Here is a 72089-nt window from a genome sequence, read left to right on the forward strand (position 1 = left end):
GATATTTAGAATTACCCGTTTCATTAGTTTTGGGGCTCACCATTTAACGTTAAATCGTGAGCCCCCAAAAAACACTGCCTAATTAGTTACGCTTGATCTGCGTAACATATCTTATTTATTACGCTCGATTTGCGTAACTTTTCCTGTTTGTGGGTGATTTTGCTGTTCACACCCCAATTTGAACGTGACTTGCTCTTTAAACTTCTTTTATATAAGTAGGTCATTGGTAAATCTTGTCCAAATCCCTGTTGAAGTCTGTTTGATCAGACGAAACCTGTCGGATAAATAAACAAAGTTGACAAGATCTGTTGCTGCATGCCGCTCACTGGTTTTTATTTAAGAAAAAGTCAACTGTTCGCTGAATCAAAGAAGCACAGTACAATGGCTCGAGAAATCGGCTTCTAACACTCTGGCATGGGAGTAAACTATCTAGCCTCATCAATATTTAGTTGGAAATCACTCCAGAACAAAGGAAGTGCAGTGGTATCCTACCACCCTCACCGACCTGATGAGTGCGACTCCAAGAAATATGAAATCGACGAAAGTTAAAATCGACATCCTCAGCAGCCGGCTTACATCATTAGCAAACGAAGTACAAGAATGCAATTAATAAACGCAATTATCACGTTAAAAGCCTCGGACGAATTATGCTTGTAAAAACTACGGAGAAGAGCTAACTTTTGACTCGGAAAATGATTCAGTTATAAATTTTTAGCTCAAAGGTAAATCTTGATTTTTGCCATGAATGAACACCAGATGTGATTTACCAGTGGCACGTGTACGGAATGTTTATCAGTTTTTTCAGGATACTAGGTTAAGGGTATCAAGGTGAGGCTAACTGATCAACTGATCTAAACGTTTGTAGTTATTTTGGAAATTTTTCAAAACTTATCTCAAAGAGCGGGTAATGAGATCAAAAGTGCAAATTACGAAGATAGCAAATCTTTTCCTTGTCAATTTTTTATATGATCACCTTCGTATTTTCTTGGCGATAAAACCCAATCCCTTTTCAAGTTACTTTATTTTCCCTTTACATTAAAAATCTGTAGGATTTATTCTGAGACTCCTAGAAGTTTAGAACTGCTTTTTATACGAGGCCAAAGGTAAACCCTAGAAAATGTGAAAACATTGAACAAGGTACAAGACTTTCGTTTGTAACTTTCTCAGGAAAAATTACAAATTTGAAATGAACATTAAGAAAGTGGCGCAGAGCTATTTACTGATTTTAATCCAGTAACAAGCTTTCACTCAGTCGAGCTAGTGAATGTTTTCAATATTTGGTTTTTCGTCAGTGGCAAGTCTGAACCTGTATCCCTCGAACATATTGGTAGATCTATTTTAAAGCTATTTTTGGTGAAATGAACCCTCTCTCCCCATCTTATCTTCCTCTAGTAAACCAGACACTTTTGTGCGAGTCGGGGAAAATTTAAGCTAATCAAAACATTGTTTTATTTACTGAAATGAGAAGAATTAATTCGTTGCTGGGTATGTTTCAACACGTCGATGAAGGTCCAGTAATCAATATTCAAACACGTCCCCTTTTCGAAATTCTTCAAATTGTGGATCGCATTCATTATACGAGAGTTACAGCTTTATCTGATAACGTAAAGAAGATGAATATTTTCTAAAGATATCTCCATAAGCGAAAACAGATCTTTTGCAGGATGTAAGATAATTTAACATGATGTAATACCTTAATGAAGCCTTTTCTTATGAAGTATCCCCGTTACGCCCAAGGCCGCCTGCTTAATTCGTAATTTGTAACTAATGTATTTACCCTTAAAAGTTTGGCACTCCGTCAAAGGGATCTATAGATAGGCCAATAAAAAGGGAAACTTTTCTCCTCACCACCACAGAGTAAAAAATGAGATCAAAGGTTTGTAATTAGGTGATTTCAATGGGGAAGTCCCGATTGGTGTAGCAACCATATGCTGCACCGCCACATATGCATTTCCAAATCTGAGATTCATGACACAAACATATAGGATACATGATAGTGATATTTCCCATCTAAATGAAAGAAACAAGCCGACAATTAAATAATCTAGCTGAGCACTCTTAAAAATTATTCGATGCTATGAATCATGCAACAGTGTGCATCATGTAGCTACGTGATGTCTATTGCCCTTCAGATCAAAATAAAAATCGCAAACAGATGAAATGAAACGTACACCAGGTAAATGAGTTTTTGCCAGAAACAGGTTTGTACTTGTCCCACTTAAAATATCAAATTGCAGAGTGCGTTCACGTGAAGGTTTCAATTTGCGAGATATTTCCTCTTTACCTTCTTTTCCTCTGCTTGAGTTGAATGTCGATTTGAACCAATCAAAACGCTGTTCTAAGTTCTAATATAAGGACCTGATCTCACTGGCTAACGCCATTTTGTGAAGCATAGCTTGGGAGAATGACTCGGTTAACCGTCTTGATCATAGTTTTGTTCCTCCGTGGAAATATCTGTTTGGCCGTAAAAGGTAAGACTGTATTGGTGCTGCAAAGCATAATAAGCTAAACGTATTTAAAACACATTTGCTGCAGCGTATCATTCAGAGTAATTTACATGGTGACTTCTAAAAACTTCGGTTAAATTTAATTGTCTGAGTTTATTTCTCCGACTTAGCTTTCGTTTTCAATCCCCCTTTTTGAACTCTGTGGAATTTCTCCCTTTACAAAAAGCCGGAGCAGGAAAAATTTCAGGGCAAAGCCCCCCATTTTATCCCCAGAAAGTTCTGCTGAAGAAATGGTCTTAATTTAACGGCCACTATTGAGCTTTTAACCTCGTTTAAGTCTTGTTACCCTTCATGCTAAATCAGCTTCCAAACGATTCAGGAAGTAAGTGCCATAGTCCTTTTTCTATCTCTCGGTTTATCTGCAATATCATGCTTAAAAAGTATTTGGAACTTAGGCCAGCCGGTCAGAGTTTGCATTATCGGTGGTTTAAACCAGGAGATTGTCCTAAGGTTAAGGAGAAGATTCTTGGTGGCAATGAAAACTCGCCCCTTTTTTTGAAATTTGCCATCGTGGGCCTAAAAACTTTATGGCGCCTTCACTTCGGGCCAAATCAGGTTGATAACATCATTCTTTCCTTTTAATATAAATGTGCGAGGTACTCTTATGCAAAAATAAAAAAAGCACTTCTATAGTCTCGCTCTATGCCTGCTTAATAGCATTCGAAGCGTTTTGTTACCTTTGCAATTAATGTCCAAAGGACGTCTTTCGACGAAACTTAATAGTTTAGCTGGCTATAGCTCGAGCTCGGTTTTATTCTTTCCCTTCAAGGTCGATTTCAAAACCCGACCCTTGGAATTACAAATTGCTATTGACAATTGCACTTCAAGCGTTGATTGGATTGAAAATTTGTTCTATGAAAAACATTTTTCACCACAATTTTGACCCTCACCAATAGGTAAGTCATCAAGTCACCATATGTTTTGGCGATTCGTTTGATATCAACTTTCTATCAATGGATATATCTTTAAAAACAGAAAGGAAACCTTTGTTTTAAAAGTATCACCGCATAACTAGCACGATTAACTTTTCATATTTCTATCGATGGAAAGACTTGCCATGTCACCAGACAGGCAAGCACAAACCTGTCGCATATTTTGTCCTACTTCACCTGATCAGGTCATAAAGTGTCATTTGGACACATTTTTCGAATCGCAGTGCATGGAATAGTCGTCACGCCAAAGTAAAACTGTACTCAATCAATTTCGGGATTTTTTTAGAAAACCTTTATGATGTACTTTTCCTTACCTTAAGGTCTTCCACTCCAAACTGGTAGGCTTAACATTTCCCAAAATCTGCAAGATTGGAGCTGCAGCAGTGGATGTTCACCCCCCTCAATATTGTGTTGTGTTCTGTTGTAAGGTAAGCAGGAAGCGCCTTTATTAAGAGCACTCAAGAACTAGGCCGAACACTCGACTACGTCTAGTGATCCCAACACTTCTTTCGTGTCATAGCTGTTTCCTCACCACTTTAGACAGAACAGAGTACAGTGGAGCCCCTTTATTTGTTAAATACAACCGTACACGCTTTGTATCAAGAGTAAGGGGGTACCATTCTTCCATTCTGAAAGGTTTTACACAATCAGCAATACTGGCAAATAACAACAATCACCTGAGCACCTTAAGTTACTGGTTAAACCCTGTAGTGAAGAGCCATCCTCTCACTGGAAGAGAAGTTGGCGGGCATCAGTGGATTGTTGGCGTGCCGAAACCTTCCACTATTTGTGTGACAACAAAGGACCAACAGTGACCATTGTCCGTGTGGGAAAATACATCCTTGGTGGATACACAGGCTTATCATTGAGTAGGTGTGTGGTTGATTGATTGTGTTTGGTTGATTGGTTGATTGCCTTTTCTCCTCCATGAAGTAGAATCTACAAAATTGAAATCTGAGAGTACGTCTGGTTTCTAATTAAAAAAAAACAAAACAAAACAAAACAGCACAATGTGGTCCACGGCATAATTGATCAGGAACGCGTGTCATATACATGTAATATACACTTATTATGCCCTTATATGCGAGTGCTTTCTAGGCTTAGGTTTTTAACGAGTCTCTTAGGTTTTTAACGAGTCTCGAAAAACGAATTGCCCTCGAAGATTCATTTCACTAATTTGTTACTCAAGCACAACGCGAGCAAAGTGCGAAAGAAGCGAAAGATATGTTCAGACAGGGTTTTGTGCCTTTGCACGGGTAGTTGAAACCTGCACGAAATTTCAACAACGGCTGGGGAATTTAGGGTTTTCTGAAATTTCGAATAAAGGAAAACGAAACGGAAGCTTCCAACATCATATCAAAGTTAAGTTTTCCTCCGGACTTCGTTGGGCCTAATGGGGAGAAATTCGATTTTCCGCCTCTGAGGCGATTCAGACTAACGATCTCAGCAAAATTTCCACAATACCACTTACGAATGTTTTACAGTGATTGATGTCAATGGTTTCATAAATCTGATTTAAAATCAACGCACACCGCATTGGAATAAATGCCGCCCCTTGAGTCTTCACCGCTTGGGAAGCGTTAAAATTTAACTAGCGCCGCAGCATCGAGTAAAAGGAATACTTACAGTAACTCAGTGTGGTAAATTTGGAAAGTTAATGACTCATGATATGATATTTTGTGCACTGCTGATAGAATAAATATTGCTAAATCTTATGAGCCTTTCTAAAAATTTTAAATGTATGTGAAGTGGAGATTATTTCTCTCCCTTGAAAAGGATCGACAGTTGAATTCTTACTGACTTATTATGCAGCTTCTAGTTGCGGATACCAGTACACATCGCGCGCCTTTCTGTTTTCATTGGTTAACAAGCCAGGCTGGGGACCCGTAAAACTAACTCAACAAGGCCGGTATACTCTCTGAGGACATATTCCATATACCCTTGTATTAGCTATGGACCCTCTTTTGGTGGAGGGAGCGATCTTCACATTGCTAGACACGCCTCATCCTACAGAAACTCTTCTTCAAACCTTGGACACACGTACAGTCCACCATCTGGCCACAGTTATGGCAGCGCCTTCGCCCAATCATTCCTGGCAGGAAGTTACAAATTTCAACCACATGAAATTGAAGTGTTTTATGAAACTACCTAACACACCTGTGGAATCAAGTGTCATAAGAATTCAGGATTTAAATGTTTTCTTTGTAGACACCTCGTCACTTTTTTAAGGCATGCTATTGACGTAGATTTATAACATGATCATGAAGAAGTCATGAAAGTAAAGAAATAGTTCAAAGTATCCGTTGTAAAAATGTTTGCATTGGTGGAAATTTGAGTTGGCCATCGCTTTTCCTTCCGAGCCTTCCTGGGTCAATCGACATTCACCTAACTTACTTCTGCTCTCCAGAACCGTAGGTTTTCCATAGCTTTTCTTGTAACTAGGGCATGCACGGCGAACGCTCCAGGAGGGTTAGTCATGTTGATGTGAATTTCGCAATGTGACTTCCATTCATGTGAGATTAGTTCAGAATTGACAGAAAAAGAAAATTCTTTGAAGCCTCGTGAAATATCCTTATTGGCATAATTTGAGTGAATAAAACAGATTTGGAAGGTAAATGCATCGCCACCTTGTGAAATCTCGAATCGAGGGGTTAGGAGGAGTAAACGACCAAGGTCTTAATCAAACCCTGTACGCACGAATATCAGTAGGCAGATTATTCATAGTCCTCTATATACTTCCTGAGAGCTTCTTTATTCAGGGGTGATATTGTAAACAGAAAATAGATCCTAGTCACTTAAAGAGATTGACGGGAAAACTTCAAAGATGACTTAAAAATAAATTATTTTGTTATCAGATGGTGATGAAACCCTTGGTCTTGCCAATAAGCCCTAAACTGCCTCTTCGATCCGGTTTGAATCCTCTTTCCCCTCTACTTAAATTAATGAATTTGGAAATAACACGAAGGCCCTTAAAGGATCGGAACCACTTTGGAGGTGGCTGAAGACAAATCCTTGGAAATATGATAAAAATCTGCTCGTCTCCTTACGGATGCAAACACATCGAATCGCGATTTTTGCAACGATTATTACTAAGGAAAGCTTCTGTCTTCCGAGTCAAACTGGAAATATTTTACAGAAGTTCTCCCAGACAAATAGAAAAACCTACTTGGTTTATTTACAATTTGCACTACTCTATGAATCAGGCAGCATTGTGTCTTGATCGTGCAGCTACGTAATGTTACTGCCCTCTGGGTCAAAATCAAACACAATGAGAAGCCTTACATTGAACAAAGATGAGCCAGAAGAAAAACAATGATGACCAAAATTACAAAACTATTCATAGCTTATGAATTTGAAAAACCTAAGCGGCTTATATTTGGTCCTTTTTTTTTTTTTTTTTTTGAAAGTTGTAATACAAGCTAATCCGGCCCCTCCGTTCTTAATTACCTTCATGCCTTCATGGCACGGACACGCACACCATAAACTGTAGTTTTGAATTGATCATTGCCAAATCATAATCAAAAGCGACCAGTTTAATTACTTTAATCCAACATCAGCCTTTCTTTATTTCAAGTAAACGAGTACGTTACCTGCCGGTTACTTTTAAATGTCTTATTACCAAGTAAAAAAAAAAAAACAACAGAAACTAAAAAAAAAGCAAAAGCTACAGTTATTGACAAAAAATCCCTGTTTTACTTCCTCTAGTTTCCATTGAGACAAATGTTGCCTTTGCACGGAAAGGAAAAAATTCAGACAAAACTTAAAGAAGGTAAATTGACCGTTATGTACATGTATGTTATAGCCTTCAATGAGATCTGCAGTCAAATTCAGGCACGGTCCCTCACCGAGATTCCTCATTTTTAAAATATGAAAAAATTTCCTTTCCTCCCTGTGGAAGGAATACTCGGAAAATTGAACTAACTCAGTTTTAGTCCTATTGTCTAATTTTCAACGTCATTGAACTGCAGAACTTTAAGTGGAAACGTAAGATTACTACCATTTCTTGGTCGAAATCCTTTAATGCTGAGGCAGGCATTGTTCCTGTGATAAAAACATTAACAAATTTTGCCACCTTGAGAATCGTGCAGTTATGTGTAAGCTACCTGTATTTTTTGCCCTCTGGGTCAAAGTTAAACACAGTGAGAAGCCAGTAATTGAGCCACAACGAGCCAGAAGAAAAACAAAGATGACCGAGATTAAAGAACCATTCATGGTTTATGGTTTTTAGAAAACTTAAACAGTTGATAATTTTTGAATTAGAAATTTACAATGCAAGTTAATCCCTCCGCTCTTTATTATCCACCTGGTTGGACACGCACATCATAAAATTGCAATTTTGATATGATCACTGCAAACGAGTGGTCAGTCTGATTGGTTTAATCCAACTTTAGCTTTCCTTATTTCAAGTAGAGGTGTAAGTTTAAATTTTCGACCGAAACAGGCCTGCACCTGCAAAGCAAAAAAAAAAAAAAACTTGAAAGCTAGAATTATTTAAGTAATCCGTCTATTATCCTTTCTGTCCCGTTTTCTAATGATGCACATGATACTTTCGCACGAAGGAATAAAAAACTCAGAAACAATATTTTTACTGTTAAGTGGACTATGCTCCAACCGTTCATAGAGGTACGCCGCGGTCATGTTCACACAGACCGCCTCCGAGAGACTCTGCATCTTGTAGCAAACACATTTATTAAATGGTTCAAGACTCGCATTGTTATCAAATGATGTTTTGCTCATCTATATCTGGTTTAAGGGATCTCTGTGAGAGAAAACAGGTTTTCTCCTTGATTTATAATTAAAGTTTCCTTATATAAAATTGTAGCTTCTTATCATATCGTGATGAAATCCTTGGTCATGCAGACATGCCCTGAAAGGCCTTGTCAATCCGTTTGAAGCCTAAGTCCTTCTATCTTAATTGATGAAGTCGGGAATGATACAAAGTTCCTGAAAAGATTGGAACCCCTTGGGGGGGTGGCCTTACATAAATTCTCGAAATTTTGAAAAAAATTGACCTCTTTCCTCACGAAAACAAAAAATTCGAATCACATTTGCAAAAACTTTTACAGAGGATATGTCGCTTCCTGGTCTGAAGTAGTCTGTGAATAGGCAGAAAAAATAGCTCAGTAAACTACGGATAAATTTACTGTGTGAATCGTGCAGCAATGTGTATCATTCCGTTAGGTGTTGTCACTGGCCTCTTGGTCAAAATCAAACATTCAGAGGTGAAAATATTGCGACAGGTGAAATGATATCGACTGTGAAATAATATTCATCATAAGCGTATTTTCCCTATGATATGTTGCTTAAGTAGTAGAATATTTGAGCCAACAACAACATTGATCTACGCACTTATGCAAGAGACTTTCTTTATTAAAATATAAAACACACTTCACAGATACAGATCACAGTCATTTGGTAGAGGTTTAGTCTGTGAGGATGAGTCGTCCAACTCTGCTGGTGCTGACCGTTTTCATCCATGGAAATCTATTATTGGCCGTGAAAGGTAAAACTGCATTACCACTGCAAATACTATCAGTTACGAAAGCAAAATTGCATCTGGAACCCTAGAAGTCATTTAGAAAATTATGGCAAAGAAATTTATATTTTATTGTCTAACGCACTAAGCCGGGCTTCAAATTGATTAAGTCTTCCTTCTTCAGTCTTCGTTTGGATTTTTCAGGCAGACCTCACTGCTGATCTCAATATAATGTCAAGTTTCTTGAAATACCTTTTGTACTACTTCACCCACAAATTTTGGAAAAACTGCAGTAGAGCAAATATAATTTTGCTCATGTATCAACTTTGTTTAAGTCTTGCGTCGTCAAACTTTGCTGGTTAGAACGAAAGCTGACAAACGTGAAGTCATTTCTTCTGATGATAAATTCATGTTTTGAAGTTAGGGAGTAATGTGGGAGAGGAAAATTGTGTTTCCTACACAGTCTGTTATGATCATTATTCTATTCGTCAGACCTTGTCTAGGTTTAATTTTCTTTGTACTGAGGCCGGAAAGCCTTAATTGATGATTCGGATAGGATCGCTATCAGAGATTTAAGGGAAGCCCATGTTTATAACTTCGTCATAAACGTTGATTTAGAATGTTTTTGCTAATAGGGTCCGAAATGTCTCATCATCCATTTCGAAATGTCTTTCCTTGTGTAAAAAATGTTTCGACTTAGTTAAAGCCCTTGAGAGTTACAATAAAGAATTAAAAAGCTAGATAACCACCACTTACCTTCTTTTAAAGTAGCATTGGTCATGTTATACCACTTCCTCGTCTAAAAACTGTTTTCATAGAAATGTAGGTCTCGACATAAAAAATACTTTGATTACTTCATTTTGTAAATCATGCAGTTATGTACCGTCCAGCGATGTTAATGATGTTTCTTGCCCTCCGCCTCAAGCTTAAACAAAAATAAATTAAAGCCACGTGGCAAGTATTAGCTCGCAGCAAGATCATAAGTAGGCCCCATAAGTGCACATCAGTCATGAGCAAGTTGAACGTTCTGACCTGTCAAGTCGTAAGGAATGTCATGTCTGACCCTTTAGTTTCTGCTCAGAGTGGTGATTGCATTGACATTTCTTTGAATCGTAATTTATTTTATCTCACGTAACATCAAAATACACGCTTCATTCGGTAAATGAAAGCTGCTCAGTCGTATCTTTCTTAAGAAAATGTTACTTTCCTCCCCCAGGCTTGGCATGGATACCTACGTTATAAAAGTTCTATTATTTGCTAATGTCATAGTTTTTTTTTCTGGATGGTAACGGAGACTTTAAAGCTGAAATACCTTACATACCTTACCCTGATCAGTTTTCATGAAAAAAAAGGCAACCTCCCCCAGTGTCTATGGAAAAAAATATGGTGTATATTTTAAAGTAAACAGATAAACTCCACAACAGTGCTGCACATTCTTCATATCAACTTGTAAGCTCACCTGATAAGGTCAAAATGGTACGCTTGAAACAATTAACAAATCTGACTGCGAAGACTTTAAAGCTGAAATACCTTACATACCTTACCCTGATCAGTATTCATGAAAAATAAAGTAAACAGATAAACTCCACAACAGTGCTGCACGAAGAATATCAACTTGTAAGCTCACCTTATAAGGTCAAAATGTTACGCTGAAACAATTAACAAATCTGACTGCGAAGTCTGGTTGTCGTTCACAAAAGGAATTCACCGGCGTTATCTGCTGGATAAGCCATTTATCTTCACATTGAGGGACCTACTAACGCGAGTGCGATACAAGAAGACTAAAATGGAATAGTTTTCGAGATGCCGGAAAACCAAAAGCGAATTGATAACGTTGGTCAGGCAGAACTAAGGTTGACATCATCATTACCCAGTGATACATGTAATCGCTCAAATTGAAAACAGTGACTGCTTGAAAAGCTGGAAAAATGAGAGCGACCAAAAGGAGATTGATTTCAGTTTTCCATCTGCTCATCTGACAAGGTGACGCAAGAGTGAAGTTAAGTAAAAGCAGAACTGTCCTCAATTAACTACCTCATTTAATTGAAAATTGCTCTACGTTTAAACAGTCCTGTGCTGGAGGCGCACATATACATGTTCGTCACATCAGTTCTTGTGTTCCACGTTATTTGTTCCATTTGAACTACTGACTCAAATTGAAATTCCCAAAACGAGGAAAAAACCTCCCCTTTATCTCTGCCGTGCGCTAACTGATTCTTTTGATAAATATTCATCTCCTTACCTGTAGGTATCTCCCTCCAAACTGGCAGGCTGAACATTTCTCAGACTCTGCAGGGTTGGAGCTGTAGCAGTGCGTGTTCACCTTCTCAACTCTGTCGACTGCCTCGTTGCACAACAGTTGTATTCCCCAAAACATTCAGTGGATCGGGAACGGTAAGTACTGGTTTATGATCCGAAGCATTTCAAGGCACCATCTAACAGCGACCGGAGGTAATGGAAGGTCTTCAGTTGAGCAACACTCAGGGAACATTTTTGTCTTGCCATTTGATCGATTCCATTTTTGATCAATTTCTAGATCGAGTCGATTTTATTGATCCTGCGTCTTTGTCAATTGAATCTATTCCACAACACTTCTCCTCCTGATGAAATATGTTTCTTGTTTTATCTATGTTCTTCATCTCCTCTTCTTACTCGGCTGCCACAGCGCCAACTGTGACCACATCTCCCTGGATATCATACATAGTACCCCCATAGTTCTAGTCTGTATTTTGACTTAATATATTCCTATGTAATCAACATTCTTTATTTGTCACTGTTAATTGAGACCCTATAGGTTAGGAACTGGGAACGAAAGACAAAATTGACTTTGAAGCCTTGGAAACTCAAAAGGGGAAACATCTCTGACAAGTTCCAGAGATTAGCACTTAAGCAATAAAATTCACCTCACCTTCTAAGCATCAAACAAAGCAGCTGTGTGAAGAGATCAAAAACAATTCTGCGGGAAGGAAAGAGTACTGGAACAACAAGATCCGTCGGCTATTTGAGAATGTTAAGTTATTTCGCTTGAAATGCGTGTACAGATTAATCTCGTTATTTTTCTGATAATCACTTGTGCGTCCTGGATTCGAAATTACAGGTTAATGTTCAGGTGACGGTAAGCCATGGTGAGACGTTCTCACGGGTCCATTCACCGTCAGCTATGTGGGTTCAGTCCGTTACTACGCGTGACGTTGAAGTGTGTGCTCGTGAGTCAGGCATTGGATCCAATGGTACAGGAGTCGTTAACTGGTTGGCTTTCCAAGATCATCCACAAATGACGCGTGGTAGTGTTTCTTTTAATGGAATATGGACAACAGAAACTAAGTGCGACAAAGTTACCTTCTCGCAGGTTAGAAGAAATAACGAAATAACAAAACAAAACTTTCAGGTCAAGGTCCTCTTAGCATGTTCCACCCCAGTAAGAAAGACTAAAAACCAACTTGCAAAGCGAAGCCCGCCTACCTCATGTGGGACAGATTTCCATGCTCATTCAGACAGGCCACTCAGTATTCAGACATCTCCGTGGTGGGTTAAAAAGTCTAAACCTTGCAAGGTAAAGAAAGAGAAGAATTGGGAAAGATTTCAAGCTTTTCGCTCTCAACCAATGAAAGACAAGATATCCAATATATACTTTTCCCTTTGGTCGTCGAGCTGCATGATTTTTATTAGAACTGAGGTGAATTTACTCCATAGACATAAATTCATATATTCTCCAAAAACGTTGCAGAGTTTTCCTGGAAGACCATCTGTGTTTGTGTCAGCTAGGTACACACGTGACACAAAGCCAAATGACGCTATGTATGTTTGGCTGGAAAATGTAAATTCCAGAACTTATGAGGTGTGCATCCGGGAGTTCCTGCCCTTCGATGGGAAACATCAAGACACCACTGTGGTAAGAGATATCTATCCTGTAAGTTTTCATGGGTGAGCGGGTAAGGCAACTTAGCTGGGTTCTTTTTTTTATTATAATTTTTTTTAGTCTGAGAACCTTATACTTTGTCTGACGGCAACTCATGCTTGGCATTCATTTATTGCAGGACTGGTTTGCATTTGTTGGCAATGGCTCTGAATTTAATTTTACGCTGTCAGGAGAAGCAGATTTTCCGAACGGTAACCCGCCAACGGCTGAAGACAATTATGGTTTTTGTCAAGTGAGTGTAATCTAGTCTCATTTACTGTGAAGTTTGAGGAGCTATTTCAAGGTAAAAAAGGGTTCGTTTTCAAAACAGACCTACGTAGTACCATACAGAATTTCTCTCATATAAATTTGTTCTCTCTTTAATTTTGGCAGGAGGTGCTGTTCAACACAACCTTTTATGCTTCACCTGTTGTCCTTGTGTCTGTGCATCATTTGTACAACCCTCAAGTCAGCATGAAAAGCCTTGTCTCACCCAAAAACAACATCATATCAGCCTGGGTTGAGGTAAATGATCGCTCTGATTTTATGATTGTTATTCTGCTGTTGTTTCAACTTGTGCTCTCTGGTTTCTGTGTAGGAAGTTAGCCTCACATCCATGAGGATTTGTGTCAAAGACTTGAGTGGAACAGGAAGCAAACACGACCCTCTGTCTGTTAGCTACGTCGTTATTGGAGGTTTGGGTTCAACTTGAATTTATCAGTGCAATTATTTGATATCGTTGCTTTGGTATCTTTCTTTAATTTTGAGTTAACTATCATTTTGCTTCACATTCACAGACCTCAATCCCTGTCTAAATGTGTTCTGCCCATCATTTGGAGTCTGCAAAACCTTCAGTGCCCATGAAGCTCGGTGTGTGTGTAACGACAACTGCCCGTCGTATCAAAACCCTGTCTGCACGGAAAATGGAACGACATATGACAATGAATGCCTGTACAAATTGAGCTTCTGCAAGGGACTGGACAATAATACCTTGTATCATCCTGGCAGCTGTGAGGGTAAGGCCATATTACTATGAGAAGGAAATTTGTGTTCCACTTACAAGACAGAAACAAAAATTAGGATTTTCAAATGCATTGAAACCTGCGGAAACTTGCATGAGGCATAACAGGAAAAAATTAGTCACAACTGGTTTAGAACTTTAGCGTTTCCAATCTTTACAGGCTTTCCAATCATTCATGGTCGGGTAAAGCTTTTTCGAGTTCCCAAATGGTCAGATTCAAGCTGCAAAATAGTGGTATTCCCACCATACCGCTTCTATCCGAACAAAGAAGTTCAAGTACAGATCACCCTTAATCACATGAACCTGAATGACTCCGACACGGTGCATCATGCTATCACATTTTGGACAGAAAAAGTCAACAATCAAAATTTTACAGTCTGCGCAATGCAGTCAGGGAGGAATGGAAACAACTTCAATCCTTTCGCCACGATTGATTGGATGGCGTACCAAGGAGCACCCCCTGAGGGAATGACTGGAAGAATCAAAATGACAAAATGGTGGTCAGGAACGAATTGTGCAGATGTGACGTTTCGAAAGGTAATTTATAATTTAAATAGTTGTTTGCATACAGATAATTTTTTGGTACATCCGGCTTCATTCTCCTTTCATTGGCTTAAATGAGAATAAAAACAATAAATAATACTGATAACAATAATTTTTTTAATTGATAATGATAATAACAATAATAATAATAGTAATACTAACCCTATTAATAGCAATAAAATTAATACCTATTTACATAACAATCAAATATATAAGAAGAAAACAAGATAATAGCTTAGCTTTCAAAAAAATCTGACCAATTAACTAGGCTGGAAACTTTTTTTACGAGGCTCGCGAGTTCCTAGGAGAGTTAACTTAAAAGCAAAGTAAGGATGATCTCAGCAGCGCAAAGGACACTCTTGCCCTGATCCCTTCTTTGTAGCAACTAGCTCAGCAAGTCTACTATGGTATCGTTCACATACCACCGCCATTCCACCTGTCATGCTAAAAACTAATGGCGTGAAGGTAGCTTGCTCTACTTCTAACACACGGCTTGCGTACTGACGCTTCTTCTATCTTTCATGCTCCCTGAATATCTGGTCTGGATCCATATCTCTAGAGGTGTCTGCATTTGGATGGCACACTCTCACATCAAGAAAAGCCGACCTCTGCCTCTCCCAGAATCCCCTAGCAACTTTATCTTGTCGTGCATTAGGGCAGTGTTGGCTTCCAATTCAACTGTTCTCTTCTGATGTCTTGCAAAACTGGTTCGATTTCAATACCATTGCACACCATGCGAAGCAGTTCCGCCTCCAAATCCCTCATTTCATTATGGCGTTGTGATAAATCCGCCCCGTTTGCATATCATAGCATGATCCACAGTGAAGATGTCCCTGCAAATACAGAGAGAGGGCGTGTCAGGAACTTTTCAGTCGTTGCCTGAGTTTCACAGCGTCTCGAAACTCAACTTTGTTTTCATTGGAAAAAAGGTAAGCGAACTAGAAGCACCCTTCTGAGTGGCAAGTTCAACAGCTCTCAAAGTTTTTTCAGAAATCGAGCTCTTCACCTCATCAAGTTTTTCCTTCAGATACTTATTTTTCATTTGGCGTATCTGCCGTTACACAGGGCGTATTTCATTTTCGTCGGTTTGCTCAGGTGCCTGTGATTCTATTTGTTGGGGTAACGGACCAGTAATATTAGCCGATGCTACATACTCTACGGCTGCTACTTGACTCGGATTTACTAGGCCCATGCCTCCCATTTTCGCTGGCAGCGCCAGCAACTCGCGTTCAGCTTGTGTACATTTGTGATCTATAATAATTTCGGCATCAGCATTTGCACGCTCCAGAGGTCCGAGTAGATCCTCTATGTCAGGCAGAGTTCTCATAAAGTACGTCCAGCGCAGATTTAATCCAAAAGCAAACGCTGGGTAACAAGCCAGCTGGGGCTGCGACAGAGCAAACTCAGCCAATTTTGTCACCTGCCCTACCTATTCCTCGACTTTATCGTTGACGCACTGCTCAAAATAGGACCTGGAGCCCATAGAAATGATTATAATGATAATAATAATGATGATAATAATAACAATAATAGGATATTCTATACACAAGACTAAAAAATCAGGAAAAAAATTATTAAAATGTTTAAACCAAACGTTTTCGGCTGTTTTCCATCATCAGGGTTGAAAATAATGACCGTCTGTACATACATATATATCTTATGTGATTCCCGATGGGAGAAGTTTGGAGACATAAGAAATAACTTGTTTGTTCAAACTGGGGTGGAATTGTTGGATCATTAGCCCCTCGACGATCCTACGCTCGTGGAATGTTTCTGCTGAGGAGAGAACGCGCCAAGTGAAATAATGTGATGGATTTTCCCGCAAGTGTTTTGCAGGTTCAGAGGTGTGAGCAGGATTTGAATGCTCAATCGACCACTTCCTTGATACTGCCTTTAGTTAGAACAACAAGTTTAATTGCAGCGTCTTTGTAGCGGCAAGCGAACATCAAGGCGGAACGAAGCGCCGAGAAAATCGCGACCGGAGAAAATAACAACCAAGCCAGGGGATACGTTACGGAGACTTATCTTTAATAGATCTCGTAAACTGTAGGCGAATTAAAAAGGAAACTTATATAATCGATTGTACTCAATTGAAACACGTGGCGACTTAACAGCGTAAATAAATCTAACATAACGAAAAGAACTAGTAAAGAGCTTGCTCGAAACGAGATAAAGGAAAATTATGACTAGAAATAGCCGCTAGACGATACGACGGCGGCGAGTAAATAACACACACACACAAAGCATAAAATCAGATCAAGAGAAACGCTACCTTGCATAAATCGGGCAAGCTACAGAGTGAGAACAAACGAATGCAACTTACATATCGGTCCCTATACGTCGGTGGCTTGAAACCAAAACTTAAGAAGTAACCTTAGGACGGACGCCGGACATAACAGTGAACAGTAAAGGAGCGTACGATGCAACAACTAAAGAAAGAAAAACTATCCGAAAGGCTCAAATGGCTCAAAGGCCAACCGTAACTGAAATGTCACGCAAACTTCAAGTCACGCAATTAAAGTCGCGCATTTACAGTCTTTATGAAACCGGGAAAACTACCAACATATTGGAAATCTGAGGTCCCTACAAAATGGAAAAGGAATTGCATCACTGGCGTACTCCATACAGCCAAACGCATCTCTACCGATCTTGACAGGGACATAGAAACTCTTAAAACATCTTTTGTCAATGCAGGTTATCCTAGGCGTTTTGTTTCGCATACAATCAACGACTTTCTAAACGACTCAATGCAAGATGACAACATCATTCCGAATTTTCTCTTCGAAGACCGAAAGAAAGTTTTTATCAAGCTTCCTTTTTGCGGTAAAAACGAGAGACTCGGTAAGACGTTTGTTACAAAACTCAACGAGTTCACTAATTTTAATTTCATCTTTGTAATCCTGTGGCAAACAAGGCAAATTGAAAGCCTTAAAAATACTCACGGATCCAAAGTTGTTTACAAAGCAGATTGTTCTTGTGGCGTTGATCACATTGGCGAAACTGTGAGAAATTGAACAGTACGTATTTCGGAGCATTCAAATCCTGCTCACACCTCTGAACCTGCAAAACACTTGCGGGAAAATCCATCACATTCTTCCACTTAGCGTGTTCTCTCCTCAGCAGAAACATTCCACAAGCGTAGGATCGTCGAGGGGCTAATGATCCAACAATTCCACCCCAGTTTGAACAAACAAGTTATTTCTTATGTCTTCAAACTTTCCCCATCGAGAATCACATAAAATATATATGTATGTACAAACGGTCATTATTTTCAACCCTAATGATGGCAAACAGCCGGAGACGTTTGGTTTAAACATTTTAATAATGTTTTTCCTAATCTTTTAGCCTTGTATATAGAATATCCTTTATTAAGTGAACATCGTGGGCAATAACAATAATCTTTATTTTTATTATAATAACTATAACAATAATGATGATAATAAAAAGACGTTCGGTGAAAAAGGTTAATATAGACAGCAATTCACTATAATTTGATATCATTTTAATATTTGACCCCACTGCAAATTACTAATGATTCAGATGACTTTGTAAAGATTAATGCAGACCAAACTTAATTTAAAAAAACTGCCAAAATGTAGTCAGATTTGTGATGAAATTGTTTATTTTCATGTGTTTAGGACAAGTTTAAGGTTTCACCAGTTGTTCTTGTGACATCTGATCACCAAAGAAGTGGAAAGGAACACGACGCTGCGTTGATCTGGACAGAAGATGTAACCAAGGACTCGTTCAAGGCTTGTTTGCGGGAACTACAAAACTTTGACGGCAAGCATCAAGACATTTATGTGGTATGTGATATGCGTTCTCTTTGTTTTAATATCAATGAAGCTCTGAGATTGTGGATATTTTCTTCAGTCTCACCAGGGTATCGGCTTAAAGTGCTACTGAAACGTAATTTTCATATCCGAGATTTTTGCAATATAATAGAGTTTGAACGTTATTTGCAAACGCTGCGTACTTATTTTGGGCCAACGCATAGCGGAAAGTACATTTTTAACCATTCGAAGTTGACCGGCTGAGATCAAAATTGGCGGCCATCTTGGCGCGGCCAAAATAGCCCTGTGACGTCACTGGTTGTGTACTTCCGTGAAAGAAGGGTAAAAGCATGGAGTGTGGCTTGCATGTTGGGAAGTCGAAAAAGAGGATTTCGGGCAAAATGCCATCCTCTTCTTCATCGGCGGCCACATCGGCATCTTGGCTATCTGCGAGAGGTTTGCCTGGATAGGGAGCAAAATTCCCGACTGATACCGAGAACGAATCTCTACCAGTCTATTTAGTTAATCGGCAACTGACGAGATCCACAAGATTACGATCGAAACCGCGGTCTTGGCTGACCATCTACTGAAAATGTCGAAAGACATTATAATGGCAGATGGGCTACTAAACGCCCCGGGCCAAGGCAGTGCCATTCAGAGAGTGAAGTAAACATGGAAGCCTCATACGACACCGCCACCGCCACTGAAGATGATCTACTCGGCAAGTCTGAGGATAACGAACAAATTCCTCTGTACCAAATGCCTAGCAGAACATGCCCAGAATCCCTACAATATAGGGTGAGGGCCAAAATAAGAGCAGACGAGGATTTCAAAAATGAGATAAAGCAAATCCTTAACAACGCGGAGCAAGAAACAGTAAAGGCGATCATGTGTTTCTATGAACATGAAATCTGTCGTTTTAATACCGAAATAAAGAAAAGAAAACGAGCCAAAACGGCTGGAACACTGAACACTAAGAACTGTAGTACGATCGAATCAGCGCGCGTGGCGCAAGCTGAAAGCAATCAAGACAACTTAACGATCGAGACAGTCAAAAAAATAGCTGTACATCTACAAAGGCGAACGATTCGAAAAAGACGCAATCCCTAATGTGCGTACTCAGTGCCACACATAAAGCAAATTCTCATGAAAAACTGGCATTTAATAGAAACACAACCACTACTGAGCGAACTATACAAAACTCCGCCGCTCGTATCTTACAAAAGAGGGCGGTCGCTCAAAGACATACTCGTGAGGGCTAAACTTTGAATAGGCTACTCTAAACACACGCCGGGGAGTCGTATAGGCCTGTCAACCCCATTTTACGGCACCATCTTCCTCTTCGCTACTGGAGACAACTTCGCTTCGTTCAGAAGAAGATTCACTTGACAAAACTTCAATATCTGCCATCTCCTTCGCCCACGAATACAAACAAACAGTGAGTGAAATAAACCACGCTATCGGAGTGAACACAACCAGTGACGTCATCAATCCATTTCGCTCGGTACCAGAGCCCGGACATGGTTTTGTGTAAAATTTTTGATTTGAACAGTTAAAAAAAATATCTTTCGCTTCTTTTTGGCCAAAGCAAACTATCTCATGACAATCAGCATATTCAAAACTACAGGTTAGAGCGAAAATCTCAGATACGAAAATTTCGTTTCAGTAGCACTTTAATTCAGTATCATACTTTGACATCTGCAATTGTGCTCAGATTAGATTATAATTCTCATAGTTTCATTCCATTACAAATTTATTCATTCAATTTTAAGATCTTTTACTGTGTGAAATCATTTTAACTCATTGAATTTATGTTATGGTACTCACTAGAAGTAAGTGTTGTTTTTTGCACTGGTTCTTTACAGACCTGGTTTGCATTTGCTAAGTTGCACAAGCCACTCTTCACTGAGCATGGCTCTGTAAACTTTCCAAATACGAATCCACCAACAGATGAAGACAACAACGCTTACTGCGAGGTAAGTGTACAGCGTAAGTCTGAGTCGAGCCCTGCGATTATAGAAAATTAGAGTAATTAATGATGATGCTCAGGAAAACAGTTATACAAGAATTCGTGCATCATACGTAATTTTTTTCAGTATCTGTTTTTCATCTTACTGACAGCTTGTACACTTTACACGAAGTTACAATGCGACGCCATCTGTCCAGATATCAGCCAATCACAGCACAACAGCGAGTGGAAACTTGGCACCAGCTCATAATGGCATTTCTACTTGGATTGAGGTAAAAAGCATTTTACGGTAGACTTTAAAAGAATCGGCTTGAAAACAGATGTTTGATTATCAAAAATCATCCAAAAAAAAAAAAAACTATCAGCTTTTACCCTTTTTATTTTTTCCCGCTTTCAATATCCTTGCGAAAAAGTCTGTAGAGGACAATAACTCGACAGAGAGGGAAACGTAGAACTCATTTAAATAATAAACTTCGAATTCTTTTACAGAATATGAATGTGTCTGGATTCAGAATCTGTGTTAAGGAACTGTATGGGACCAGATATGATCCTGTGTCAGTGAGTTATGCGGTCCTTACAGGTCGGTATGCAACTAAACTTTGCGGGTTAGATTTCATCAATATTTAGACGGAGGAGACGCAGATCATTTAGTAAGCTTTGTCACATATGAATACATATATCGTATTAGACGTTTTTCTGTGAAGTATCGTTGAGTATTTTTTACGAGTTGTGCCGTATTTTGACGAGCCCTACCGCCTCGTCAAAATACAAATAACTAGTAAAAATTATCAGCGATAGGACACGAAAAAACGTCTAATAAGTTATTTATCGTACAACACGCCAAATTGGGTTCTGTCCTCGTGTACCGGTTCACAAGAGCCAATACAAAAGATCAAACAATACACAATAGCTAACCGATAACTCCTAAACAAAGAAAGAACAATGGTAATTCCCTTGTGAACCGGTACACCAGGACAGAACCCCAAATTGTTATTTCAGTGCGGGCGAACTTCGCGAATATTTATTTACGGGGAGTGCGTGACAGAAGTATGTGAAGCGGAACGAAATTGGCGCGTTGTTGTGTTTTTTGGATAAATATTCGTCAGCCATTCCGACTCTTCGTCGCTAGAAAAATGATTTAAATTGTCCGCCATTTTTTTTGTAACTTAAATCCAATTCGTCGCTTGCTCGATGCGAGAAAACCTGTCTAACCGGTTCTCCGGAGTACAAATATCGTGTGACATTTGTACTCGATTTGGGCGTTATTTTTACTCTGCGGAGTGTAGGTGGATAATAAATTTCTGTTACTCTTTCCAAGATTAAATCACGAACATTTATTTCCAGACATCTGCAATCCCGGATGGAGCTACTTCAATGGATTCTGTTATTACATAAGTGATACCTGTGCAAACTGGACCACAGCTGTAACAAAATGTAGACAAGAAAACTCAGTCCTTGTTGATGTCAATAACAATGAAGAAAATGTTTACATTCAACATCGCCATAATGGAGATAAATCCTGGTTGGGTTTGAATGACAGATCAACAGAGGGTGACTTTACTTGGGCGGATCGTGGACATGGAAACTTTACAGCCTGGGCCAAAAATCAGCCAAATAACTTCAAAGAAGAAGATTGTGTGCACGCACTTGGTGTGAAATACAGCTATGAGTGGAACGACGTGCAGTGTAGTGGTTTTCATCAGTTTACTTGTAAAAAAGGTGAGTCGAACATATTGAATGAAGTTTTTAAGGTGTCATTTTCATGAGCAAACACAGCTGATGTTTTACAATGGCTACTTTTGTTCTACTAATGATCCAGTTATGTCTGGCCTTATCCTGGTTTTAGACACGTCAAGCAACTTGTAACATTCTTTCCCTCCCGCACAAGATGTCAGTCCATCACATATATGTCCTTGCATTTTGCCACGTTTCTTTGCAGGATAGTTCACTGATAACAATTCTTACTTTTTGATAATGAGCCACTGAGAAACCTGGGTATCTCGCTTAAGGATACGGTAGACCTTCGCGAGCCAAATTTTGACAACATATTTTTTTATACACTCCAAACAAAGCATTACTATTTCAACTACAGTTTCAAAAAATATATATTTTAAGATATTGAAATGCACTCAAGTTGTTCACGAAAACATTTTTTTGAACTGAATTCTTTTAGCCGCCAAAGTAAAAAAGCAAAAAAGCCCCTGGGTTAAAGCTAGAAAGCACATTTCATAACCCTTCCATTGATATATAGTTTATGGTGGTTACGCTTTAAATAGCGCAGTAACAATTTTTTTCGCGAAAAACACCTGCGAAGGTCTACCGTATCCTTAGCCATGTCAAAGAACACAATGAATCTATTGTGAGACTCAAAATTGACCCTCTTCTTCCGAGGTCCAGCTATACAGTCAGATGTTTTTATGTAATAGTCATCGGGATGGACTGGTGACTGGTCTGGTGTGAGACTCAGAATGGACCACTGTGCTGTAGTTTTAGGAACCACCAGTCTATCAGGAAAACTGACTACAGAACTTTCTGAGGTCTTTTAAGGGGGAGTGGGAGGCATGGATATCAGCGATACTCCTAATCGGTTCAGGTTACGGAAATACGCTCCGTCAGTAATATGGGCAATTACGTGCGAGGGGCCTTACTTAACCTTTTCTGTTTCTTCGGTGTTAAAAGAGTGTTCACTGCTCCATCTTATTCCATTACTAGACTTAGATGAATGCCAACATAATCTGAATTATTGTCACAAGCTGGCCACGTGTACAAATGAACGTGGCTCGTTCATGTGTAAGTGTAAAGCTGGATATGTTGGAGATGGATTTGACTGTTATCACAGCTATGCAGGTGAGATGTGTTGAAAAACAGCTTGAAATACATTTTTATAGCCCTTAAAAAAATTAGGAATGGTAGTATGTTAAGTTTACAAGAAACTGTCGGTAAAGCAGGGAAGTGAAAGTTTGGTGTTCGTACCTCGAGATTTTAACCGAACTCTGGCTTTCTTTTCAAACTTTGATGGGAAAAGAACTGATTTCAAAATCTCTTCTGAGCCTTTTATTTGTCTCAAAAAATAATTATGGAAGATTGTTTTTCATTTTGTTTTTGAATACGTGAAAAGTGTATTCGGTACGTGACAACTGAGTTCAAATTCTTCGCATTTCCTTTTGTACTGATTAACATAACGCTTCGCAGAAGTGGACAAGTTTCCTGTCTCAGGAGCCTCAGTAGTTTATGCTCTGCGTCACCAACGATTTCTCTAATGTTCAGTTGTTTGCTTTTGTTGTGTCAGTGTTCCATATCTTCTTTACACAATAACATGTAAAAATGTTATGGCGATGAAAAAAATTGGGTGTCAACGGTGAAATAATACTTATTTCCTGTTTTAAGGCCTGGGTTATTCGGCAATATTGGCAAACGATAACAATTACCTTGGATACCTGAGCAGCTGGTTAAGCCCTGTTGTGCAGAGCCAGTCCTCTTACTGGAAGCGCTGCTGGAGAGCATCAGTGGATGGTTGGGCTGCCTCTACCTTCCACTCATTGTGTGACAACAAAGGGCCAACAGTGACCATTGTCCGTGTGGGAAAATACATATTTGGTGGATACAACAGCTTATCATGGAGTAAGTGCATAACCTATGGAATTTGCTTGCCTTTTCTCCTCGCTTAAATTAAAATCTACAAGCGCATCTGGTTTCTAGCTTGAAAAAAAAAACAAACAAACAAACAAACAATCACTCAAACAAAAAAAAAAAAAACGGTACAATGGGGTCCATGGCATATTAGATCAGGAATACTGAACTGTCTTATAACAGTGTCTCAGAAGTAATAAACACTAATCATGCTGTTATTTTGGAGTGCCTTTTAAGTTCACGTTTTCAACGAGCATCTATTTTATGCATAATTGTGAAAAACAAATTACCGCCAGATGAATTATTTGCGAATGTTTTACTGCAATTGGGTCAACGAGTCAAGAAATATGATTTGAAAATAAACGCGCACCGCCGTCGAATAAACGCCGCCCATGACTACAGGCGCTAAATATAAACGCTAAAAATTTAATAAACGGCGTTAATCAGGTAAATGAGATATTTAGAATGATATTAATGATGACTCGTGGCCTAACATGATATCGTTTGCACACGATAATATAGAATAAAATTCTCTAAATTATATTAGCGTCTCTGAAAATTTGAAATACAGATATGAAGCGATGATTGGTTTAAACGAAGCGTAATCTCGTAAAAGCAAGTCATCGATTCCACAATGCATGATCGCTGACGGAGTTCATCATACAAGTCCACGGTCAATCGCTTCAGCCTTGAATTCTCATTCTCCGTCGGGACGGATTTTAGCTGAAAAAATATCATTTGTAGCTCATAATCCATTGTCAATTGATTGTCACTGTGGATTGTTCCAATTACATAAAATTCGCGAAGCGGTTGTCCATAAGCAGGACAAGGCTTTTGAGTGTAGCTTGAATTACTTATTTCATCACAAAGTTAATTAATCTGTCCATGCGCACAGGGAAGTTTCCTTGGATATGGAAGTGTTCTAAAGTGACAGCTTTATTCATATCAGGAACAAACCCAACAAATTATCGCCCTATTTCAATTTTACGCTCTTTCAGCAAGATCTTAGAGAATGTAATCCTCTCAGCTGTACGAATACCTTGATTCAAATAATTTACTTTCAAATAAGCAATTTGATTGTCGTTGGAAGCGTTTCACAGCCACTGCATTCTCTGGCTTTGCCGATGAAGTCTTGTTAAACTTGGAAAAAGGGAACATTTGTGTTGCTGTATTTCTGGATCTTACAAAGGCGCTCGATACAGTCGATCATGGGATCTTGATGTCCAAATCGTCTCCCCGGTCTCTGCAGTGGTTTTCTTACTATTTAAGTAATCGGAGTTGGCAAACCTATTGTGAAAATAAACTATCCAAAGCCCTTCCTGTTACTTTCGGAGTTCCACAAGGAAGTATCTTGGGACCGTTATTGTTTCTTGGGTATATTAACGAGCTAACTGCTGCTATTAAACACCCCAAGGTATCATTATATGCTGACGAAACCGTTCTTTTACTGCTTCGCAAAAAAAACCTCGCGAGCTGGAGAGAAAATTGAATGCAGACTTCAACAACGTAGCATTGTGGCTAAAAGCGAACAAACTTACCTTGAACCTTTCTAAGACCAAATCCCGGTTGATTGGAAGCAATGGAATTTTATTTCATATTTCCTCATCGTCTCTATCTACTTTTGATTGTGAGTTTGACAGCGTAAATAGGTATAAGTATTGAGGAGTTATGTTGTCCTCAGACTTTATGTAGTCAGATCATGTACAGTATGTAATTTCTAAAGTTAATCAACGGGTCATTCCTGAACAGACCACTTTATTCGTCAGCTACTGATACCCCCGTAACTTTAGAGTGGCTCAACCTTGAACAACGAAGATTTTATCATCGCTATATATCAGTAGGGTTATTAGTGTATTAATGGCCTCATGGATCACTCATTGGAGCCACTAGCCAACAGGGACGTTCATAATTATAACACAAGAAATAGGATCATACTTAGACTACCCCTTGCAACCAAAAATTGAGGTAAACAGAGAGTGTGTTATCACTCACCGAAAGATTGGAAAAACCTCAATAAGGCGGAAATGCACCTGCACCTGCACCTGCACCAATCTAAGTTTGGACTTTTCTGGAAACCTCAGTGACGTGATGAAAGTTTGCTAATCAAAGATTATAAGTGTTTGCTCCCTTAAAAGGAAACGACAGTTGAATAACATTTTGAATTATCTACTTATCATTCAGCTTCTAGATGTGGATACCAGTACACTTCGAGCGCCTTTTTGTTCTCATTGGTTAACAAGCCAAGCTGGGGACCAGTGAAATTGACCCAACAAGGGCAGTTTAGTTATCAGAAGAAATGTTCCATATACAGTTGTTCTAGCTATGGAGCCACATTTGGTGGAGGACACGATATTCACATTTCCGACTACGCCTCATCCAACTCAAATTCTTACTCAAACCTTGGAGACGACTACAGTCCACCATCTGGCCACAGTTATAGAAGCTCCTTCGCCCGATCATTCCTTGCAGGAAGTTATCATTTTCAACCTGATGAAGTTGAAGTGTTTTACGAAACTACTTAACACAGACCTGTTGAATCAAATGTCATAAAAAACTCTAACAGGACTTAGAAAACTAAAACACGTGAATTCATCATTTTGAAGGCTTCTTACTTAGTAGACTTATGATAAACAGCGTGAAAAATTACACTAGTAATAAAATATTTCGATGAAAGTTCCTATCAAATCGTTTGTATTTATTGGTGAAAACTAAGGTGGTTATCGTGTTTCCTTCCCCTCTCTAGATCAATCGACAGTCACATGGCACACTTACACCCGCGCATGACCCGCTGGAGTTCAGTAGCTCGTGCAGCTCCGAAGATATTTTCTTTTACCTGCAGACATTTGCACATTTTTCACATATAAAATTTAGCAAATAGACTTTGGAATTGATGCGACCAAAGTTCTAGATTGGTCGCCAAAGAAATTATTTTTCCGTACTTATGACATTTCAAATTACTCGGCATTAGAATAATTTTAGTAAATAATTTTCATTTCCACGACGTATAGAACGTCTCCCGAAGAGATCCTGATTGTTTTGTTTCTCCTGAAGAAAAATCAAATTCGTTTGAATTGTTTGAATTGAAGGTTCGAAAAGTCAGGAATAAACTTAAAGGTTTTTGATTGGCGAAGGAAATTCGAGGCGAAATACCCTCGAGACGGCATCGGCCGTTTGTAGGATCGTGTAAACAGTGTAAATGCAATTCCATGACCGAGGTCGCTTTCGTGGCGAATGGTTCGAAGAAATCTGGCACTAGTTCGCAATGACAGGCATGGCTTTCGAAAAATTTTAAGTTTTCAATTTCTTTCACTTTTTTTTCAATAATTGAAACAAAGTACATATTGAGAGTCGGCGATTAATGTTCACTTACGAACGTGTATTGACGGTAACATTGTCCCAGACTATACTTGGGGTTGCATCCCTCGCATTTTTTCGGCATATAATAGTGAGCTTTAGATTCGAGTACGAGTACGAGTTCACTAGCGTGCTCACATTGTGCATGCGTAGCTCTCCGTGACAGTAGGGACTTTAAGATGCAGGCTCTACTACGGCGACCGGAAGTCTACACTTACAACTTGTCCAACAGCGCATGTCTAAGGCGGGAATTCACGACGTACTCTTGCCATCTGCTTCGGCATAATCACTTCTTTCCCGTAGTGGGGAGTACGTCAGAATTTGCCGTAATATTTCGTTTGAAGTTTTGATTATTTGAATTTTTTCCATGTGATTAAATTAATTGCGTTTCTTTACGAGTTGATGAATCGTGGATAAACGCAATTTGGTCAAAATTTACTTGTAGAAAAAAGATGTCAAAACCAGGGACAGCTTCAGGTTCCGCCGCCAACACTGCCAAGCGCCAATCGTAATTATTTCCATATCGTTTTCGTTTGTTTTATTCTTTTTGACTCAGTCGAGCTCTTCGTTTGCCTCATGATCCGGCACCAAGCTGGTGGATGCTGTTACGTGTAACAAATTACTAGAATGTTTATTTATTTCTGTTAATTTGATTTTTACAACAGGCCAATGGAGTTGACAACGGCGCACGACGTGTTGCCGTGCAGAGAAAATTTGGTAGAGGAGTTTTATAAGTTCAAGAAAGGGAGTAATGACAGAGGAAGAATTTGGACGCAAATTTCCAAGAACCTAAAAAGTGTAACTCTAGTCAAATTCAAAGTGAATCAAAGAACGGTAAGAGAGCGATTTGACTTGCTACTCGGAAGATTTCGACAGCAAAGGAGAGAGGAAGAAAATGCAAGTGGTATATCTCCCGAACTAACATAGCTCGACGCACTGTTGGAAGAGAGAAATTAGCACAATCAACGAGAGAATCCTGTAACAGAATGAGTGGCGAAACAGATCGCAAAAAAACCCAAGGAGACGCGTTTCCAAGCCTTGGAAAAAGTTGGTGAAACAAGAAGGGCTAATGAGGACTGTGAAAGAAAAGCGAAAACGCAACCAAGAAGCGGAGCTGATGTTGCCGAGTTTCTACGCGAAAAATTAGAAGAGGAGCTTAAGATCCGCGAAGAGGAGCTCGCTTTGAAAGCAATAGAAGTTGAAAACGAAAAAGAGAAGCAATCACATATGTTTAAAACCCAGGAGGCCATGATTACAAACATGGCAAAACAACAAGATCAGATGCAAACACTTCAAATGGCTTTTTTGCAGCAACAGCAACAACAGACACAGGCCATGATGGTGTTGTTAGAAGGACTTGCGAAAAAATAGTAACTTAGTTCCCTGACAGAGATTGACAATGGATTGATTTACTCTTGTAAATTTATTGCCGCTTCAAGTTACTGATTTTGTCTGTTTAGTGTCATTTTGAATTTTATATTTTTCAAGTAAGAGTAAATAATGCACCATTCAAGATATATATTCCTTCCCCTCCCCTCCCTCTCCCCCGTTGCCCATTTTTCCACTTAACACCTACTCCCTCGGCAAATATTTCCTCGCCCCAATCCTCCACAGTTACCAAATCCAAGATGGCGGCCTAATACGAAATGTGCACTCGTGCGCCCAAAATACGCCGGCACTGCTGGCTAGTCACGTCCTTATTTTCGTCGTAATTTTGATTTAATTGTCTAAACGAGATATTTAGAATTACCCGTTTCATTAGTTTTGGGGCTCACCATTTAACGTTAAATCGTGAGCCCCCAAAAAACACTGCCTAATTAGTTACGCTTGATCTGCGTAACATATCTTATTTATTACGCTCGATTTGCGTAACTTTTCCTGTTTGTGGGTGATTTTGCTGTTCACACCCCAATTTGAACGTGGCTTGCTCTTTAAACTTCTTTTATATAAGTAGGTCATTGGTAAATCTTGTCCAAATCCCTGTTGAAGTCTGTTTGATCAGACGAAACCTGTCGGATAAATAAACAAAGTTGACAAGATCTGTTGCTGCATGCCGCTCACTGGTTTTTATTTAAGAAAAAGTCAACTGTTCGCTGAATCAAAGAAGCACAGTACAATGGCTCGAGAAATCGGCTTCTAACACTCTGGCATGGGGGTAAACTATCTAGCCTCATCAATATATAGTTGGAAATCACTCCAGAACAAAGGAAGTGCAGTGGTATCCTACCACCCTCACCGACCTGATGAGTGCGACTCCAAGAAATATGAAATCGACGAAAGTTAAAATCGACATCCTCAGCAGCCGGCTTACATCATTAGCAAACGAAGTACAAGAATGCAATTAATAAACGCAATTATCACGTTAAAAGCCTCGGACGAATTATGCTTGTAAAAACTACGGAGAAGAGCTAACTTTTGACTCGGAAAATGATTCAGTTATAAATTTTTAGCTCAAAGGTAAATCTTGATTTTTGCCATGAATGAACACCAGATGTGATTTACCAGTGGCACGTGTACGGAATGTTTATCAGTTTTTTCAGGATACTAGGTTAAGGGTATCAAGGTGAGGCTAACTGATCAACTGATCTAAACGTTTGCAGTTATTTTGCAAACTTTTCAAAACTTATCTCAAAGGGCAGGTAATGAGATCAAAAGTGCAAATTACGAAGATAGCAAATCTTTTCCTTGTCACTTTTTTATATGATCACCTTCGTATTTTCTTGGCGATAAACCCCAATCCCTTTTCAAGTTACTTTATTTTCCCTTTACATTAAAAATCTGTAGGATTTATTCTGAGACTCCTGAAAGTTTAGAACTGCTTTTTATACGAGGCCAAAGGTGAACCCTAGAAAATGTGAAAACATTGAACAAGGTACAAGACTTTCGTTTGTAACTTTCTCAGGAAAAATTACAAATTTGAAATGAACATTAAGAAAGTGGCGCAGAGCTATTTACTGATTTTAATCCAGTAACAAGCTTTCACTCAGTCGACCTAGTAAATGTTTTCAATGTTTGGTTTTTCGTCAGTGGCAAGTCTGAACCTGTATCCCTCGAACATATTAGTATATCTATTTTAAAGCTATTTTTGGCGAAATGAACCCTCTTTCCCCATCTTATCTTCCTCTAGTAAACCGGATACTTTTGTGCGAGTCGGGGCAAATTTAAGCTAATCAAAACACTGTTTTATTTACTGAAATGAGAAGAATTAATTCGTTGCTGGGTATGTTTCAACACGTCGATGAAGGTCCAGTAATCAATATTCAAACACGTCCCCTTTTCGAAATTCTTCAAACTGTGGATCGCATTCATTGTACGAGAGTTACAGCTTTATCTGATAACGTAAAGAAGATGAATATTTCCTAAAGATATCTCCATAAGCGAAAAGAGATCTTTTGCAGGATGTAAGATAATTTAACATGATGTAATACCTTAATGAAGCCTTTTCTTATGAAGTATCCCCGTTACGCCCAAGGCCGCCTGGTTAATTCGTAATTTGTAACTAATGTATTTAGCCTTAAAAGTTTGGCACTCCGTCAAAGGGGTCTATAGATAGACTAATAAAAAGGGGAAATTTTTCTCCTCGCCACCACAGAGTAAAAAATGAGATCAAAGGTTTGTACTTAGGTGATTTCAAGGTGGAATTCCCGATTGGTGCAGCAACGATATGGTGAACCGCCACATATGCATGTCCAAATCTGAGATTCATGACACAAACATATAGGATACATGATAGTGATATTTCCCATCTAAATGAAAGAAACGAGCCGACAATTAAATAATCTAGCTGAGCACTTTTAAAATATATTCGATGCTATGAATCATGCAACAGTGTGCATCATGTAGCTACGTGATGTCCATTGCCCTTCAGATCAAAATAAAAATCGCAAACAGATGAAATGAAACGTACACCAGGTAAATGAGTTTTTGCCAGTAACAGGTTTGTACTTGTCCCACTTAAAATATCAAATTGCAGAGTGCGTTCACGTGAAGGTTACAATTTGCGAGATATTTCCTCTTTACCTTCTTTTCCTCTGCTTGAGTTGAATGTCGATTTGAACCAATCAAAACGCTGTTCTAAGTTCTAATATAAGGTGACCTGATCTCACTGGCCAACGCCATTTTGTGAAGCATAGCTTGGAAGAATGACTTGGTTAACCGTCTTGATCATAGTTTTGTTCCTCCGTGGAAATATCTGTTTGGCCGTAAAAGGTAAGACTCTATTGGTGCTGCACAGCATAATAAGCTAAACGTATTTAAAACACATTTGCTGCAGCGTATCATTCAGAGTAATTTACATGGTGACTTCTAAAAACTTCGGTTACATTTAATTGTCTGAGTTTATTTCTCCGACTTAGCTTTCGTTTTCAATCCCCCTTTTTGAACTATGTGGAATTTCTCCTTTTACAAAAAGCCGGAGCAGGAAACATTTCAGGGTGAAGCCCCCCATTTTATCCCCTGAGAGTTTTACTGAAGAAATGGTCTTCATTTAACGGCCACTATTGAGTTTTTAACCCGTCTTGTTACCCATCGTGCTAAATCAGCTTCCAAACGATTCAGGAAGTAAGTGCCATAGTTCTTTTTCTATCTGTCGGTTTATCTGCAACATCATGCGTTAAAAAGTCCTTGGAACGTAGGCCAGCCGGTCAGAGTTTGCATTATCGGTGGTTTAAACCAGGAGATTGTCTTAAGGTTAAGGAGAAGATTCTTGGTGGCAATGAAAACACGCCCCTTTTTTTCAAATTTGCCATCGTGGGCCTAACAACTTTAAGGCGCCTTCACTTCGGGCCAAATCAGGTTGATAACATCATTCTTTCCTTTTAAGATAAATGTGCGAGGTACTCTTATGCAAAAATAAAAAAAGCACTTCTATAATCTCGCTCTATGCCTGCTTAATAGCGTTCGAAGCGTTTTGTTACCTTTGCAATTAATGTCCAAAGGACGTATTTCAACGAAACTTAATAGTTTAGCTGGCTAGAGCTCGAGCTCGGTTTTATTCTTGAAATCGACCCTGAAGAGGGTCGATTTCAAATTACGACCCTTGGAATTACAAATTACTATTGACAATTTCACTTCAAGCGTTGATTGGATTGACAATGCGTTCTATGAAAAACAGTTTTCACCAAAATTTTGACCCTCACCAATAGGTAAGTCATCAAGTCACCATATGTTTTGGCGATTCGTTTGATATCAACTTTCTATCAATGGATATATCTTTAAAAACAGAAAGGAAACCTTTGTTCTAAAAGTATCACCGCATAACTAGCACGATTAACTTTTCATATTTCTATCGATGGAAAGACTTCCCATGTCACCAAACAGGCAGGCACAAACCTGTCGCATAATTTGTCCTACTTCACCTGATCAGGTCATAAAGTGTCATTTGGACACGTTTTTCGAATCGCAGTGCATGGAATAGTCGTCACGCAAAAGTAAAACTGTACTCAATCAATTTCGGGATTTTCTTAGAAAACCGTAATGATGTACTTTTCCTTACCTTAAGGTCTTCCACTCCAAACTGGTAGGCTTAACATTTCCCAAAATCTGCAAGATTGGAGCTGCAGCAGTGGATGTTCACCCCCTCAATATTGTGTTGTGTTCTGTTGTAAGGTAAGCAGGAAGCGCCTTTATTAAGAGCACTCAAGAACTAGGGAAAACACTCGACTATGTCTAGTGATCCCAACACTTCTTTCGTGTCATAGCTGTTTCTTTACCACTTTAGACAGAACAGAGTACAGTGGAGCCCCTTTATTTGTTAAATACAACCCTACACGCTTTTTATCAAGAGTAAGGGGGTACCATTCTTCCACTCTGAAAGGTTTTACACAATCAGAAATACTGGCAAATGACAACAATCACCTGAGCACCTTAAGTTACTGGTTAAACCCTTGTAGTGAAGAGCCATTCCTCTTACTGGAAGAGATATTGGCGGGCATCAGTGGATGGTTGGGGTGCCGGAACCTTCCACTATTTGTGTGACAACAAAGGACCAACAGTGACCATTGTCCGTGTTGGAAAATACATCTTTGGTGGATACACAGGCTTATCATGGAGTAGGTGTGTGATTGATTGAGTTTGCTTGCCTTTTCTCCTCCTTGAAGTAGAATCTACAAAATTGATATCGGAGAGTACGTCTGGTTTCTAATTAAAAAAAACAAACAAACAAATCAAAACAGCACAATGTGGTCCACGGCATAGTTGATCAGGAACGCGTGTCATATACATGTAATATACACTTATTATGCCCTTATATGCGAGTGCTTTCTAGGCTTAGGTTTTTAACGAGTCTCTTTTACTACATAACTGCGAAAAACGAATTGCCCTCGATGATTCATTTCACTAATTTGTTACTCAAGCACAACGCGAGCAAAGTGCGAAAGAAGCGAAGGATATGTTCAGACAGGGTTTTGTGCCTTTGCACGGGTAGTTGAAACCTGCACGAAATTTCAACCACGGCTGGGGAATTGAGGGTTTTCTGAAATTTCGAATAAAGGAAGACGAAACGGAAGCCTCCAATATCATTTCAATGGTAAGTTTTCCTCCGGACTTCGTTGGGCCTAATGGGGAGAAATTCGATTTTCCGCCTCTAGGGCGATTCAGACTAACGGTCTCAGCAAAATTTCCACTTTACGTACCACTTACGAATGTTTTACAGTGATTGATGTCAATGGGTTTATAAATCTGATTTCAAATTAACGCACACCGCCTTCGAATAAATGCCGCCCCTTGAATCTTTACCGCTTGGGAAGCGTTAAAATTTAACTAGTGCCACAGCATCGAGTAAAAGGGATACTTAGAGTAACTCAGTCTGGTAAATTTGGAAAGTTAATGACTCATGATATGATATTCTGTGCACAGCTGATAGAATAAATATTGCTAAGTCTTATGAGCCTTTCTGAAAATTTTAAATAGAGATGTGAAGTGGAGATTAGTTCTCTCCCTTGAAAAGGATCTACAGTTGAATTCTTACTGACTTATTATGTAGCTTCTAGTTGCGGATACCAGTACACATCGCACGCCTTCCTGTTTTCATTGGTTAACAAGCCAGGCGGGTGACCCGTAAAACTAACTCAACAAGGCCGGTACAGTTGTTAGAGGACATATTCCATATACCCTTGTACTAGCTATGGACCCTCTTTTGGTGTAGGGCGCGATCTTCACATTGCCAGACACGCCTCATCCTACAGAAACTCTTATTCAAACCTTGGACACACGTACAGTCCACCATCTAGCCACAGTTATGGCAGCGCCTTCGCCCAATCATTCCTGGCGGGAAGTTACAAATTTCAACCTCATGAAATTGAAGTGTTTTATGAAACTACCTAACACACATGTGGAATCAAGTGTCATAAGAATTCAGGATTTAAAATGTTTTCTTTGTAGACAACTCGTCACTTTTTTAAGGCATGCTATTAACGTAGATTTATAACATGATCATGAAGAAGTCATGAAAGTAAAGAAATAGTTCAAAGTATCCGTTGTAAAAATGTTTGCATTGGTGTAAATTTGAGTTGGCCATCGCTTTTCCTTCCGAGCCTTCCTGGGTCAATCGACATTCACCTAACTTACTTCTGCTTTCCAGAACCGTAGGTTTTCCATAGCTTTTCTTGTAACTAGGGCATGCTCGGCGAACGCTCCATGTGGGTTAGTTATGTTGATGTGAATTTCGCAATGTGACTTCTATTCATGTGAGATTAGTTCAGAATTGACAGAAAAAGAAAATTCTTTGAGGCCTCGTGAAATATCCTTATTGGCATAATTCGAGTGAATAAAACAGATTTGGAAGGTAAATGCATCGCCACCTTGTGAAATCCCGAATCGAGGAGTTAGGAGGAGTAAACAACCAAGGTCTTAATCAAACCCTGTACGCACGAATATCAGTAGGCAGATTATTCATACTGTCCTCTATATACTACCTGAGAGCTTCTTTATTCAGGGGTGATATTGTAAGGAGAAAATAGATCCTAGTCACTTAAAGAGAGTGACGGGAAAACTTCAAAGATGACTTAAAAATAAATTATTTTGTTATCATATGGTGATGAAACCCTTGGTCTTGCCAATAAGCCCTAAACTGCCTCTTCGATCCGGTTTGAATCCTCTTTCCCTTCTACTTAAATTAATGAATTTGGGAATAACACGAAGGCCCTTAAAGGATTGGAACCACTTTGGAGGTGGCTAAAGACAAATCCTCGGAAATATGATAAAAATCTGCTCGTCTCCTTACGGATGCAAACACATCGAATCGCGACTTTTGCAACGATTATTACTAAGGAAAGCTTTTCTCTTCCGAGTCAAACTGGAAATATTTTACAGAAGTTCTCCCAGACAAATAGAAAAACCTACTTGGTCTATTTACAATTTGCACTACTCTGTGAATCAGGCAGCATTGTGTCTTGATCGTGCAGCTACGTGATGTTACTGCCCTCTGGGTCAAAATCAAACACAATGAGAAGCCTTACATTGAACAAAGATGAGCCAGAAGAGAAACAATGATGACCAAAATTACAAAACTATTCATAGCTTATGAATTTGAAAAACCTAAGCGGCTTATATTTGTTCCTTTTTTTTTTTTTTTTGAAAGTTGTAATACAAGTTAATCCGGCCCCTCCGTTCTTAATTACCTTCATGGCACGGAAATGCACACCATAAACTGTAGTTTTGAATTGATCATTGCCAAATCATAATCAAAAGCGACCAGTTTAATTACTTTAATCCAACATCAGCCTTTCTTTATTTCAAGTAAACGAGTACGTTACCTGCCGGTTACTTTTAAATGTCTTATTACCAAGTAAAAAAAAACAAAGAAACAAAAAAAAAAGCAAAAGCTACAGTTATTGACAAAAATCCCTGTTTTACTTCCTCTAGTTTCCTTTGAGACAAATGTTGCCTTTGCACGGAAAGGAAAAAATTCAGACAAAATTTAAAAAAGGTAAATTGACCGTTGTGTACATGTATGTTATAGCCTTCAATGAGATCTGCAGTCAAATTCAGGCACGGTCCCTCACCGAGATTCCGCATTTTTAAAATATGAAAAAATGTCCTTTCCTCCCTGTGGAAGGAATACTCGGAAAATTGAACTAACTCAGTTTTAGTCCTATTGTCTAATTTTCAACGTCATTGAACTGCAGAACTTTAAGTGGAAACGTAAGATTACTACCATTTCTTGGTCGAAATCCTTTAATGCTGAGGCAGGCATTGTTCCTGTGATGTAAACATTAACAAATTTTGCCACCTTGAGAATCGTGCAGTTATGTGTAAGCTACCTGTATTTTTTGCCCTCTGGGTCAAAGTTAAACACAGTGAGAAGCCAGTAATTGAGCCACAACGAGCCAGAAAAAAAAAACGAAGATGACCGAGATTAAAGAACCATTCATGGTTTATGGTTTTTAGAAAACTTAAACAGTTGATGACTTTTGAATTAGAAATTTACAATGCAAGTTAATCCCTCCGCTCTTTATTATCCACCTGGGCCCAGTTGTTCGAAGGCCGATTAGCACTAACCCAGGGTTAAATCTTAATCCAGGTTTCTTTATTTCTCTGATAAAAAGCCGTTTGGGGATAATTCTCCCAATTTATTTTGGGGCATTTAATCATCAAATCGTAGACAAATGGAATCAAGCTGAATTTTCTTTTAAAGCTCTCAGATCTGAAATCAAATTTCACACTAACCCTGGGTTATCTTAACCTACCTTTGAACAACCCGGCCCTGGTTGGACACGCACATCATAAAATTGCAATTTTGATATGATCACTGCAAACGAGTGGTCAGTCTGATTGGTTTCATCCAACTTTAGCCTTTCCTTATTTCAAGTAGAGGTGTAAGTTTAAATTTTCGACCGAAACAGGCCTCCACCTGCACCTGCACCGAGATTCTGCATCTTGTAGCAAACACATTTATTTAATGGTTCAAGACTTGCATTGTTATGAATAATGTTTTGCACATCTATATCTGGTTTAAGGGATCTCTTTGAGAGAAAACAGGTTTCTCCTTGATTTATAATTAAAGTTTCCTTATATAAAATTGTAGCTTCTTATCATATAGGCGTTGTCAATCCGTTTGAAGCCTAAGTCCTTCTATCTTAATTGATGAAGTCGGGAATGATACAAAGTTCCTTAAAAGATTGGAACCCCTTTGGGGGTGGCCTTACAAAAATTCTCGAAAATGTGAAAAAAATTGACTTCTTTCCTCACGGAAACAAAAAATTCGAAACACATTTGCAAAAACTTTTACAGAGGATATGTCGCTTCCTGGTCTGAAGTAGTCTGTGAATAGGCAGAAAAACTAGCTCAGTAAACTACGGATAAATTTACTGTGTGAATCGTGCAGCAATGTGTATCATTCCGTTAGGTGTTGTCACTGGCCTCTTGGTCAAAATCAAACATTCAGAGGTGAAAATATTGCGACAGGTGAGATGTTATCGGCTGTGAAATATTCATCGTAAGCGTATTTTCCCTATGATACGTTGCTTAAGTAGTAGAATATTTGAGCCAACAACAACATTGATCTAAGCACTTATGCAAGAGACTTTCTTTATTGAATTATAAAACACACTTCACAGATACAGATCACAGTCATTTGGTAGAGGTTTAGTCTGTGGGGATGAGTCGTCCAACTCTGCTGGTGCTGACCGTTTTCATCCATGGAAATCTATTATTGGCCGTGAAAGGTAAAATAATTTTGCTCATGTATCAACTTTGAATAAGTCTTGCGTCGTCAAACTTTGCTGGTTAGAACGAAAGCTGGCAAACGTGAAGTCATTTCTTCTGATGATAAATTCATGTTTTGAAGTTAGGGAGTAATGTGGGAGAGGAAAATTGTGTTTCCTACACAGTCTGTTATGATCATTATTCTATTCGTCAGACATTCTCTAGGTTTTAATTTCTTTGTACTGAAGCCGGAAAGCCTTAATTGATGATTCGGATAGGATCGCTATCAGAGATTTAAGGGAAGCCCATGTTTAGAACTTCGTCATAAACGTCGCTTTGGAATGTTTTTGCTAATAGGGCTCGAAATGTCTCATCATCCATTTTGAAATGTCTTTCCTTGTGTAATAAATGTTTCGACTTAATTAAAAGCCCTTGAGAGTTACAATAAAGAATTAAAAAGCTAGATAACCACTACTTACCTTCTTTTAAAGTAGCATTGGTCATGTTATACCACTTTCTCGTCTAAAAACTGTTTTCATAGAAATGTAGGTCTCGACATTAAAAAATACTTTGATTACTTCATTTTGTAAATCATGCAGTTATGTACCGTCCAGCGATGTTAACAGATATTTCTTGCCCTCTGCCTCAAGCTTAAACAAAAATAAATTAAAGCCACGTGGCAAGTATTAGCTCGCAGGAAGATCATAAGTAGGCCCCATAAGTGCACATCAGTCATGAGCAAGTTGAACGTTCTGACCTGACAAGTCGTAAGGAATGTCATGTCTGACCCTTTAGTTTCTGCTCAGAGTGTTCATTGCATTTACATTTCCTTGAATCTTAATTTATTTTATCTTACGTAACACCAAAATACACGCTTCATTCGGTAAATGAAAGCTGCTCAGTCGTATCTTCCTTAAGAAAATGTTACTTTCCCCCCCAGGCTTGGCATGGATACCTACGTTATGAAAGTTCTATTATTTGCTAATGTCACAGTTTTTTTTTTTCTGGATGGTCACGGTTAGGCGAGACTTTAAAGCTGAAATACCTTACATACCCTACCCTGATCAGTATTCATGAAAAAAAAAAAGCAACCTCCCCCAGTGTTTATGGAAAAAAATATGGTGTATATTTTAAAGTAAACAGATAAACTCCACAACAGTGCTGCACATTCTTCATATCTTCAAAAGAATGTGGTGTATATTTTAAAGTAAACAGATAAACTCCACAACAGTGCTGCACATTCTTCATATCTTCAAAAGAATGTGGTGTATATTTTAAAGTAAACAGATAAACTACACAACAGTGCTGCATATTCTTCATATCAACTTGTAAGCTCACCTGATAAGGTCAAAATGTTACGCTGAAACAATTAACAAATCTGACTGCGAAGACTTTAAAGCTGAAATACCTTACATACCTTACCCTGATCAGTATTCATGAAAAATAAAAGCAACCCCCCCCCCCCCCACAGTGTCTATGGAAAAATATATGGTGTATATTTTAAAGTAAACAGATAAACTCCACAACAGTTCTGCACATTCTTCCTATCTTCAAAAAAATATGGTGTATATTTTAAAGTAAACAGATAAACTTCACAAGTCTGGTTGTCATTCACAAAAGGAATTCACCGGCGTTATCTGCTGGATAAGCCATTTATCTTCACATTGAGGGACCTAGTCACGCGAGTGCGATACAAGAAGACTAAAATGGAATAGTTTTCGAGATGCCGGAAAACGAAAAGCGAATTGATAACGTTGGTCAGGCAGAACTAAGGTTGACATCATCATTAGCCAGTGATACATGTAACCGCTCAAATTGAAAACAGTGACTACTTGAAAAGCTGGAAAAATGAGAGCGACCAAAAGGAGATTGATTTCAGTTTTTCATCTGCTCATCTCACAAGGTGACGCAAGAGTGAAGTTAAGTAAAAGCAGAACTGTCCTCAATTAACTACCTCATTTAATTGAACATTGCTCTACGTTTAAACAGTCCTGTGCTGGAGGCACAGATATACATGTTCGTCACATCAGTTCCTGTGTTCCACGTTATTTGTTCCATTTGAACTACTGGCTCAAATTGAAATTCCCAAAACGAGGAAACCACCTCCCCTTTATCTCTGCCGTGCGCTAACTGATTCTTTTGATAAATATACATCTCCTTCCCTGTAGGTATCTTCCTCCAAACTTGCAGACTCTGCAAGGTTGGAGCTGTAGCAGTGCGTGTTTACCTTCTCAACACTGTCGACTGCCTCGTTGCACAACAGTTGTATTCCCCAAAACATTCAGTGGATCGGGAACGGTAAGTAGTGGTTCATGATCCGAAGCATTTCAAGGCACCATCCAACATTGACCGGAGGTAATGGAAGGTCTTCAGTTGAGCAACACTCAGGGAACATTTTTGTGTTGCCATTTGATCGATTCCATTTTTGATCAAGTACTAGATCGAGTCGATTTCATTGATCCCGCGTCTTTGTCAATTGAATCTATTCCACAACACCTCTCCTCATGATGAAATATGTTTCTTGTTTTACCTATGTTCTTCATCTCCCCTTCTTACGCGGCTGCCACAGCGCCAGCTGTGATCACATCTCCCTGGATATCATAAATAGTATCCCAATAGTTCTAGTCTGTATTTTGACTTAATATATTCCTATGTAATCAACATTCTTTATTTGTCACTGTTAATTGAGACCCTATAGGTTAGGAACTGGGAACGAAAGACAAAGGAGACAAAATTGACTTTCAAGCCTTGGAAACTGAAAAGGGGAAACATCTCTGACAAGTTCCAGAGATTAGCACTTAAGAAATAAAATTCACCTCGCCTTCTAAGCATCAAACAAAGCAGCTGTGTGAAGAGATCAAAAAAAATTCTGCGGGAAGGAAAGAGTAATGGAACAGCAAGATCCGTTGGCTATTTGAGAATGTTAAGTTATTTCGCTTGAAATGCATGTACAGATTAATCTCATTATTTTTCTGATAATCACTTGTGCTCCCTGGATTCGAAATTACAGGTTAATGTTCAGGTGACGGTAAGCCATGGTGAGACGTTCTCACGGGTCCATTCACCGTCAGCTATGTGGGTTCAGTCCGTTACTACGCGTGACGTTGAAGTGTGTGCTCGTGAGTCAGGCATTGGATCCAATGGTACAGGAGTCGTTAACTGGTTGGCTTTCCAAGATCATCCACAAATGACGCGTGGTAGTGTTTCTTTTAATGGAATATGGACAACAGAAACTAAGTGTGACAAAGTAACCTTCTCGAAGGTTAGAAGAAATAACGAAATAACAAAACAAAACTTTAAGGTCATGGCCATCTTAGCAAGTTCCACCCCAGTAAGAAAGACTATAAACGAACTTGCAAAGCGAAGCCCGCCTACCTCATGTGGGACAGATTTCCATGCTCATTCAGACAGGCCACTCAGTAATCAGATATCTCGGTGGTGTGTTAAAAAGTCTAAAGCCTGCAAGGTAAAAAAGAGAAGAATAAGGAAAGATTTCAAGCTTTTCGCTCTAAACCAATAAAAGACAAGATATCCAATATACACCTTTACCTTGGGTCGTCGGGCTGCATGATTTTTATTAGAACTGAGGTGAATTTACTCCATAGACATAAATTCATATATTATCCAAAAACATTGCAGAGTTTTACTGGAAGACCATCCGTGTTTGTGTCAGCTAGGTACTGCTGAATATCTGTTCTGGATACATATCTCTATAGGTGTCTGCATTTGGGTGGCACACTCTCACATAAAAAAAAGCCGACTTCTGCCTCTCCTAGAATCACCTAGCAACTATATCCAGTCGTGCATTAGGGGCGGCGTGAGCTCCCTATTCAACTCTTCTCTTGTGATGTCTAAAAAACTGATAAATTCGTATGATAAATTCGCCCCGTTTGCATATCATAGCATGATCAAAAATGAAGATGTTCCGCAAACACAAAGAGAGGGCGGATCAGGAACTTGTCAGTCGTTGCCTGAGTTTCACAGCGTCTCGAAACTCACTCTTGTTTAAATTTAAAATTCATATCTTTAAGTGGCAAAAGATCACTATTTAGGTTGTCTTCAACGGCACGTACGTTCTTATTGGAACAATGGATATTTGTATCATCTGCATAATTAATACTGAATCCTGCATCGTGTTATTGCATACGCCAAATCATTTATAAAAATATCAAACAATGTAGGTCCCAAGACAGAGCCTTGAGGGACTCCTTTTAACACCCCTTGCCACGTGGAGAAGGCGGTGGCGAGCTTCACTCTTTGATGGCGAGAACAGAGGTAGCTTCGCATTAAAGATAGCGCTTGGTCACTTAAGCCATAGAATTTAAGTTTTTCCAGAATTAAGTCATGTGGTAGTCAGTCAAAGGCCTTACTTAAATCAATGGCTACTGTGCCAATAATGTTATGATTATCAAGATCTTCCTTCCACTGTTAAGTGAGTGCAAGGACTGCCGTCGGGCACCCATGCTATTTTCTGTATCCAAATATAGAATTATGAAGAATCTTCTCTAGGTGAACTGTCAATTGTTGATGAATAAGATGTTCAAAGATCTTAGACATTGCTGGAAGCAATAATAATAATGATAATAATAATGATAATGATAACGATAATGATAATGATAATAATGATGATAATAATGATGATAATAATAATGATAATAATAATAATAATGATAAAAATAATGATAATAATAATAATAATGATAATAATACTGATAATAGTAATGATAATAATAATGATAATGATAATGATAATAATAATGATAATAATTATGATAATAATTATTATAAATTCAATTTTATTAACACAAAGCAAATAACTATTTACAAGTTAAAAGTAAAAACGACCTAATAGTAGTTCCAATTACAATTAATAATAAATCATGATAAAAATAAATAATTTAGCCATGGACATTCCACTGGGTGGCTCTTCTTGTCCACTGTTTCCAGATCGGATTAGAATTCGGAATGTTGGTTTTTGCGGAGGGAGGAAAACCGGAGGACCCGGAGAAAAACCCTCGGAGCAAGGACGAGAACCAACGACAAACTCAACCCACATGTGACGCGAGGTCCGGGAATCAAGCCCGGGCCACAGTGGTGGGAGGCGAGTGCTCTCACCACTGCGCCATCCCTGCTCCTCTGGAAAAAATTTAAAATCCTATTTACAATCTAATCCTTTTCATCACCATCAATATTATTATTGTCGATGCTAAAATAAAAATGCGTCTTTATCGTTCAAGAGACAAAAATTCACTAGCCCTAAAATATAATCATAATGATTTAATAAATTCACAAAAAGGTTAAAAAAAACAGAAACAAAAAAAAAGAGAAAGTATATATAAAACTTGGTAAAATTCACAAAATTACGTTGGACAGGCGGTAGCGTTGTCGAGGGAGAAGTCCAAGTCGATGATATCGAGGGTTCTTCTGATGGATCGTGATCCTCTCAGGCATAGCAAAGCTGAACGAATGAGCGCAAATGACACCTTGGCTCCAATCCATTTCATGGTGCTTGCATAGCTCTCTCCCTTCTTATTTCATACTAACTCAGCTAAACGTTTATGGTATATTTTACATTCTGTGCCCATTCCACCTGTTGTACTAAATATTAAAGGCGTAAAAGTTCCTTGTTCGACCTCCATGACCCTGTTGGCATACTGACGTTTCTTCTCTCTCTCATGCTGCCTGTAAACTTGCTGGGGAGTCTTTTCACGGTAGAATTCTGCATTTGAGCGGCATACCCGAACATCAAAGAATGCAGATCTCTGTCGCTCCCAGAAACCTCGGGCGTGTATGTCGAGACGGGCGTCGGGGGCTCTGTTCGCACCCCTATTCAAGGTCTCCCCTGCTATCTGCTGAAGAATCGGCTCCACCTCGACATCACCAGATACTATGCGTAGCAGGTCAGCTTCTAGATCTTGAAGCTCGTTGTGACGTTGAATCACAAAACCACCCCTCCTGCAGATCATCGCAAGGTCAACATCAGAGAAATCTCCGCATACGCAGGTCTTCGGTAGATAATAATCATAAAAATAATAATCATAATAATATTCATTGTTATTGTTACTATTATAACTATAATAAATAGTAAAAAGACGTTAGGTAAAAAAGCTTAAAACAGACAGCAATTCACTAAACTTTGAAATCATTTTAATATTTGACCCCACTGCAAATTAATAATGACTCAGATGACTTTGTAAAGATCAATGCAGACCAAACTCAGTTTTAAAAAAAGCTGCCAAAATGTAGTCAGATTTGTGATGAAATTGTTTATTTTCATGTGTTTAGGACAAGTTTAAGGATTCACCAGTTGTTCTTGTGACATCTGATCACCAAAGAAGTGGAAAGGAACACGACGCTGCGTTGATCTGGACAGAAGATGTAACCAAGGACTCGTTCAAGGCTTGTTTACGGGAACTACAAAACTTTGACGGCAAGCATCAGGACATTTATGTGGTATGTGATATGCTTTCTCTCTGTTTTAAAATCGATGAAGCTCTGAGATTAGGGATATTTTCTTCAGTCTCACTAAGGTATCGGCTTAATTCAGTAACATGATTGGACGTTTGCATTTGTGCCCAAAACTTGATTAGAGATCTGTTAGTTTCATTCCATTACAATTTTTTTCATTGAATTTTAAGGAGTTTAATGTGTGAAATCATCTGTAACTCATTAAAAAATGCGTTACGCTACTCACTAGAATTAAGTCTTTTTTTTTTTTGCACTGGTTCTTTACAGACCTGGTTTGCGTTTGCTAAGTTACATAAACCACTTTTCGCTGAACATGGCTCTGTAAACTTTCCAAATACGGATCCACCAAAAGATGAAGACAACAACGCTTACTGCGAGGTAAGTGTACAGTGTAAGTCTGAGTCGAGCACTGCGATTATGGAAAATTGGAGTAATTAACGGTGATGCTCCGGAAAACAATTCTCAAGAATTTTCTCCAGTATCTTTTTTTCATCTTACTGATAGTTTGTACACTTTACACGAAGTTACAATGCCACACTATCCGTCCAAATATCAGCCAATCACAGCACAACAGCGAGTGGAAACTTGGCGCCAGTTCATAACGGAATTTCTGTGTGGATTGAGGTAAGAGCTCTTTACTTGGTAGACCTTAAAACATGTTATATCGGCTTAAAAGTCATCAAAAAATAGCCAATCCCTTTTACCCTTCTTTCCGTTTTTAACTCCTCTGAAAGGATGTAGTAGAGGACAAAAGAGAGATTTAGCACCACGTTTACGTGAAACTTGAACGGCAAGAGTGACCACGTGACCTTGTTTTTTTTCATTATTTTTTCACGTTTGCCAGTTGCGCTTTGCTCTTTCTATGCGAAAGTAATCTGTTTCGCTTTTGCAGTGTACGTGTGATTTTCTCCACTTTTTCTCTCACAGAGTAGAAGTAAAGTGCTGTAAAAAGGGAACCAAACTATTCCTTTTAAGTCGTACAAGGGCGCCTTCAAATCCACCATGAAGTGAACTCACGCGAAGCTAAAGCAGCAAGGTTCACGCTATTTTACCTGAAAGGTGAAAGGGCAAGCTGACGTTTGCCGTTTCGCGTAAGGGCGGTGCCAAATTTCTCAATTCTCGATTGAGATAGAAATGTAGAATTTATTTATATTATAAAAGAACTTTGAATTATTTGCAGAACTTGAATGAGTCTGGATTCAGAGTCTGCGTCAAGGAACTGTACGAGACCAGATATGATCCTGTGTCAGTGAATTATGCAGTCCTATCAGGTCTGTATCCAACCAATATTTAGTAGACGGAGAAGATGCAATTCGGTTCGAAAACCTTGTCACATAGGAATAAAGTTTTGTTACTATATTCAGGATTAAATAATGCATTTATTTCCAGACATCTGCAAACCCGGATGGAGCTACTTCAATGGTTTCTGTTATTTTACAAGTGATACCTGTGCAGATTGGACCACAGCAGTAACAAAATGTAGACAAGAGAACTCAGTCCTTGTTGATGTCATCAATAATGAAGAAAATGTTTACATTCAGCATCGCCATAATGGAGATAAATCCTGGTTGGGTTTTAATGACAGATCAATAGAGGGTGACTTTACTTGGGTTGACCATGGACTTGGAAACTTTACAGCCTGGGCCAAGAATCAGCCAAATAATTTAAAAGAAGAAGATTGTGTGCACGCACTTGGTGTGAAACACGACTATGAATGGAACGACGTGCAGTGTAGTGATTGTTATCAGTTTACCTGTAAGAAAGGTAAATCAAACATATATAGTTAAAGAAGCTTTTAACATACCCTTTTCACGTGCAAATATGCTTCATGTTTTACAATTATTAGGTTGGTGTTATTAGTACAATGATTCAGTTTGTTTCTGGGCTTATCCTGGTTTTGGAAGAGTGAAGCAGCTTGGAATGTTCTCGCCTGTACAATATGTCAGTCCATCACATATAAGTCGTAGCAGTTTGCCACGTTTCTTTTCAGGACAGTTAACTGATAACAATTTCTACTTTTTGATAGAGAGGCAATGAGAATACTGGGTATCTTGGTTAAGGATACAGAAGGCCTTCGGGGGTCAAATTTAGACAAAAGTTTTTTTACACCGCAAAGAAAGCATTACTGTTTTAACTAAAGTTTTTCAAAAAGGATATTTTCAAATAACGAAACGCACTCGGATTATTCACAAAAACCTTTTTTCGAACTAAAAATGCTTTGAACCGCTTGAGTGCAAAAAGCCAATTGTATTGTGACAAAACAAAGTAGAATCCCGTAATGTTTTTCGCAGTAGAACATCCGGGGTAGTGTTAGTCGCATAAACATCTTCGTATGTCAGTTTCACGTGTTTACCGTAACAGGTAGTGAAATAATGAGTCGAGTTACGCGTAAAAGGAAAAGAGCTTTTGGGTTAAAGCTAGAAAGAAGCCTGGCCGTAATAGCCAGACATGGAAGGATTTCGATGAAGAATGGAGTAAAATCTCGACGAATCGGACAAGGGCTCGTGGTATGAACAGTCTTTGCTGCTCGCCTATCGAAAAATTCTGCCTCCGCCTGAAACTTGCATCGGAAAGTGGTGAAGAACCAAAGTAGATTAGCAATCCTGCGTGAAGAATCTTCTGGACCTCCGCTCCAGTGTTTCTATCAGCGGTCGGCATTTCGAGTTTTTCAGAGTGTTGACATAACTTGACATGTGGTTCACCAAAGGCGTGAGATGTTTGAAAAACTTTGGAAGCGAAAAAAACCCTCTTCGTTTTTACGCGGGTGTGTCTTCTTTGGACGAATTAATAGGGTATGAAATCTTTTCGTATCGACTCGAAATTTGGTCCGAAGGCTCCCATGATATCAATCTAAAAAAAACGTGTGGGGCTTTTCCGTTATTTAAAAGTCATCTCCCACGATGGTCTCCGACGTAACGCGTATTGGTAAAATTTTGATAACCAAACTTGGCAGATGGATTGCAAAGCAACCACTAGGAATATGGAAAAAAACCCACATGGTTTTTAAGACCAACCCATTAGGACTGAAACTGTGCAAAGGTTTTACTTGTGTGGGTAGATTTGATACCCGATTAATTTGCTCAAAGAAACATCGTCCGTTTCGACTCGTCGCACCTCAGTCGCTTTACGACTGGATCAAGTCAAAACGAAACAGTTTTTGCTAGAAAACACATTTCATAATCTTTCCATTGATATATAACTTATGTTGGTTACACTTTAAATAACGCGGTAACAGTCTTTTTCACTAGTGCCTGGTATTAGTTTCCTCGCGCGGGGAACAGGTCACTCTTGCGCCACGCGCGAGAGAAACGTGCGAAAGAAGCGCGAGATCAAAAGATGAAAATTCAAAACAAAGATGGCGGTGCGTGGAATTTTTTGTGAGAAGTTTACCTAAGAGCTTGTATTTGATGTGTTGAGCGGCTACTATGAATGCAGGAGATAGAAACTAAGATAAAGAAGACGATTTTCGGAGAAGTAAAGGTTGCTTCACTTCACATTTAAAAGAAATATTCAACCGATATGAAATCTTGCGACGGCGAAAAAAGAAGAACTCAAGTGAAGGATAGTCTACCTGAAGTAGAAGAAGACTTTGAAACTTAAAGGAAAATAATTAACAACTATTCACCGAAGTGGAGGTGGTTAGTGATGGATATTTACCTCGCCGCTTCGCGGCTCGGTAAATATCCACCGCTAACCACCGACACTGAGGTGAATAGTTGTTTTAGTATATACTAAAACAGTGAGATAATGCACACGACCAAAATTTTTTTTTTAATTCATACATTCCGGCAACGATTCCAACATTTTCACGCGCGGAAGTGAACAAGTGTGGTTACGCAAGATTAATTTGCATTTGTAAAGAAAACCTTTCTCATTGGGGTTTATCGATAAACTCCGAGTTAAAAACTTACACCATTACCTTTAAACACGGCCAAACCAAGTTTAGTCGCTTTCTTTGTGTTTTCAGGGACTGTAGTGTATTGACTGCACGCTAGAGTGTTACTTTACGAAACGGTTTAATTGTTGAACTCTAAGTTTGTTTTTACAACCGTGCCGAGCTCCGCTCTCTCTCACTTACTAACTGGGAAATTACATGATTGACGGGTAACAAAACAACAACCGGAAGCGGTCACTACATTCCTCCCCACCTTGCAATATATATATAAGCTATAGCGAAACTGCAACAAAATATAAAACCGACTCTGAGCATCTAGTGCAGAGCGAACAAACAGTAACATATGAAAACGTCCCTCATTGGGTTTCAAGAGGTCTCAGACAAAGTCCTTGAGGTATGCAGGAGGTCGTCTGAGTCTCTGCGGGTTGCGGCGAGGTCCACACTCAGCAGGTTTTGACAGCGTTCTCTCCTTAGCATCAATGGGCAGAGCTGGGGGAGTTAGGCTGTCATGCACAGGTCCGCCAACTGTGACCTGGACGTCGGGCTCCAGCTTCTTGAAGAACGAAGAGTTTCGGGTGATGTTTTTTTTTTCGGCCCTCGGCAGTAATCATCGTACCCTTGCGTTGAGTGACGACATAGGGTTCAGGATGATAAGGTGTTCTGGAATTAATTCCGGAGGGGTCACGCCTGACTAGAACTTTGTCTCCAGTCATGAGGTTGCTTGGCTTCACTTATGCTTTCCGGTCAGCATAGCTCTTCATCTTCTCCTTAGCCAACATGTCTCGGTGTCGTATCGATGCTGGGTCCTCCTTAGAACTGCGTATGTCAGGAATCTTAACGCGCATGGGCCTGTTGAATAAAACGGTGGCTGGTGGCTTGCCTGTTGACGAGTGCGGTGTTGCTCTGTAGTTGCGAAGCATCTCGTGTAACTCTTCTTTCCAGGGACGTTGCTTCAGGGACAATGATCCGTGTTCCTCTCAAGAGTACACTCGAGGAACTGCAGATGGTCAATTCTTCCTTTACCCGTTCGAGGGCTTTGTACGTGTTTTGGTTTATGTCGAGTCGCTTAGACGGCTCAAACCAGTTGCAGGTATGCACAGCGTCAATGACGGCTAGAAGGGTTGGATCTTTCATAATTGCCTGCGTGATGTCCTCTAGTTTGAGTGCGTTTGGTTTGGCAGCGTGTGTGATGTAGTCCACGAACTCTTCTGCCACGCGTTGCTTTCGACTGCTGGAAAGCGTTGACTTCTCAGGGTGTCGGGACATATAGTCAGCCGGGTTTCCTTCTCCTTGCTCGTACACAACTTTCACTTGGTAGGGCTGTAAGCGCAGTGTCCACCTCTCAATGCGTGGTGGTGGTTTTGATCGAGGATTGTTGTATATCGCAAGTAACGGCTTATGATCTGTGATGACAGTTACCGGTTTGCCATAGACGTATAGGTGAAAATATTCACATCCCCATACGACAGCAAGAGCTTCACGTTCAGTCTGACTGTAGCGTTGTTCTACGGGAGTCAAGGATATGCTTGCATACGCAACCACGTGTTTGTCTCCAGTAATGGGGTCAGTTTGAGCCAGGATTGCCCCAAGCCCAACGGGGCTTGCATCGACGCTGTCTTCAGTGTTCCTGCTGGGGTCGAAGTAAGCGGTTACAGGTGCTTGCATAAGGGCGGTCTTGAGCTGTTGAAGGGCGTGGTCTTGCCTTTGGCTCCACTCCCAAGGCATGTTGTTTTGGGTCAACTCACGGAGGGGCTGTGTTAGCGTTGCATACGCAGGAATGAATCTGGAGCAGTAATTGGCCATACCAAGGAGGCTGCGCACTTCTGCGACGTTAGTTGGTAGTGGGAGATTGGTTATCGCCTGGACCTTTTTCGGATCAGCAGAGATGCCTTCACTAGAGAACACATAACCAAAGAACTCGAGGCTATGCTGTGAAAACTCGCATTTGTCGCGATTTAGGGTTAGGCCTTTCTCCCGGAGGCGCTGAAAGGTTTCTCGCAATGCTCGGTCGTGATCTTCCTGTGTCTTTCCGTGCACTAAGATATCATCACTCAGGTTGAGCGCTCCTTGTATGTCGCTCAAGGTTTCGCGGATGGCATTTTGGAATATTTCGGCTGCACAGACGATTCCGAAGTTTAGGCGCGTATACCGCCTCAGTCCAACGTGGGTGCTAAACGTTGTGATGAATCTAGATTCCGGGGCGAGTTCTAGTTGATTGTAACCTTGATTTAAGTCAAGCTTGCTGAACACTGTGGCTCCGTTCAGGTCGGCGATGATTTCTTTGATCGTTGGTGTGATGTGTCGTTCACGTTGGATCGCTCTATTGGCCTGTCTCATGTCAACGCACATTCTGATTTTGCCAGGCTGTTTGGGCTTGGGTGCTACAACGACGGGCGAAACCCATGGGGTCGGTCCATCCACGCGCTCGATAACGCCGTGCTGCTCGTCTCTTTCTAGCTGATCTTCGAGTTGCTTCCGGACATGGAAGGGTACACGTCGGTGAGATTGTGCTGAGGGCTGGACGCTGTCGTCGATGTGCAGATATACTTGGTAATCTTTCAACTTTCCAAGGCCTTTGAACAAATCGCCATGCTCCTGTACCAGCTGATTGATCTCTGGTCTGGATATAGATGCCAATGGACATGTGATCGATATGAGTCCTAAGTTCTGCGAGGCTTGCCAGCTGAGAAGGGATCCGCCTGCTCCTTCAGCGACGTAAATAGTTTCCCGAGATGTGATCTCGTCTTCAGTTGTTACGGTTGTTTTAAACTTCCCGAGCATACGCAGAGGCGTTTTGGACTTGTACGGGTATACTCGAGTCGTGGTGTCGCTCAGGCGTGGTCGATTCTGAAGTGATTTGAAGTCCTTCTCGTCTAGGATGGTGATACTAGATCCTGAATCGGCCATCAGAGTCAGCCAGGTACCGTTGATCTTGACCTTGAACAACGGCTGCTTCATGTTCTTTCCGTTAACACTGTGGATGCTTAGATGGAAGGTGTTTTCGTCATCGCTGTCACTGGATTCATCGAAGTACTCGTCGAGTGTACTGACTGTTTTCCGTGACTCTCGCTTATGGGATCTTGCCTTTGGTTTGCTGCGACAGACTGATTCGAAATGTCCCAGCTTGCCGCAACTTCGGCACACTTTCTGATAAGCCGGACAACTTCGCATTCCACCATCGTGTGGGTAAGCACCGCCGCAGTTTCGGCATGTTGTTGTTCCTGAGTGTGATCGGGAAAATCCGTGTCCCGGGTGTTCCTTCTTGTCTCGTGGGGGTCCATTCCAAGATTTCCGTCGAGTTACTTCACGGTGTTTCTCGAGTTTGTTTACTTCTGCTTTTGAGTTTTCCAATTCTTTGACTTGTGTTTCAGTAAGCTCCAGAGTTTTTCCGTAATCGAGGAGTGCATGTAAGGTAATTCCAGGGTCACTGAGAGCTTTTCGGCGTAGCTTGGACGACGAACACAGTTGAATAATCTGGCTTTTGATTTCTCGGTCGGCATCAGCGAATTCGCAGGTTTGTGATAGGTGTTTCAGCCTGGTGTAATAGGTCATGAGGTCTTCTCCTGGGTCTTGTTTTGCCCGCCTGAACTTGTATTCTTCATAGGCTACATTAGTCTTCGGCGTGAAGTGGTTTGTGAGAGCCGTGATTGTTTTTTCGAGCGGATCTTCGTCTGCTCCTGCAACGGCGTCGGGCAGCGTTTCAACAATATCGTTGACCTCTTCGCCTGCATAGTGTAACAAAAGAGCCTGCTGTCGCTTCTTGTTGGTCACATTCAATGCCACAATAAGGTTGCGGAACCGTGCGATGTACTTTTTCCACCGAGTGCCAAGTGCTCCTTGGTTTTGAGAAAGGTCAAATGAGGGAAACGGTGGTAGGTTGCTCATGGCTGCGTAAGCGGTCGGCTTTACTTGGGTTGTTTTGATTCTGTGTTCCTATCGGCTTGAGTGGACTTTCGTTGATTTAGTGTTGCTTTTTATCACTCGTCGCCAGTGTAGTGTATTGACTGCACGCTAGAGTGTTACTTTACGAAACGGTTTAATTGTTGAACTCTAAGTTTGTTTTTACAACCGTGCCGAGCTCCGCTCTCTCTCACTTACTAACTGGGAAATTACATGATTGACGGGTAACAAAACAACAACCGGAAGCGGTCACTACAGGGACTGCTTCGTCGTTAATTTGAGTGATTTCTTCGCTTGTCACGGATGCAAACCGGGACGCCATTTTTTCCCGAGTTAATCGGAGGTAAATAGCAAAGGATATTCGGAGTTTGACTAGCCAATCAGAGCGCGCCTTCAACGCTATCCACTGTTTTATTATATACTAATATGATATAGCCAGAGGTCGTGTGTAGGATTTTTAAGATGAGCCCGGGAGGCTGTCTTTGACAGCTGTTTAATGATTTTCTTAATTAGCAGTAAACGTCTGTAAACATCAGATCGTAGGCGCGCACGCGAGCACACGCAATTGTCAGCGGTAGTTATAACAGATCATGAGCAAATGTCGATCTTATAGAATCCAGATTTGTAAATGCGCAAGAACGCGTGTGGAAATTGGTAAACTCACGAAAGCTATTGTATGAAAACAAGTCCGGTGACCCCTTCTTTTTATTGTTCCACTATGATATTAACGTCCAAAGGAATCATTAGATAAAAAAAATAGAAAATTCTACGGAAGGACATTTGCGATGTCTGAAAATTGCCTTTTTTCTAGATTTTCTAAAATTCCTCTCCGTAGAATTTTTTAAAAATCTTTGTGCATTTTCTTTTTCAAGTGCCAAAAGCAATCACTGAAAAAAATCATGGGGTCACCGGGTTAGTTTTCGAATTATTTAAGCCACAAGCTAGAAAAGGCGTCTGAATAAGCCAATGAAAGCGTTGCCATGGAAACTGCTAGTGACGAAATGACACCTATTTTTTGGTTAACCAATGATTATATAATTCAACCCCGTAAAAGTGTTCAACTGGCCATGGTCAGTCTTTCTGTTGTATTCTATCAAAGTTACAAACCATCAAAAAGATAAAAACCGGTACTAGCCACCTTAAAAGACGGAAATTCAAAACAAAGATGGCGGAGCGAGGCTTTTTTCTACTTGTGTAAGAAATTTATCTAACAGCGTGTATTTGCTGTGTTGAACGGCCACTGCGTATGTAGGAGACAGAAACGAAGATAAAGATGACGATTCTCGGAGACATAAAGGTTGCTTCACATCTAAACGAAAAATCCAACCGATATGAAATCTTGCGACGGCGAAAAAGGGAGAACTCATGCGATCAAGTGAAGGATAATCTGCCTAAAGTGGAGGAAGAAGACTGAAACTTCAAGGAAAATAATATAATATAACCAGAAGTTGTGAGTAGGTCCTTTAAGATGAGCCCAGGAGGCTGTCTTTGACGGGTATTGAATGATTTTCTAGGCAGTAAACGTCTGTAAACATCAGATAATAGGTGCTCGCGCGAACACACGCGATAGTCAGCGGTAGCTATAACAGATCATGAGCACATGTCTATTTTATAGAATCCAGACTTGTAAATGCGCGAGAACGCGAGTGGAAATTGCTAAACTCACGAAAGCTATTGCATGAAAACAAGTCCGGTGACCCCTTCTTTTTATTGTTCCAATATGATAGTAACGATGAAAGGAATCGTCAGAAAAAAAAAACTACAAAATTCTACGGAAGAACGTTTGCGATGCGTGAAAATTGCCTTTTCCTAGATTTTCTGAAATTCCGCTCTGTATAATTTTTTAAAAATCTTTGTACATTTTCCTTTTCAAGCGCCGAAAGCAATCACTAAGAAAAATCACGGGGTCACTGGGTTTTCAAATTATTTGAGCCATAAGCGAAAAAATGCGTCTAAATAAACCTTTGAAAGCGTTGCCATAGAAACTGCTAAGGACGAAATGACACCTATCTTTGGATAGCCAATGATTATATAATTCAGCCCTGTAAAAGTGTTCAACCGGCCTTCGTTAGTCTTTTTTCTGTATTTGTAGCTTTGCGGCGACCAAAAATCTAAATTCTCAAGTTCAAGGGCGTGTCGCTCCAAAACGCGGGTAACGAGGTGATTGGGACTATTTTACTGATCGAAATGACAAACCAAAGTTGACTGTTTGCACGAATCTTTATTCTTGAAAGGCAATCGACCACGAACCACAATCAATGACGAAAATAACGATTGTTCTCACGGTCAATCACTCTATCAAACGATCGATCGTAAACTGAAGCAACAATACAACGAAGTTCTATCAATCTAATTAAAAGCCGCGGAATATACGATCAAAGAATCGCGTGTCAAATACTGAGCTCTAACGTCTATAACGAGATTAAAAGTATAAGTAAAACAGAGCAAAAGTTTCGAAACAAATTAAAAGAATTTTGGTCGCTGATAAGTAGCCCATTGTTCTATATAAATGATGGGCGTTCACTGACTCGCAAATTGGCACGACTTTGGCCTTTAAATCTTAAATCCATAGAGATCATTGCAATATTTGTTTGTATATTGTCGCCCAACACTGAAAAGACTGGAGAGGAAAAAACAAAGTTAAAAAGGTACTCACATATCGGTCCCGCTTGTGCCAGGGCGAAAGTTTACCAAGGCTATTCAAAACTTACGAAGAACTGATTAAAGGGACGCTAAACTTGCCTTTTATATGCGCGTGCTGACGCTGAAAGGTCCCATTACAAAACCAATAGAAATACAGAAAAACAGATAGGCATTGTTACTATGTGGCTATCTAACATCATTCTGAAATTAGTCAACTAATCAATAATGAATCAAAAAATGAGCCTTCTGGCTAAGGTCCTTAACAGTATTCTTTCAAAGTTACAAACCATCAAAAAGATGAAAACTGGTACCAGCCAACTTAACCATGTCAAACGACACAATAATTTTATTGTGTTACGGTATTTTCTCAACCGACAGAAAGATACAACTCCTACCAACTCAACACTTTATTAACTGACGCAATAATCTTACTACGGAGCGATACCAATAACCAATACAATAGCTATCTTCTTATCCTAAAGCCCTCTATAAAACTATAATCTCAGTGTACTACTGGATAACTCACGGTTGTCTTCAAAGATCCATGTAACGTATTGATGTCCACTTAACTTTTTTCAACGTAGCCTTCCACACGGGTGACGATTCCAATAACAGTAAATAACTCCAACAACTTTCTGTAGTCGGGCTCTGTAATAACACTAGCTCCTCTGGGCCCTTCATGACAACACTAACTCACTGAAAAAGGTCTGACTTTAACCGATCGTGACTCCCTTATATTGTTTTACAGAACGTCGTAGAACATTCTAGGGATCTGTAATACAACTATTCTTAGTATCATTACCTTACTATTGCATCATAACAAAATATGCTGACTAAGGGTTCTAGAAAGTTCCATTAAAAAATTCTTAAGGAGTTAGCATGACTAAGCGTTCCAAAATCGTCTTCAGTTCTATTTTTAGGAATTATATAACATAACGCTCTCCATAACAATTGTGGGACTCAAATTTGACCCTCTTGTTACGAGGTTCAGCTGTACAGTCTGACGTTTTTGTGTAATAGTTAGCGGGGAGGTGTGAGAGGTCTGGCCAGAACTTTCGAAGGTCTTCTATGAGGGAGTGGAAGGCGTGGATATCAGCGATACTCCTAGTCAGTTCCGTGTACGGAAATACGCGTTGTCAGTAAGGGGCAATTAGGTTCGAGGGGCCTAACTCAACCTTTTCTGTTTCTTCTCTGTTAAAAGAGTGTTTACTGCTCCATTTTATTTCATTACTAGACTTAGATGAATGCCAACATGATCTGAATTATTGTCACAAGCTGGCCACGTGTACAAATGAACGTGGCTCGTACAAGTGCAAGTGTAAAGCTGGATACCCTGGAGATGGATTTGATTGTTATTACAGCTATGCAGGTGAGATGCGTTGAAAAACAACTTGAAATACATTTTTATAGCCCTTTATGCCCAAAATTTTTAGGGACGGAAATATGTTAACTTTAACAAGAAACTGTCGGTTAAGCAGGGAAGTGAAAGTTTTGGTGTTTGTACTCTGCTCGAGATTTTAACCGAACTCTGGCTTCCTTATCAAACTTTGATAGGAAAAGAACTGATTTTGAAATCTCGTCTGAGCCTTTTATCTATCTCAAAAAATAGTTTTGGAAGATTGTTTTTCATTTTATTTTTGCATACATGAAAATTGTACTCCGTACGTGATAACTGAGTTCAAAATTCATCGCATTCCTAATGTATTGATTAACATAACTTCGCTGAAGTAGACAAGTTTCCTGTCTCAGGAACCTCAGTAGTTTATGCTCTGCATCACCAACGAATTTTCTTATGTTTAGTTGTTTGCTGGTGTTGTGTCAATGTTCGACATCTTTACACATTCACATGTAAAAATGCTATGGCAATGAAACAAATAGGGGGTCAGAGGTGAAATAAACCGTGGGCCCCGTCTCCTGAATGGTTAGGGGTAGGAGACGTTAATTTCCCACACACGAGATTACTGTGTGGTGGATGTCCTCCCCTGGGGTGGGATGGGTGGGTTTACTGGGCCCGCAGTAATTGGCGCAAGTTGTTGCGGTGTCCCTACCTGTCGGCGAATCTAATAAACTAAACTGAAACTGAATAATATCTATTTCCTGTTTTAAGGCCTAGGTTATTCGGAAATATTGGCAAACGATGACAATTACCTTGGAACCCTGAGCAGTTGGTTAAGCCCTGTTGTGCAGAGCCAGTCCGCTTACTGGAAGCGCTGTTGGAGAGCATCAGTGGATGGTTGGGCCAGCACTACCTTCCACTCATTGTGTGACAACAAAGGGCCGACAGTGACTATTGTCCGTGTGGGAAAATACATCACTGGTGGATACACCAGCACGTCATGGAGTAAGTGCATGAGTGATCAAGTTTGCTTGCCTTTTCTCTTCGCTAAAATTAAAATCTGAAAGTATATCTGGTTTCTACCTTGAAAAACAAAAACGAAAACAAAAAAAGAAAACAAGTAATCAAACAAGCCCTTCATGTTTTCGAGTTGGTGGTTTTGTAAGTGGAACGATAAAACTGTTTAAAGTTCAAACCCCATGTTTAGATAAAGTATTTTATGTTATTTTACACCAAAATTAGATAACAAAGCATTCAGTTTAAGCATCGAAGAGCAACTGAAATGGCTAGGTGCGAATCAACACGTGTTTAAACACGTTGCTCTAATAAACGTGACTTGTAGTTTCTGGTATTACCTTAAAGGTAATTAATTCAAAATAATTGAAGCATCGCAGTTGGAAATAGGTGAAATAACTGCATAATTAATTGAATTGTGTGATTAAAAATCCCAAGATACTCAATCTGGAAAGTTACTAGGTTAAAACTTAGACGTGATTTTGCAGATAACACAGAACAGTCCTTACACTTGTAAAATAAAAAAAAAGGAATAATGTGTCCACGGGAAAAAAGCCGAGTGTGTATGGCTGTCTAAAACTTGAACAAAATAATTTTTTTCATTTTTCTCTCTGAATTAGCTTCCAGTTGTGCGTACCGGTACAGTTCATCGGCCTTTTTATTCTCATTGGTTAACAAGCCAGGCTGGCGACCAGTGAAACTGTCTCAAAAAGGAGTGTATGCTTCCCATAATGCTTATTCCATGTACGGTTGTCACGACCGTGGACCCTCATTTGGTGACGGACACGATCTTTGCATTGCCAGCTGCGCCTCATCCAACACAAAATCCTATACACACCTTGGAAACACTTACAGTCCACCATCTGGCCACAGTTATGGCAGCTCCTTCACCAAATCATTCCTGGCAGGAAGTTACAAATTTCAGCCTGATGAAGTTGAAGTGTTTTATGAAACTACTTGAAAAGTACATGTCGAATCAAGTGTAATAAAAAAACACTCATGATTTAAAAGCTAAAAAAAGTTAATTCAGTAAATTAAACTGACTTATAACTTGCATGTTTCCCTTGCAGACTCCACATCGTTTAAAATGCTTGTTACGTAAAGCAGATTCAGAATAAACACGATGAAAAGCTATAGAAGGAATAAAAGAGTTCAGAAAAAGTCTTAATCAGAATGTTGACATGTATCGGTGAAAATTAAGATATTTAAAATATCTCTTTTCCTTCTCAGACTCGCTGAAACAATTGACAGTCATATGTACAGTTATGTGCGCGCGCATGACCGCAGGATTACCGTGACATTAACTAGCGCTGCGCCGAAGACATATCTGTTTACCATCAAGCTACGCATGTGCGTTTGTCATTTAGACAATTTTGTAATCGAACATTTTTTGAGGTGACATGAGTTCACATTTCATCGTTAAAGAAATTACTTTTAGAATAAATGGTATCGCAAAGTACTATCATTAACTTAATTCCAATGAGAAAGACTCATTAGCACGACATTTTCAACTTCTTGTGACTTTCGATTTTTCAATTATCCTGAGAACAAATAAAACTGGTTTTAGGTTTTGGAAGGTTCGAGAATTCGGTATTGAAATCAAAGTGTTTGAATAGGAAAGAGAGTTCGAAGCCACTTGCCCTCGAACTCTCGAGGAACCCAGCGTAAATAGCGTAACCACGATTTGACGGCCAACGTTGCTTCCGTGACGAATGGTTCGAAGGGATCTGGCACTAGTCCTCGCATAGGCCTCCCAATCGTGAAATTTTAACTTTCACTTTCATTGATTTGCACCTTACAGTCTCTTCAACTTTTCTATCTGCTTATAGTCACTGTTAGAGATGATTTTAACCAGGAGCAAAGGACCGTTCAAATACCACATAGACAAAGACTGCATGATTCAATCGTGCAATTAACGAATCGTTATAATTCTCTGTTCAGAAGCGAAACTGGAAATCCAAACAAACACTTTAATTCCAACACGGTAAACTGTAGACTCACGGTAAACGACAACGACCATTAAACAAAACTGCTACTCGATAAACAAAACTGCTTCTCGATAAACTAAAAACTTTTCAACTCCCTCTAAAAAATCGCACACGTCAAAATTAAAAGTCCGCGTGATTTGCTTACGATATTATTAGCCTACGTAGTCCCAAAGCACGGGCACGCGAGTCGCACGCGCAAAAGTTCATTAACGTCTTCTTAACATTCTTCATTTACCAAAAATATCAGTACTTAGTTTTTGCTATTAGTGAATTTGCAGGACAGCTCCGGTCTGGGTGAAATATCGACATATAAAGATTCCGCAGGACGAAACTTTTTAGGGTATGTGTTCTTCAAACTTCCTAAGAGCTTCATACATAGTGTAGTTGAGTTCAGTGAATTTCAAAGAAATCTTTCTTACGGGCCATGAGGCACCCAAGAAGTCGTGGAATTCGAAAATGCAATGATTTGATTTGTTTCAATTTATATCGCAAAGATTCAGATGATTTTCACATAAAATTTTTTCATTGACGACAACCATTAACTTGCCTGCGAACTTGAACTCCGCTTAACTTTGCACTGGTGCTGGATTCATTACGGCTCCTTACCTTACGGTTATGTTCCAGGCATGTTTGTGGCATATGATAAGAACCAGGTTTTACGCTCTCTTTAATTTTTCTCTCCGCTTTACGGTCTCTGATTTTTACAGATATTTTTTGTGCACCATACAGAGGTATTTCACTAAGAGCAACAAATCATAAATACAACCGTTAGAGTGCGTTTTAATAATAATAATAATAATAGTAATAATAATAAATGACAATTTATAGAGCGCCCTATCCTAAAGCTCTAAGGCGCTTCAAAATTATTAAGACCTTCCAGCACGTTTACCCCGGTATCTCAAAAGATTCATAGCTTTGAACTTCCCCAGAAATGCAGGCGAACAGTAGTGCTTACTCCAATGACGAAGACACAGTCGCCGGTTCCTCTCGTAAGATATGCAGGAAGGTTGATAATGCTTCAGATGTCTCAGGTCAAATCCACGAACATTGTAAGAGCTTGTAGTAAAATGGGCCGTATTATTTAACGAAGAAGAATAAGGACCAGGATTTCTTTCATCGTCAATACAGATAGTTAGATCCGAGGAAGGCAGGAAGAGGCACACGAAGCCGCGTTTGTTCCAGCTAACGATCGGTCGACTTGGGTTGTAACTCGGAATAAGTTTTAAGTGAAGCAAGCAGCTAACGAAAGGTGAAATTAAACGCAAAGTGAAACCTTCCTGCCTCCACTTTACTTTTTTGGAACAACTTTAGAGTACCCGACTATTTTGACCAGCTCATTTACATGCGTCGGGAGGCTTTGAGAAACGAGGATAACAAATCCAATAGACGCTATTCTTATTCCGTGACATGTAAATGAGTAATAATGACTTTTACAATCTAAAGAATCATGCGGTTATGTGAAAGCTATCGTTATTAGTTACCCTCTGGGTCAGAATCAAACACAATGAGAAGCTAATTGAGGAGCCAAAACGAGCCAGAAGAAAAAAAATCATAAACAAAATTAATTAACCATTCATGGTTTATGGATTGTGGAAAACTTAAGTCGCTAATGTTTTTTAAATTGGAAATTTACAATGCATGCTAATCTTCTCAGTTTTAAATATCTACATGGCTTAGACACGCACACTATATACAATTTGTGCTTTTGAATTGATGATTGCAAAACTATAATCAAAAGCGACCAGTCTAATTAGTTTTAACTAAAATAAGCCTTTCATTATTTTAAAAGTGTAAGTTTGAATTTTGGCCAACAACAGGTTTTCACCTGCAGGCCACTTTTAAATGGGCTTATTGCAAAGTTAAAAAAAAGGCGAAAGGCTAGATTTATTGAATTAATCCCTCGTTTATCCGCTTTACCCAACTTTCAATTGATTCGCTCGATACTCTTGCACGAAAGGGAATCTATTCAGGAAAAAAAGAAAAGACAGGGACAATAGTTCATTTACTGTACATTTAAGCCCATGCCTGCTTTAACCTTCTAAGAGATCCACATTCAAAACTCAGACGCCCCCTTTTCGAGTTTCTGCATTCTGTCGCTAGCATCGAATGGCAAACACATTCTTCGAATGGTTCAACACTTGCAGTGTTATCAAGCGACGTTATACTCATGCTGTTTGGTATAACGAATCTTGGACAAGCAACAGTTAAAAAATCACATGGACAAGCATCAGTTAACCGGAGCTGCCTTTATCGATCTAAAAAAGGCCTTTGATCTCGTTGATCACCATTGCCTTCTTCATAAGCTACAGCACTTAGGTGTTAGAGGACACAGTTTAACTTGGTTCAGAAATTATTTAACTACTCGTTCGCAGAGGGTTCAATATGGAAAAGAATTATCATCCAGCCTTCCTGTAGACTTTGGCGTTCCGCAAGGTTCGTTATTAGGACCATTACTATTTGTTATTTACATAAATGATCTGCCTAAGTGTCTGGTGCACTCCGAAATTAGCATGTACGCCGACGATACCGTCATCTACTACTCTGGGTCCCATGTCAACGCCATCAGGGAAAGTCTACAAGTAGATCTCAAACGAGTTGAGCACGGGCTGACGAGTAACAGATTAATATTAAATCATAGCAAAACGAAAGGACTACTTTTTGGAACGAGGCAATTACGGCAAAACTCATCATAATTTGTACTGCAGATCCAAGGAAAGGACATAGAGAGAGTGACGAAGTTTAATTATCTCGGGGTTATGCTCGACGAGCAGCTTCACTGGAAAGAGCATATTGACACGATTTGTAACAAAGTCAACAAGCGAGTGGGAATCTTAGTCCGAATAAGATCTTGCCTTACTCTTAAAGCAGCGAATTGTGTCTACAATACACTTATAGAGCCAATCTTGTGTTATACGGACACCGTGTGGGGTGAATTGTCAGCCACCTCCAGCAAAACTCTACAACGGTTACAAAATCGCGCTGCCCGCATCGTTTTAAGGCATGACTCTTCAAAAGAAACTTTTAATGTTTTAGGGTGGGCTGAGCTAGAAACAAAATGGAACAGACATAGATGTACCTTAATATTTAAATGCCTAAATAATCTAGTACCTGAATTTATGAGTGACTATTTCACTAGAAATTGTAATGTACATAGCTATAATAGTCGCAGGAGAACAGATTTGCACCTGCCCAAACCGAAACTAAGCCTTGCAAAACAAACTTTAAGGTATTCGGGCTCAGCTCTTTTTAACCTTTTTACATTGTTGTATTCAAAAAGCCGAGTCACTTTCTTCCTTCAAAGTTTTAATTAATACCTGCAAATTTTAAAATTTTATAGACACTATATTCTTGTAAACTGTTGCATGTTTGTTTATACCTTTACTCATAAATTCTTTTTGGTATTTTTAAATTTTATCCTATATTTTCAGCTTTCAAGATGTTTTGTATCCTTACCTATTGTAATTTTTTACTCCAGGGCCCCTCTGGATATCAGCCTCGTTGCTGAATGGGCCACCCTGGCTAAATAAAGTCTACCTACCTACCTACCTACCTATCTCAATAAAAGATAACAGCTTTTCTTTAGTCTAAGACAGTTTCTTATGATATCGTGATGAAACCCTTGGTCTTTACAATAAGCCCTAAACTGCCTCGTTTATCCGATTGGAATCCTCTTTCTCTTTTACTTTAATCGATGAATTTTGGGATTAATACAAAGGCCCTTGAAAGAGTGGAGCCTCTTTAGAACTTGCTATCGATAAATCCTCCAAAATATCACAATAATCTGTTCGTCTTCTCACGGAAGCAAGTTGATCAATTCGCGATTACTGCAACAACTACACTGAGAGGAAAGTGTTTCGCTTCCGGGTTTGACTAGAATACTATACGGAAGTCAGTTCCCGACCAAATGAAAAAAACACATTTAGGTAATTTACACATTGCACTACTTTGTGAAACATGCCGCAATGTGTGTCGTGGTGCGACGTGATGGTATCGCCCTTTAGGTCAAGATTAAACGCTTAGAGGTGGAAAACGTGCGTCGGTGAAATGGGCATCGTTTGTGAAATATGAAACTCACCACTACTTCCGTTTCATACACATGGTACTTTGCTTTAATAGGAAGCTACGTGATGTTACTGTCCCTCTGGGTCAAAATAAAACACAATGAGAAGCCAGTTATTGAACAAAATGATCCAGAAGAGAAACAATGATGAGGAAGACTAAAGAACTATTCATAGTTTATGTATTTGAAAAACAGTATGCGGCTAACATTTAATTTTCATTCCTTTTTAGAAAGTTGTAATACATGTTAGTTACCTCTGTTCTTCATTCTCTTCATGGCTTGGACATGCACCTTATAAACTAGTGAAATGGTTATTGCAAAACCATAATCAAAAGCGACCAGTGTAATTAGTTAAATTCAACTTTGGCCTTTTTTCATTTCAAGTAAACGTGTAAGTCACCTGCCGGCTACTTTTTGACGTCCTATTGCAAAGCAAAAACAAAAAAAAAAAACAAAAAAAAAAACCGTAAAAGCTACATGCAGTTATTGAATTAATCCCTCTTCCATCTCCTTTATCTTATTTTCGTTTGATACCCATGATACTTTAGCACGATAAGGAAGAAAATTCAGACACAAAAGAAAGACGATAGTTCAACTCTTAAGCATATGTATGCTTTAACCTTCAAAGAGATCTGTAGTCAAATTCAGACACGTCCCCTCTTCGAGATTCTGCACTGATCTTATGGCAAAGGCATTTCATTAAATGGTTCAAGATTTGCCTTGCTATAAAACGAGGTTATTCTCTTCTAACAACGTTTACAAAGGGGATCTCGCTTTTGGGTGTGAAATGTTTTAGAGGGGTTTTTCCAACTAAATAAAACAAATGGCTGAGTAATCTACAAACTTTACTACTCTGTGAATCATGCGGCAATGTGTATCATGGTGCTACGTGATGTCAATCCCCTCTAGGTCAAAATCAAACACTCAGAGGTGGAAAACGTGCGTCGGTGAAATGGTATCGTTTGGGAAGTATGAAGCTTAAGAGTACTTCCTTGTCTTACACACGATACTTTGCTCATGCAGGAAGCTATTTTGGCCAACAAGAACAGTGATCTATGTATAAATGCAAGAATTCACTTTACTGAATCATATATAGATCACAGATCACTGGTACAGATCACGGCCATTTGGTCTGCGACGATAAATTGTTCAACTATGCTGATGCTGATTGTTTTTATCTCTGGAAATTTGTTATTAGCTGTGAAAGGTAAGACTGCATTAGTCATCCCAACACGATCCAGTAGCGAAAAAACGATTGCATTTGGACGAAATTGAGGTCAAAGGAAAATTATGACAGAAATTCTCCTACAATCTACGACTTGAAATATATTTAGTTTGAGTTTAAGTTGCCACCTTCTTTTTCAGTCCTCTTTTAAAGCTGTTAAGACAGAATTGACTGCCGATCTCACTGTCGTATAGTCTAGTTTCTTAAAATACACTTTTTGCTATTTCATTCACAAATTCGAGAGGGAAGGAAGCAGATAGTGAAGTAAAATCTTTTGGACCTACACTACACGTGTCGCCTCGTTAAACTTTGTCGATTTTAATAAAAGCCACCTGTGAGGATAATTCATCTTTCGAACCGTTATGGCTCTGTATTTATAGAAGGCTCATTAATAAATACGTCAGAGAAATTTGAGAGAGAAAAAACATAGTTCCTGTGCAGTATGTCACGGTCACCATTCTATTCGTCAAACTTCCTCAAAGTTTTAATTTTCCTTGCTCTGAAGACCGACTGTTTAATTGTTGTTTTGTGCAGGATCTTTGTAACATAAGCTTTAGGAAAGCCCATGTATTAACATTTATATTCAAGTATGATATTGAAAAACAAAGTTGTTCTTTGGGGGGTTAGAAGAGGGTCTCCATGTGGGGGCGGGGAGATAGGATCAAGGATACGGCTGACGGTTAAAATAAACTCTTTTGACAGTTAAATTTTAGGTCATTTGACGATTGAGGGTTAATTTTTTGGAATGTCGTTTATAAAAGGAACTAAACGTACGAATTTAGCCGTAAGTTTCTTTAATGACACGTTTGTAAAGAACTGTTAATTAATAAAACCTTTTCTTAATAAATGACTAACGTTTTACGACACCGGAAGTGTTTCCACACCGGAAGTCAGTTCTGTCGCTAACCAGTTTTTTACTCGTAACTAGAAGTTAAAGTACCTATACTAATGTGTTTTTGTGATATATCAAAACTTTTCTTAATAAACAACAGAACTTGACCCCAATTAGGGCAATCGTTTAGTTGTTAATTAAGGATATCTGAGACATTTAACAGCTAACATTGGTTTGCTTATTTGACGGTTGGCGGTAAAAATATAGCGTTTTTGACGTTGACAGTTAATATTTTGGCCATTGACGGTTGACGGTTAACTCCTTGGATACCATCTTAGAAATTTACGTGGGATTACTTCTTCACGAAACTTGCTTCGAAATGTTTTTGCTAAAAGCTAACAGGATGCCTCAATTACCATAGAAATAATTTATTTTCTTTTGAAATGAATGTTTAGAATTAATTCAAAGACTCTTTACAGTTTAGCTTACAGTGAGAGGCTATAATTAAATCCTTTCAAAAATGGAAAATTTGATTCGTTTTTTATGGAGTTACAAAAATAATAAAGAATGATCAAGCTTGATAACCACTGTGACACTTCCTTTTATGAATGATCAATTAAGAAATTTATAGGCTAAGGTTTTTTTCATCTTTCGTCCGCATCAAGTCGTCTCCAAGGTAGTGGTTCTTCACTCACTCCATTACGTGTTAGAAATTCAAATTGTGATCAGTCATGTTTAAACCACTTCCTTGTCTAAGAAACCCTTCCCATAGAAGAATAGGTCTTGGCATAAAAAAATACTTTGACTACTACATTTTGAAAATGATACAGTTATGTACAGTCAACCGATGTTAAGTAATGTTTCTTGTTCTCTTGCTCCAGCTTAAACAAAATGAAATGTAAGTCACGTGGCAAGTAGTAGCCAGCAGGAAGTCCATAAGTAGACCCCGTAAGTGAACATCTCAGTCGTGAGCAAGTTGAACGTTCTGACGTGTCAAGTCGTGTGGAATGTCATGTCTAATTTTTTAGTTTCTGCTAAGACTACTCCTTGGATTAACAGTCGCTTGACTCCAGCTACATGTTATCTTACGAAACACCAAAATACAAACTTAGTACGAAAAATGAAAGCTACTTGGTTGTATCTTCCTCAAGAAAAAGTTACCACCCTGACGTGTATATATGTATATGCACGTTATAAGACTTTTATTTCTCCTCTAGAGTCGCAGTTTTTCCTGAATGGTTAGGGTTACGTCTGCAAGACTTCAAAGCTGAAATGCTTTAACGCTCTCACCAAATTCTTCTCACTAGTATCTATGGAAAACAAATACCGTATATATTTTAACGCAACTTCTTGCGCTGCATGAAGAACATCAGCTTGTAAAACGTAGTCATCCTAATTCACCTGATAAGGCCAAAATGTTAAAATGAAAAAATGAACAAATCTGACTGCAAAGTCTAGCTTTCATCTACTAGTAGAAGTGATCTGCATTCTCTGTTGCACAAGCTTCCTACAGGAAAATATTTATCTTCGTATTAAGGGACACAATCATGCAACTGCGGGACAGGAAAACTATATGGCCCAAATGGAATAGTTTTCGAAGTGTCGAAAAACTAGTTTTTCCCTAATCAATTCATGAAAAAAATAAAGAGAAAAATCTTGTATCTTTGGAAAACAAATATGATATACATTTTAACGTAACCTCTTGCGCTGCATGAAGAACATCCCCTTGTAAAAGATAGTCTTCCTAATTCACCTGATAAGGTCAAAATGTTTAAATGAAAAAATTAACAAATGAACAAATCTGACTGCAAAGGCCTACGCTGGGACCTAAAGTTGCCTTAAGTCGCCTTAAGTCGCCTAAAGTTGCCTAAATTCGCCTTAAGTCGCTCTTGGGTACGAAATGTTAGAAGGGTTCCACCCATCCCAATTGACCCCATTCGCCCCACTCTAATCATATTGTGTTTATTGCAAAGGATTCTGTAAATATTATATAAAATCTCTTTAAGTCGCCTTGAATCTCCTAAAGTCGCAACGTTTTTTCTACCAATTTTCTTCAGTCGCCTTAAATCGCCCAAAGTCGCCCAAACCTAGAAAGAGAGTCTTAAGCACTCTAAACAACAAACGTGTCTAGTTACAATGATAAGGTTGAGATCGGACGTCAGCATTATCAGGCGCCCCTGGCAGCCGCTGCAGTCCATGTAACTATCTCACCTTCCCTCCCATCCCACCCCAGGGGAGGACATCAACCGCACAGTAATCTCGTGCGTGGGAAATTAACGTCTCCTACCCCTAACCATGCAGGAGACAGGGTCTACGGTTTATTCGTCCTTATCAGAGAAGACTAGAATATCTATCCATTTCTTGATATTATAGAAAGGTAGAAAATTCTCCTCACTTATTTTAAGACCATGAATATTGGTCCTGCGAGTTAAGTTACGGCGACTTAAGGCCCCAGAGTAGGCCTCTGCAAAGTCTTCAACCTCGCTCCGAGGGTCTCTCAACTTCCCGTCCCCTGGAATTGATCTGCATTATCTGTTGGATAAGCTTCTATAAGAAAATATTTATTTTCGTGTTAAGGGACACAGTCATGCAACTGCGAGACACTGTAAACTATATGGCCAAATGGAATAGTTTTCGAAGTATCGAAAAACAAAAAACAAGTAGATAATGGTCAGGCAAAACGAAAGCTGACATCAACTAAGCCAGTAATAACGCAAAGTAAAACAGTGACCCTTAAAAGCGGTGAAAGTAAGAGCAACCAAATCGAGATTGATTTCAGTTTTGCATCTAATGTTTTGATAGGATGACGCGCATGTAAAGTTGACTAAAAAACTAGAACTATTCTGGATAATCGACATAACGCAATTGAAAATTGCTCTAAGATAAAAGAGTTCAGTGATGGAGACGTACTCTTACATGTTCGTCAAATCAGTAACTTTGATATGCGTTGTTTTTTCTGTCTGAACTTCTAAGTCACGTTACAATGCCAACTGGTTCTTTTGATAAAGACACATCTCCTTACCTGTAGGTAACACTCTCCAAACTGGCAGGCTCAACATTTCTCAGACTCTGCAGGGTTGGAGCTGCAGCAGTGCGTGTTCACCTTCTCAACACTGCCGACTGCCTCGTTGCACAAACGTTGTATTCCCCAAGACATTCACTGGATCGGGGACGGTAAGTACTAGTCGGTGATCCGGAACACTTCAAGGCACCATCCAAAAGCGCCATGTAGTAATGAAAGGTCTTCGGTCGAGCAACACTCAGGGAATATTAGCGTCTTTCCACTCGATCGATGTCATTTTTTGACCAATCTCTAGGTCGACTCGATTTTGTTGATCCCGTAACTTTGTCAACTAAATCTATTCCACTTCACTTCTTCCCACATGAAATACGTTTCTTGTTTTACCTGAGCTCACCAGCTCGTGTCTCGCTTTAAGAGGTCAGTGTAATCAGCTGATCTTCTCCTTACTCGGTTGCCACAGCGCCAACTGTGACCGCATTTCCCTGGATAGCATTCATAGTATCCTAATAACTTCAGTTTGCGTTTTGACGTAAGATATTCCGTCGTAATTAACACTCTATTTGGCACCGTAAATTAAAATTCCAGAGATTAAGAACGGGCATTGAAAGACAAATTAGACACAATTAACTTTGAAGCTTAGGAATCTGAAAAGGCGAAACACCTCTGGCACGTACGCTCCAGAGAGCAGCACGATACGTAGACTATTTGAGAATGTTGAGTTATTTCGCTTGAAATGCGTGTACAGGTCAATCTCATTATCATCAAGTAACTGATAATGCCTTGCGCGCCCTGGCGTCAAAATTGCAGGTTAACGTTCACGTGACGGTCAGCCATGGTGAGGCGTTCTCACGCGTCCATTCACCGTCAGCTATGTGGGTTAAGTCGGTTACTACACGTGACTTTGAAGTGTGTGCTCGTGAGTCTGGCATTGGATCAAATGGTACCGAAATAATCAACTGGTTGGCTTTCCAAGATCATCCTCAAATGACGCGTGGTAGTGTTTCTTTTACTGGAATATGGACAACCGAAACTAAGTGTGACAAAGTTACCTTTTCACAGGTAAGAAGAAATTAGGAAATAAAACAAAACTCTGAGGTCAAACCCCTCTGAGCATGTTCTACCCTAATAAGAAAGACTTTAGACCAACTTGCAAAGTGAATCCCGCCTACTTCATGTGGAACACATTTCCATGCTCATTTAAACAGGCCACTCAATGCTCAGAAATTTCGGTGGTGGGTTGTAAAGTCCAGACCTTGCAATGTAAAGAAAGGAAGATTTAGGAAAGATTTCGAGCTTTTCGCTCTCAGCCAATGAAAGACAAGATATCCAACATATAAACCTTAAACTTGTGGCCATGATATGTTGTCTAGCTGAATGGTTTTTATTGGATCTAAGGTGAATTTACTCCATAGACATAAATTCATATATGATCCAAAAACCTTGCAGAGTTTTCTTGGAGGACCATCCGTGTTTGTGTCAGCTAGGTATACACGTGACACAAAGCCAAATGACGCTATGTATGTTTGGTTGGAAAATGTAAATTCCAGAAGTTTCGAGGTGTGCATCCGGGAATTCCTGCCCTTCGATGGAAAACATGGGGACACCATTGTGGTAAGAGATACATCTAGCGTAGTTTTTATGGGTGAGCGTGTAAGCCAACTTAACTGTTTTCTTTTTTGTCTTTGTTTTTTCGAGTCTGATAACCTTATACTTTGTTTGACGGCAACTCACGCTTTGCATTCATTTATTCCAGGACTGGTTTGCATTTATTGGCAATGGCTCTGAATTTAATTTTACGCTGTCAGGAGAAGCAGATTTTCGAAACAGTAACCCGCCAACGGCTGAAGACAATTATGGCTTTTGTCAAGTGAGTGAAATCTAGTCTCGTTTACAGTAAAGTTTGAGGAGCTATCTCAAGGTAAAAAGAAACGTTCGTTTTGAAAACACAGCTGAGCTACGTAGTACCATACAGATTTTCTCTCCTATAAATTTGTTTTCTCTTTAATTTTTACAGGAAGTGCAGTTCAACACAACCTTTTATGCCTCACCTGTTGTCCTTGTGTCTGTGCATCATTTGTACAACCCTCAAGTCAGCATGAAAAGCCTTGTCTCACCCAAAAATAACATCATATCAGCCTGGGTTGAGGTAAATGATCGCTCTGATTTTATGGTTGTTATTCTGCTGTTGTTTCAACTTGTGCTCTCTGGTCTCTGTGTAGGAAGTTAGCCTCACATCCATGAGGATTTGTGTCAAAGACTTGAGTGGAACAGGAAGCAAACACGACCCTCTGTCTGTTAGCTACGTCGTTATTGGAGGTTTGGGTTCAACTTGAATGTATCAGTGCAATTATTTGATATCGTTGCATTGGTATCTTTCTTTAATTATGAGTTAACTATCATTTTGCTTCACATTCACAGATCTCGATCCCTGTCTAAATGTGTTCTGCCCATCATTCGGAGTCTGCAAAACTTACAGTGCCCATGAAGCTCGGTGTGTATGTGACGACAACTGCCCGTCGTATAAAGACCCTGTCTGCACGGAAAATGGAACGACATATGACAATGAATGCCTGTACAAATTGAGCTTCTGCAAGGGACTGGACAATAATACCTTGTATCATCCTGGCAGCTGTGAGGGTAAGGCCTTATTACTACGAGAAGAAACTTTGTCTTCCACTAACAACACAGACACAGAATTTAGGATTTTCAAATGCTGATTGAAACATCTGGAAACTTGCATGAGGTATAATAGGAAAAAAAATTGGTCACAACTGGTTTAGAACTTTAGCGTTTCCAATCTTTACAGGCTTTTCAATCATTCATGGTCGGGTAAAGCTCTTTCGAGTTCCCAAATGGTCAGACTCAAGCTGCAAACTAGTGGTATTCCCACCATACCGCTTCTATCCGAACAAAGAAGTTCAAGTGCAGATCACCCTTAGTCACATGAACCTGAATGACTCCGACACGGTGCATCATGCTATCACATTTTGGACAGAAAAAGTCAACAATCAAAATTTTACAGTCTGCGCAATGCAATCTGGGAGGAATGGAAACAACTTCAATCCTTTCGCCACCATTGATTGGATGGCGTACCAAGGAGCCCCACCCGAGGGAATGACGGGAAGAATCAAAATGACAAAATGGTGGTCAGGAACGAATTGTGCAGATGTGACGTTTCGAAAGGTAATTTACTATTTAAATAGTTGTATGCATCCAGATAATTCTTTTGTACATCCGGTTTCATTCTCGTTTCATTGGCTTAAATGAGGATAAAAACAAAAAATAATACTGATAATAATTTTTTTTTTAATTGATGATAATAACAATAATAATAATATTAATAGCAATAAAGTTAAAACCTATTTGCATAACAATCAAATATATAAGAAGAAAACAAGATAGTAACTTAGCTTTCAAAAAAATCTGACAAAAAAACTAAGGTAGAAACTTCTTTTAGGAGGCTCGCGAGTTTCTTGGAGAGTTTACTTAAGAGCAAAGTAATGCTGATCTCAGCAGCGCAAAGGACACTCTTGCCCTGATCCATGACATGGTAGTCACATAGCTTTCGCCCTTCTTTGTAGCAAGTAGCTCAGCAAGTCTACTATGGTATTGTTCACATTCCATCGCCATTCCACCTGTCTTGCTAAAACCTAATGGCGTGAATGTAGCTTGCTCTACTTCTAACACGCGGCTTGCGTACTGACGCTTCTTCTCTGCATCTTGCTGCCTGAATATCTGTTCTGGATCCATATCTCTATAGGTGTCTGTATTTGGGTGGCACACTCTCACATCAAAAAAAGCCGACCTCTGCCTCTTCTAGAATCACCTAGCAACTATATCCAGTCGTGCATTAGGGGCGGTGTGAGCTCCCTATTCAACTCTTCGCTTGTGATGTCTGAAAAACTGATAAGTTCGTATGATAAATTCGCCCCGTTTGCATATCATAGCATGATCAAAAA

At 39.4% G+C, this 72089-nt stretch overlaps 2 protein-coding genes, 3 long non-coding RNA genes and 1 pseudogene across 6 annotated transcripts in view; 5 read left to right on the top strand and 1 right to left on the bottom strand.

Annotated features, from left to right (window-relative positions):
- The first annotated feature begins 1894 nt into the window (after positions 1-1894).
- On the top strand, positions 1895-6483 carry LOC148740533 (uncharacterized). Its single transcript, XR_015996580.1, has 3 exons — positions 1895-2471; positions 3760-4312; positions 5252-6483. It is a non-coding gene; the product is annotated as an uncharacterized LOC148740533 (long non-coding RNA).
- Positions 6484-6592: 109 nt separating this feature from the next.
- LOC148740534 (uncharacterized) lies at positions 6593-8964 on the bottom strand. The gene is made up of 2 exons (XR_015996581.1): positions 8828-8964; positions 6593-8198 (listed from the first exon to the last, which is right to left on the bottom strand). It is a non-coding gene; the product is annotated as an uncharacterized LOC148740534 (long non-coding RNA).
- On the top strand, positions 8547-58538 carry LOC148740535 (uncharacterized). Of its 2 annotated transcripts, none has more exons than XM_088748602.1 (17): positions 8547-8942; positions 11164-11309; positions 12013-12264; positions 12643-12807; positions 12953-13066; positions 13207-13338; positions 13412-13508; positions 13611-13829; positions 13995-14371; positions 18016-18183; positions 20016-20126; positions 20272-20391; positions 20609-20699; positions 21464-21838; positions 55888-56022; positions 56761-56994; positions 57624-58538. In XM_088748602.1, exons 1-17 carry the CDS (start codon positions 8876-8878, stop codon positions 57962-57964), a joined length of 3144 nt encoding a protein of 1047 aa, XP_088604728.1. In that variant the 5' UTR covers positions 8547-8875; the 3' UTR covers positions 57965-58538. The 2 variants fall into 2 exon arrangements, with proteins under 2 accessions (XP_088604728.1, XP_088604727.1); XM_088748601.1 differs by lacking the exons at positions 55888-56022; positions 56761-56994; positions 57624-58538 and adding exons at positions 22832-22966; positions 23507-23740; positions 25931-26626 and having other exon boundaries at positions 8763-8942.
- LOC148740536 (uncharacterized) lies at positions 27773-28512 on the top strand (annotated as a pseudogene).
- LOC148740537 (uncharacterized) lies at positions 39325-41428 on the top strand. The gene is made up of 3 exons (XR_015997039.1): positions 39325-40045; positions 40758-41009; positions 41387-41428. It is a non-coding gene; the product is annotated as an uncharacterized LOC148740537 (long non-coding RNA).
- Positions 58539-64040: 5502 nt separating the features above from the next.
- The window catches only part of LOC148740538 (uncharacterized), an 18882-nt gene continuing 10833 nt past the window's right edge, over positions 64041-72089 (top strand). Inside the window, exons 1-9 of the mRNA XM_088748605.1 lie at positions 64041-64258; positions 68137-68282; positions 68938-69189; positions 69577-69741; positions 69884-69997; positions 70145-70276; positions 70350-70446; positions 70549-70767; positions 70937-71313. Coding sequence (XP_088604731.1) covers positions 64069-64258; positions 68137-68282; positions 68938-69189; positions 69577-69741; positions 69884-69997; positions 70145-70276; positions 70350-70446; positions 70549-70767; positions 70937-71313 — 1692 coding nt within the window. The 5' untranslated portion in view covers positions 64041-64068. The remainder of the gene's footprint in view (positions 64259-68136; positions 68283-68937; positions 69190-69576; positions 69742-69883; positions 69998-70144; positions 70277-70349; positions 70447-70548; positions 70768-70936; positions 71314-72089) is intronic.

This window comes from Stylophora pistillata, chromosome 2 (assembly GCF_964205215.1).
Source record: "Stylophora pistillata chromosome 2, jaStyPist1.2, whole genome shotgun sequence".
Lineage (NCBI taxonomy): Eukaryota > Metazoa > Cnidaria > Anthozoa > Scleractinia > Pocilloporidae > Stylophora > Stylophora pistillata.

Coding starts and splice junctions, on each gene's coding strand:
- LOC148740535 (XM_088748602.1), top strand. CDS start 8,876: ATGAGTCGTCCAACTCTGCTGGTGCTGACCGTTTTCATCCATGGAAAT. Junction 20,700..21,463: donor GAGTTATGCGGTCCTTACAG/GTCGGTATGCAA, acceptor ATTTATTTCCAG/ACATCTGCAATCCCGGATGG. Junction 56,995..57,623: donor ATACACCAGCACGTCATGGA/GTAAGTGCATGA, acceptor TCTCTGAATTAG/CTTCCAGTTGTGCGTACCGG.